At 41.8% G+C, this 72,089-nt stretch overlaps 2 protein-coding genes across 2 annotated transcripts in view; one reads left to right on the forward strand and one right to left on the reverse strand.

Moving 5' to 3' along the window:
• Positions 1-17,803: 17,803 nt before the first annotated feature.
• SDR42E1 (short chain dehydrogenase/reductase family 42E, member 1) lies at positions 17,804-21,114 on the reverse strand. Its single transcript, XM_004377719.2, has 2 exons — positions 21,019-21,114; positions 17,804-20,255 (listed from the first exon to the last, which is right to left on the reverse strand). Exons 1-2 carry the CDS (start codon positions 21,084-21,086, stop codon positions 19,142-19,144), a joined length of 1,182 nt encoding a protein of 393 aa, XP_004377776.1. The 5' UTR covers positions 21,087-21,114; the 3' UTR covers positions 17,804-19,141.
• A 47,895-nt stretch (positions 21,115-69,009) lies between these two features.
• Positions 69,010-72,089, forward strand: part of HSD17B2 (hydroxysteroid 17-beta dehydrogenase 2) — a 76,509-nt gene continuing 73,429 nt past the window's right edge. Inside the window, exon 1 of the mRNA XM_004377784.1 lies at positions 69,010-69,280. Within this exon, the coding sequence (XP_004377841.1) occupies positions 69,010-69,280 (271 nt within the window). The remainder of the gene's footprint in view (positions 69,281-72,089) is intronic.

The following is a 72,089-nucleotide window of genomic DNA, read 5'->3' on the forward strand; positions in this document are numbered from 1 at the left end:
TTAAACTCCACCCAGAGGCACGGAAGTTACTATGTACGAGGTACTTTAACAAGCGAAAAGACTATCCTGAATGTCAACATGGCGCCTAAACGGGTTTCCACCCATTTCCTCTAGTTTCAGGACAGCAGTTAAGGGGTGGGGAACCAGGATTCTAATAGAAAGTTATGGGGCGTGCCAAGCAAAGGAACAAGGATTCTAATGTAAAGCTGTGGGGCGTGCCAAGCAAGCTTCGTGGGGCAGTGGAATTTTCCATAGCCTGGGACCTCTGTCTTAAAAAGACACTATTAGAAGAGTGAAAAGGCAAGCCACATATGGAAGATGATATTTGCAATAATATATGTGACAAAGGACCTCTGACAGAGCAAGAATGTATTATTCCAGATGAATAAAAGACGAGCAATCCAATAGGAAAAAATGTGCATATTTCATGAATAAGCACCTCACAAAAGAATATCCAAATAGCCAGCCAATCAGCTATGAAAAAGTATCCACTCGTTATTCATAAGGAAACCCTGGTGGTGTAGTGATTAAGAGCTATGGCTGCTAACCAAAAAGTCGGCAGTTCGAGTCCCCCAGGTGCTCATTGGAAACCCTGTGGGACAGTTCTACTCTGTCTTATAGGGTCACTATGAATCGGAATCAACTCAACAGCAGTGGGTTTTTTGGTATTACTCATAAGGGAAAATACAAATTAAAATCACAATGAGATACCACTACACAGCTATTAACCCAAACTCAAACCCATTGCCATCAAGTCAATTCTGACTCATAGTGACTCCATAGGACACAGTAGAACTGCCCCATAGGGTTTCCAAGGAGTGGCTGGTAGATTCAAACTGCCAACCTTTTGGTTAGCAGCCGAGTTCTTTACCACTGCATCACCAGGGCTCCACATACCTATTAGAGTAGCTAAAATTAAAAGTTCTAACAATACCAAGTGTTGGCAAGGATGTAAAGTAACTGACTTGCTAGTTGTTTAAAATGGTACAAAGCTACATTGTAATGTATGGCACTATATACTAAAATGAATCACATGCACACCCTATGACCCAGCAATTGTACTCCTAGTATATGTCTGACAGAAATGCATACATGTGTACACCAAGAGACATGCACACAAGTTTTCACAGTGCTGTTATTACCAACAGCCAAAAACTAAAAACAACTCTATCGTACATATACTGAAAAACTGATAAATTGTGTTGTAATTTATACAATGGAACACTATGTAGCAGTGACAAATGACTGAGCTACAACTACATGTACAACAACGTGGCTAAATCTCACAAATACGAGTTGAGCAAAGGAAGCAAGATAGACACACACACACACACACACACACACACACACACACACACACACACACACACACACACACACACACACACACACTGTATATGTGTATCCCCTATATGTATATCTACATCTACCTGGCTACCTATAATGTGATCACATTTGTATCACATTCACAAACTGGTAGAAGCACTCTATTGTGGTTTTTTATAGGCAGTAGTTCTGCCACCCTAGAGGGTGATAGAAATGTGTTGGGGCATCTTGTGTCATCACAGTTACTGGGGTGCAGGCAGGGGTGGGTCCGGGATGCTAAACATACGGCACTGGCCAGAACAGACCCACCAAATAAAAGGCTATCCTGCCAGAAATACCAATCATTCCCACTAGAAACTTGCCTGAGTTCTAACACATGGGCCAAAGAAACTTGTAGAAGGATGTTCACTGCAGCATTGTGTAAGACAGTACACAACACTGGGGAAGTAAGCACTACTTGACCAAAGAAAAGTCATAGAAGCTTCATAGACACATCTAGACTCCCTGAGGGACCGAGTTACTGGGCGGAGGGCTGGGGTCTTGGTCTCAGGGACATCCAGCTCAATTGGCGTAACACAGGTCATAAAGAAAATGTTCTACGTCCTACTTCAGCGAGTATTGTCTGGGGTCTTAAAAGCTTGTGAGCAGCCGCCTAGGATACTTCTACTGGTCCCATCCTGTCTGGAGCAAGGGAGAATGCAGAAAACCAAAGACAACAAGCGAAAGATTAGTCCAAAGGACTAATGGACCACAACTACCACAGCCTCCACCAAAAAGTTAAACACAGAATTACCATATGACCCAGCAATTCCACTCCTAGGTATATACCCAAAAGAATCAAAAGCAGGAATGCAAACAGATACTTGTACACCAATGTTCACTGCAGCACTATTTACAATAGTCAAAAGGTGGAAACAGCCTAAATGTCCATCAACAGATGAATGGATAAAATCTGGTAATACATACAATGGAATATTATTCGGCCATAAAGAGAAATGGAGTCCTGATACATACACGCTTCAACATGGATAAACCTTGAAAACACGATACTGAGGGAAACGAAGTCAGTCACAAAAGGACAAATATTGTATGATTCCACTTATATGAAATGAACAGGCAAGTTTATAAAGACCAAAGTTGTTTAGTAGTTACCAGGGAGCAGGTGGGAGGAGAGAAAAGGAGGACTCATTGCTTAGGGGACACTGAACCTCTGTAAAGGGTGATGGAAAAACTTGGAAACAGATAATGGTGATGGTTAAACAACCTGATAAGCATAACTGGAATTGTACATGTGAAGAATGTTGAAATGGCAAATGTCTTATTACATATATATTTACCACAATAATAAAGAAATTCATGAAGCAGAGAACTAAAATCTAGTAGAACTGATAAAAGCCAAAGATGATCCCTTTAAAAAGACTAACAGGTAAACTAAGAAAAATGAAAGGAAGCACAAATGAATAAAGTAATAAGGATGAGCAGTGGTAACTAAAAATGAGATTGTAAAAGAAAGGAGAAGATATACTCAGCTTTATATTACGAAATTTGGAAACACAGACAAAATGGACAATATTCTATCAAACTTAAAATGACCACAATTCATCTAAGAATCACCAGAAATATGACTAACCCAATTACCAACAAAGAAATAGATTAAGTGGCCAAAGATCTGTACCCAGATGACATCAATACCAGGGCAACTTCTACTAAGAACTCAAGGAAAAGAGACTAGAATAGAAGCAATCCGGTAATGGAGAACCTACCCAACTCATTTTAGGAGCCTGAAAAAAATCCTAACACCAAAGTTGAACAAGGATATCACAGAAGGAAATAAAAAGGGTATGTACGTATATATGTACACAAGAAGGTGTAGGAAGGAAGAGAGGGAGGGTGGAAGAGGGAAGGAGGAACAGAAAAAGAGAGGAGGGGAGGGAGGGAGATGCTGATTTCACTTTCAAATAGAGGTAAAAAATCCTTAAAAAATTAGAGAATCCCAACTCAAGCATCTATTCTGGCACTCACATAGGTTCATACCAGGAACTCAATAATGGTTTAATATTAGGGAACCTATTAATGTAATTCCCTGTATTAAAATCTGTTGCCATCGAGTTGATTCCAAATCATAGTGACCCTATAGAACACAGTAGAATTGCTCCATAGGGTTTCCAAGGCTGTAATCTTTACAAAAACAAATTATATCTTTCTCCCACGGAGCAGCTGGTGGATTTGAACTGCCAAGCTTTTGGTTAGCAGCCGAATGCTTAACCACTATATCACCAAGGTTCCTTGGGTTCATATCATGAAATCAATAATGGTTTAATATTAGGGAACCTATTAATGTAATTCTCTATATTAATTGACTCATTTTCTCCATAAATAAAAAAATTAATAAAATAAAACACTTATATTCCATATAAAAACTTTCAGCAAACTAGGTATAGAAGCACCCTTGATAAAGGGTACTTACTCGCCAGCAAGAAGCCCTGGTGGTGCAGTGGTTAAGAGCTCGTCTGCTAACCAAAAGGTTGGCAGTTTGAATCTACCAGCCACTCCTTGGAAACTCTGTGGGGCGGTTCTACTCTGTCCATAAGGTTGCTATGAGTCAGAATCAACTTGATGGCAACGGGTTTGGTTTTTAGTTTATTTGCCAGAAACCTATAGAAAACATCACACTTGATGAATATAGAAGCAATCCTATCACACTTAGAATAAAGAAACAGGTTGCCCACAACACTGCTATATGATTTAATACTACGTGGATATCCTAGTCAATGTAATAAGACAAAAAAAAAGAAGAAAAAAATAAAAAAGGAGACAAAATTGTCATTATTTTCAGACTAACATAATCATCCACCTAGAAACCCCAAGTAAAATCAGCTGATAACTTTCAGAGCTAATAAGAGTATACAAGATCAATGTATAAAAATCAGGTATATTTCCATTACTACCAGTAACCCGTTAAAATATGTGATAATAAACCTAATAAAAAGATATTCACAATAGCAGAAATAAACCTAACCAAAACTGCCCAAAGCCTTAATATCGAAAACTATGAAACTATGACCGGCATTGCCCTTCAGCCTTGTGTATCTTCCCCTTTCTTCTTGCCTCTAATGATGGCTACAGGTGCAGCCACCTTGTCAGGCCCATGAGGTGAGAATCATTAGATGAGGGGTAACAGCATGGACAGATGGAGTCCGATTCCTGATGGCACCAAAGGAGCTACCTACTTAAAAAAAACTCCAGATTTTTCATAGAGCTTTATAAGCTGATTCTAAAATTCAAATGGAAAAGAAAATGCATATAAATAGTCTGGCAATTTTGAAAAGAAATTAGAGAGGGGTAGGGATTTTGTTCGGTGGCACAAATGGCTTCTAAACGAAAGGTTGGAGGTTCGAGTCCATCCAGAGGTGCTCAGAGAAAGGCCTGGCAATCTACTTCCAAAAAAAATAGCCATTGAAAATCCTATGGAGCACAGCTCTACTCTGATACACGTGGGGTCGCCATGTGCTGGAATCGACTCAATGACCACTTGTTTGGTTAGGGACTTGTAAATAGAAGTCCCGCTGACTTCTGAACTCCTTATTACATGAGAAAAACAAATCTCTGCTTCTTTAAGCTACTGACATATATATATGTATATGAAACCCATTGCCATCGAGTTGCTTCTGACTCATAGCTACCCTATAGGACAGAGTAGAACTGCCCCATAGGGTTTCCAAGGAGCAGATGGTAGATTCAGACTGCCAACATTTTGGTTAGCAGCCAAGCTCTTAACCACTGTGCCACCAGGGCTCCGCATACATATGTATATACACATATACTTATGTACACACACACATACATATATATTATTTTTAACGTGCATCCAAGCGCATTTCTAACTGAAACAGTAGTATCTATTAAAATTTCAATTCTACTTCTGGATGTCTGTTATAGACACTCATTTGTTTGTGTATCCAATGAGATGTGTATAAGAGCATTTGTGGCTGTGTTGCTTGATAAAGTGGCAAATGGGAAACAAACTGAATGAACACCAATAGGCAGGTTTACAATATGGAATACTAGCAGCTGCTAAAAATAATCAGGTATATCTACCTTATTTGATGGTTATAAACTAGACATATCCCATGTCATTATTGTATCAAAAGTCTCACACCCCCAATGATCCTACTACAAAGGAAAAATCTAGGCTGGGGCCGCCAAGCTCACCCTGGGAGCAAAGATGTGGCCCAGAAAACCTGCCCAGGTGTGGAAAAGAAAGGTACTCCAGGAGGCCAGCTCACAGAGTTCACCCTTGAGGGCAGAGGAGCCATGCCAGTGGCTTTGGGAGACTGGAAAGGGAGCGGGGGAGGCAGATGTAGGACAACCAGAGGCAGGTGGACAAGATGAGTTAGGAAAGTTCTGAACTCATCCATACTTGGGAAGCTGCAGGCTTCTGAGCAGTCTGGGGAGGGGGAGTAGGGGGTCAGGAGTGCCACCTGCTCTCAATACCTCTGTTCTAACAGGGCTGGCTGAGGCAGGATGTGGGTTAGTTGTTTCCCAAGTGTGAAGCAGTGGAATTACTACAGTAACCACCGTAATAGTACAAAGGGCAAGGTATGGTTTGAAGCTATTACTGACTCCTAACTCAGTGACAGCCAATTACAAGGTTATTACCTATACTCAAGCAGCCCAGATGGCTTTTTAGGTTCTGAGAAAATAAAGAAGAAAACATTTATGATGCATTTTACAAATCTTTTGGACTTAGGTTGCTATATTTACTGAAATACCAAGTTCCATTCGAATTCACTGAAGTGTTTTCCCTGTTGCTGGTTGAGCAATGTAGTCTTCCAGAAGATAGTCTGTTTTACTGCATTTGCAAGCTTGATACTGGAATTGTTTCCAGTGTGTCATTGTGCTGCATCATTTGTACTGATATTTACTGAAATATTTATTTTTCTAGATGCACAATGACTACTTGCAGAGGAATTTATTCAGATTTATTATACCTTGCTTCATGGCTTTATGGAATTTTTTATTTTATTTTTTACTGATATTAGCCTCATTTCCATGTGCTGTAGAGGAATTTCTTTAAATATATTCTATATAATGGCTTTCTTTTTAGTTACTAGTGTTCAGTGAAATACAGTGCTAGTATTTGCTCCAAAGGTACTCTGTCAGATTCACTGTGACCCTATAGGACAGTGCAGAACTGCCCCCACTGGGTTTCCAAGACTGTAAATCTTAATGGGAGCAGAGTGCTACATCTTTCTTCTGTGGAGTGGCTGGTGGGTTTGAAGTGCTGACTTTTTGGTTAGCAGCTGGTATAAGTAGGAATCGACTCGACAGCAATGGTTTTAGGTTTATGTCAGATTATCTACTTCTTCCACCAAATTTTGTTACCTGCTACAAACACACACATATGTAAAATTTTTTTTAGCTAGGTAATTTTATACTTTTATTTCCGTGTTAGACAACTATTGCTGCCTACCCAGAATTTAAGCTTTCTTACTAGATTCTAGTATACAGTATACCATACCATATTTATAAGTACAAAATGATATTTTCCCTCAAAATTATCTCACAATAATTTCTAATCCATGTATTAAGGGGAAAAAATACTTATTTCTTGATGTAATTGTAATATATGTAGGGTGACCATCCACCACGTGTCTCGTCAGTGTGTTGTACTGTGGTGGCTTGTGTGTTGCTGTGCTGCTGGAAGCTATGCCATGGGTATTTCAAACACCAGCAGGATCACCCATGGTGGACATGTTTCAGCAGAGCTTCCAGACGAAGACAAACTAGGAAGAAGGACCTGGCAGTCTACTTCTGAAAAAATTGGCCAGTGAAAACCTTATGAATAGCCGTGGAATGTTATAGTGCGGGAAGATGAACCCCTCAGGTTGGAAGGCACTCAAAATACGACTGGGGAAGGGCTGCCTACTCAAAGTAGAATCAACCTTAATGACATGGATGGAGTCAAGCTTCTGGGACCTTCATTTGCTGATATGGCATGACTCAAAATGAGAATACCTACAAATATCCATTAATAATTGGAACGTGGAATGTGTGAAATATGAATCTAGGAAAATTGGAAGTAGTCAAAAATGAAATGGAACACATAAACATCGAAATCCTACACATTAGTGAGCTGAAATGGACTGGTATTGGCCATTTTGAATCAGACAATCTTATGGTCTACTATGCTGGGAATGACAAATTGAAGAGGAATGGCATTGCATTTATAGTCAAAAAGAACATTTCAAGATCTATCCTAAAGTACAACACTGTCAGTGATAGGATAATATCCATACGTCTACAGGGAAGACTAGTTAGTATGGCTATTATTCAAATATACACATCAACCACTAATGCCAAAGATGAGGAAACTGAAGATTTTTACCAACTTCTGCAGTCTGAAATTGATCAAACATGCAATCAAGATGCATTGATAATTACTGGTGATTGGAACGTGAAAGTTGGAAACAAAGAAGAAGGATCTATAGTTGGATAACATGGCTTTGGTGACAGAAAAGACGTTGGTGATTACATGACAGAATTTTGCAAGACCAATGACTCATTCATTGCAAATACCGTTTTTCAACAACATAAACGGTGACTATATACGTGGCTCACCAGATAGAAAACACAGGAATCAAATAGATTACATCTGTGGTAAGACACAATGGAAAAGCTCAGTATCATCAGTCAGAATAAGCCCAGGGGCCGACTATGGAAAAAACCATCAATTGCTTATAGGCAAATTCAAGTTGAAGCTGAAGAACACTAAAACAAGTCCACGAGAACCAAAATATGATCTTGATTATATCCCACCTGAATTTGGAGACCATCTGAAGAACAGATTTGATGCACTGAACACGAAAGACTGAAGACCAGATGAGTTGAGGAATGACATCAAGGACATCATACATGCAGAAAGCAAAAGGTCATTTAAAAGATGGGAAAGAAAGAAAAGACCAAAATGGATGTCATAAGAGACTCTGAAACTTGCTCTTGAAAGTAGAGTAGCTAAAGCAAATGGAAGAAATGATGAAGTAAAAGCTGAACAGAAGATTTCAAAGGGCATCTTGAGGAGACAAAGTATTGTAATGAAATGTGCAAATAACTGGAGTTAGAAAACCAAAAGGAAAAACACGTTCAGCATTTCTCAAGCTGAAAGAACTGAAGAAAAAATTTAAGCCTCGAGTTTCAACACTGAAGGATTCTATGGGCAAAATATTGAATGACGCAGAAAGCATCAAAAGAAGATGGAAGGAATACACAGTGACTGTACCAAAAAGAATTGGTTGACATTCAACCATTTCAGGAAGTAGAAGAATATGATCATGAACTGAGAATACTGAAGGAAGAGGTCCAAGCTGCACTGAAGGCATTGGTGAAAAACAAGGCTCCAGGAACTGACAGAATACCAATTGAGATGTTTCAGCAAATGGAATGCAAGCCTGAAGGCATTCAGTTGACTATGCCAAGAAATTTGGAAGACAGTTATCTGGCCAAACGATGGGAAAAGATCCATATTTGTGCCCATTCCAAAGAAAGGTAATACAACAGAATGCGGAAATTACTGAATAATATCATTAATATCATATGCAAGTAAAATTTTGCTGAAGATAATTCAAAAATGGTTACAGCAGTACATTGACAGGAGACTGCCAGAAATTCAAGCTGGATTCAGAAGAGGACGTGGAATGAGGGATATCCTGGATGCCAGATGGTCTTGACTGAAAGCAGAGAATACCAGAAAGATGTTTACCTGTGTTTTATTGACTATGCAAAGGCATTCGACTGTGTGGATCATAACAAATTATGGATAACATTGCGAAGAATGGGAATTCCAGAACACTTAATTGTGCTCATGTAGAATCTTTACATAGGTCAAGAGGCAATCATTTGAACAGAACAAGGGGATACTGCGTGGTTCAAAATCAGGAAAGTGTGTGTCAGGGTTGTAACCTTTCACCATATTAATTCAATCTGTATGCTGAGCAAATAATCTGAGAAACTGGTATATGTGAAGAAGAAGGTGGCATCAGGATTGGTGGAAGACTCATTAACAACCTGGGATATGCAGATGACACAACCTTGCTTCCTGAAAGTGAAGAGGGCTTGAAGCATTTACTGATGAAGATCCAAGAGTACAGCCTTCAGTATGGATTACACCTCAATATAAGTAAAACAAAAATCCTCACAACTGGACCAATAAGCAACACCATGATAGATGGAGAAATGAAATCCTTAACAACTTCAGTATTTTCTCCATTTATCATGATATAGCTTATTGGTCCAGCTGTGAAGATTTTTGTTTTCTTCATGTTGAGGTGTAATCCATACTGAAGGCTGCAGTCTTTGATCTTTATCAGTAAGTGCTTCAAGTCCTCTTGTCTTTCAGCAAACAAGGCTGTGTTGTCTGCATAATGAAGGTTGTTAATAAGTCTTCCTCCAATCCTGATGCCCTGTTCTTCTTCATATAGCCCAGCTTCTAGGATTATTTGCTCAGCATACAGATTGAATAGGTATGGTGAAAGGATACAACCCTGATGCACACGTTTTCTGACTTTAAACCACACAGTATCCCTTTGTTCTGTTAAATCTATATTAAGAAGCCAAAAAGAAATATTCTGAGATTATAGAATTATGAACTTGGCCAACATGTCATTTGAGGTTGGCTTTTTCAGCCTAGCATGGTTTAAAACCCAAACACACCACAGTGGGTGCTTAAACATATCAAAATTAAGAGCAGAGAGGCATAGTTTACCTTTTTTTTTTTTTACACCCTAGCATGGCACAATCTACTCTGTAACTTCAAAGAAAAAAACCTCCACTTTTCGATTTAGAGCTCAAAACAACACTGAAATTGAGGTATTTAAAACCACAGAAAATAAACTAGCACCGGTTTTAGAGTAGTGAATCAATGAAACAACCATTACTACTATCATTATCTGTAAATCCAGTTATTCTTCTCATTCAAACTCCGGCGCTGCATTGCTGATTACCTACTGAACATTCCACTTGAACATCCCAAACTCAACTAACGTCTTGCATCTGTTCCGGAACACCTCCGGCTTCCCCCAGGCCCACTCGCCTCTGTCAGTGGAACCTCTATTACCTAAGGATCCATGTGCATATGGTGTTTAGCAGTTTACAAAAGGGCCTCATGCCATTGCATCCACATAAGTACCCCGTGAAATGAGTAGGGGATGCATTATCCCCACTTTACAGATGAGCAGCGGCAGAGACTTGCTCAGAGTCGAGCTGCAAATAAGAGACGGATCCTGGTCTGGACTATGGAAGTACAAGCAAATCCATACTCCCTTGAGCACTGAAGGGCCAAAGACTTCTCTTCCACTTGGGCAACGGTCTTATGTCTGCCCAGTGCTTAAAGAAACTTCTGCTCTGAAGTGCTTTGTAAAAATGCACCTGTCTGTGGGAAATCAGGAGGGCATCTCTGTAAGTTGGACTTTACGCTTTCATTGCTTTGGCAGATTTTTTTTAGACCATGCTTTGTGCCCGGGATGGAGTAAGAGACTGCAAGGGGAGGTAATTATCAATCAGCAGGGAATCCTACTTGGGCTCGCTCTCGGATACTGATTTATAGTGTCTCTTGGAGAGAGGAGATAAGGACACGGGCAATATAAGAAATGTCAAAACATGATTCGGTGCAAAAACAAAACAAAACAACTATTCTTGGAAGATGTCTTCTGGGCTATTATTAAACAAGGCTCTAAAGTAGAGGGCTAGTGAAAACGAAGGGAACCCTCAATCAGATAGACTGACACAACAGCCACAACGATGGACTCGAATAAACCAGTGATCATGAGGATGGTACAGGACCGGGCAATGTTTTGTTCTGTTACACCTGAGGTCACCATGAGTTGGAGCCGTCTCTATGGCAACTAACATCAACAACAACAGGCCACACTCCTCACAAAATAAGTGGGGTTCCAGTAGACTGATAGCCACCCCCTGACACACTCCAGTGCCACCATGCACACATTCATACAGTAAAATAGTGCTTTGCTTGTTGATGCAAAGAGTTTGTATAGCAAAAGTCACTATTTCTAGTTAAGCTTTTTTTTTTTTTTTGCTACAAATAACTTATTTTAATTGCAAATGCAGTTTGGGTGATGTTTGGCCTTAAATAGTGTCATGCTAAAACGATAATGCCACCTCAAATGTTGTTGTCAAGAGTTGGCTTTCTGGAGTCAAGCAGACCTGGCTCAAATGGAAGCTTTGCCACCTCTTAGCTGGGTGACCTTGGGCAAGATACTTCACTTCTCTAAGCCTCCATTTCCTCACACGGAAAGTGAGGATAATAACTGTACAACAAACAGTAGCAATTAATTATTAAGACCACCATCTGTCTGTCAGTTTGTCATATTGTGATGGCTTGTGTGTTGCTATGAAGCTGGAAGCTCTGCCACCAGTATTTCAAATACCAGCAGGGTCACCCATGTTGGACAGGTTTCAGTGGCGCTTCCAGACTAAAATAGACCAGGAAGAAAGGCCTGGCCATGTATTTCTGAAAATTAGCCAATGGAAACCCTATGTATAAAACAATAGCCACAATAAGGGACTCAAACATACCAATGATCATAAAGATGGTGCTGACCCAGGCAACATTTCATTCTGTTATATATAAGGTTGCCATGAGTCAGAGACGACTGGATGGCAACTAACAACGACTATTAAGAATGATCGTCTTTGAGTAATTTAGTTAATTAGGGTGACAGGTTAATAGCCATCATTATCCCCATGTTGAACACACCAAGAAACAAAATCCCCTATGGAAGTCACATGACTGTAACTCAGTGGAGGTGTTGTAATTGCCCTGGCAACACAGCAAAAAACTCCTCTTAAAAGCTGGGCAACATTTCATTTCCGTATTAGTTATTCAGGTCTCTAACTCCATGGGACTGTTAGGAGCACAAAAAGATTTACTCCGCATAACAAAATTTTAAAAACATATATTGGTAAGAAAATATTTTATTTTTAGATCTGTAATAACGCTCCACTGGAAGACCAGATGGAAAGGTAGCTAGATATTTCCCAGGATTAAAATCCTACACACCAGGAATGAAGAATTTAATTACTTGCATGTATCAACCAGCTCTGTTAAAAATAAGGCAAATTACTGCAGATACAATAAATCCTGGGTTGGCTGAAAGACACTTGCCCAGCTCACTTAGCTACAAGCAATTTCTTGGTGGTGAGCTAGATTTGGCATCAGTCTTAAAGACCTGAGTTCAGTGACAAATGTGTCTTTCCTAGGGAGCATGGGTTCTAAACTACAGGAAGGTAACATCTTAAGAACTGGCACAGCTTAGAGGTGCCGTGGAGAGGTTAACTCCATTTACTCTGGCATATTATGATTTCGGGTTAGATTTCCAAAAGCAGATGGCTTTTTTGTGCCAAAAGATCAGGTAGCCAGAGTCAACCAGACGTGTCACAAAAGAAGCCCTCTGGCCGAAAGGAAGGGGGCTCAGGGTTGGCTGGAAAAATCCCACTGTGATATGGTGCTGTTTGTCAGTCAACAAAGAATGCTGCGTCCTGCAAACAGAGGAAGGAGGAGCTTACCTGAATCTGAGGGCCATTTGTGAGTCCTGTCTCCCCTTCACTCACTCTGCAAGATGCACCGAGCGTTTGCTATAGCAAACACTCTAAAAACAAGACGCTTCTCGGCGTCTTGCGAAGCACCTCTAGCTTGGTATCCGGCAGCAGGTTAATCCTCCATACTTGCTTGATAAGAAACACCTGAGTGCAGATTCCCCACCTGCACAGACCTTCCAATCAGAGTCGCCAGGGGAGGAGTCTGGAGTCTGCATTTTTAATTTGGGCCTTGAGGGCTGGGAATCATTGGTTTAAAGGAAGGAACAACTGCTAAATCACACAGCTGTCATCTCGGATAAGAGACACCTGGCTGAAGAAATGGGTTCAGCCATTCTAACATGCAGTTACTAAGCCAATGAAGGGAACGTTCTGGGTTCTGTGGATATGAAAGTAGACAAAGCAGACGTGGCCTCTGCCCTCATGGGCCGCCTATATTGTGGGGAACTATAAAATCGCTTTGTTACACAATTTTCTTATCACAGAACAAGGGGGCTTGAACTAGACCGTGTACAGACGTTTCCAGCCCAAAGATACCACCATTCCATGACTCTAAAAAAGGATATTAACCTGATTGTAGAAGGAAAACTCCAGCAAATGCTCAGTTACCCAGGGGCCAAAAGAGGGACTTCCTGTAAAGAGGAGGGCGCCCAGGTGAATGGAGAGTGATTGCCTTCGGAAGCCACAGATACATTCACTTGTGCCCAGAAGTGGACTGTGGAGCATGTAAGTCACTCCGTTTTCCAGTTCATGGAGAAAAAAAAAAAAAGAAAAAAGAAAAAACAATTCAAAGAAACTCAAGCGGAAAAGAAAATGTATGGAGAGAAACCTGACACCATGATCTAGGACGAAGTCAGCCTTGGCAGCGCTGGGTCCTGGAGCTTCATGGGGTCATCAAGTTCTGTTTCTCCATTGCTTGGCTATTTTGCTTAACTCAGCAGGATCCGGGAGCCCAAATCGCACACAACAGTGTAGAATGCGAGAAAGCCCCGAACACCTGTCCCTCCCAATGAATCCCAGCCAAAAGATCACCGCACCAGAGCGCACAGAGAAAAGTTGAAAAGAGGATGTTCATTGGCCCACCATGACCCAATCACTGCGGCCAGAAGGATGGCGGTATTCTGATTGGCCAGGCATTATATGTGTGGAGGCCAGTCCCGTGAAGTGGCTGGGAATGGGTTTCTGTCGTCAAAAAGTGGAATGGAGCGCCATTCTTCAAAGTAAGGGATGCTAGCGAACAGTGAGAAGTTTACGACAGGAAATTCTGGTGTTGGCTGCAACAGGGGTGCCATTAGCCTCATGGTGCACAGCTGGGTCGGGGGTGGGAAGTGAAATTCCGCCAACTACTTCTACCCTGTCTTTGGGGCTGAAGTGCTGGGGACTTACAAGGGAATGTGAGCTACAAGATACCCCAGAGATTGCTAATAAACAAGTTAAATCTATGACAAAGCAATAATGGCCTAGTTATAATCACCATATTGGGTGCTTTAGGAAACTAACCCCTCCTTTTGGCCAACAGAATCCCCAGGCCTACTCTGTAGGCTTGGGAAATCCTATAGCTTCAGGTAATTTGCCTCCAGAATCAGTCATTTGGCCCTCAGTCACTGCTACAGTTCATAACATTGTACCGTTTGCCGCCCATGATCAAGAGAAGCAATATGGACGTCCAACAAGTATGGCAATACGCCTTCCAGGTTCCCCCTTTCTTTTTGTGACATGAACACTTTTGGCATTACCTTTGGGTTCCACTACAGTTTTCACATCATCCTTCCTCCACTGTGATTCTCCACCAGGCTCACGGATAACCTCTAGTGTACTCCTTAGAAGCAGTGGTTGAGGTAGCAGTGCTGAGTGGTTTATGTCAGGCATCTGGCTTCTTTTATTCAGGCTTCTATATGCTCAAGTTTGAGCATCATTTTATTGCTGTATGTATGTTTGCATGATTCAATCCTAGGTTGAAGGAAGGTGAGAGAGGCTGAAAGCCCTAGAACTAATGGAATCCTTAGCTTCAGTATCTCCTTATGTTAGAGAGAAGGGAAGTTCCATTTTGGATAATGTCCTGTGTCCTTTAAAGTGGTCAGTTTTCAGCTGAGACTAGTGGATGGAGCACAAGTTGCTGTCCATCTCTGCCCACATCCCTCTCCCTTCCCTGAAATTCTTACAGCATTTAATACTTCCACCATATATAATATGCAGAATAACCTCACTTTTTCACTAGAAGTCATATAGTCTTCACTTAGTTAACACAATTCTGGTAGGCTTTGCTGTTTTTTCCAGCCTTCAATAGATTAGAAACAGTAAAAAAATAATTACACGAAGTATTACAGTTGTGATCCATGCTATAAAGGAAAATCAGGGTGCTATGAGAGCTTATAACAGAACCAAACATAAATCAGAGGGATTAAGGAAGGCTTCTGGAAAGCACTTAAGTTGAGGCATGAAACAGAGATACAGGCAAAATAAATAAATAAAAAAGGGAGGGGGTTACAGGCAAAAAAGTTGTAGGGTATTAGGGGTGTGAGAAGCTTGGAACCAAGGAACCTGCAAGAAACCAGTGTAGTTTGAGCAGAGAAGGCAGTGTCTAGTGAGACGAGGGATGGTAGGCAGGGGTTAGGTCAAGCAAGACCTGTTGGGGCACATTAAGGATTCGCAACCAAACCAAAGTATTGGGCTGGAAGTGACACACTAGATTTACATTTTTATAGGATCATTCTGCTTGGCATGCAGAGAACGTATTAAAGAGAGGCAGGAGTGGATGTAGGTGGAAGAGCAAATAGGCTATTATTGGAGTCTAGGGAAGGAGAATGGTGGCTATGACAGAGGTAACATCTGGACACCTGGGCAGATTTGAGGCATGTTCAGAAGATAAAATCAGTGGGTTTAATGGTGGGTTAGGTGAGCGACGTTAAGAGGAGGCAGGAGCCAAAGATGACTCTCAGAGTTCTGGCATAAGCAACTCAGTGGATAGTGGTGACATCTACTAAGGAAAGAAGCTCTTTAAGAGTTTGGAGGGGATTGTGATTGTTTTGGCTATGCTGAGTGAGAGGTACCTGTGGGACCTCCAGGTAGACGCAGAGGTAGCTGGATATGGGGGTCTGGAGCCCAGAATAGTCTGAGCTGGAACTGTAAATTTAGCAATATATATTTGTAATATAGATGGAAACTGAAGCCATGGGAATGGATGAGATCACTTAGAGGAAAAGTCTGGTATTAGAAACAGGGCTTGTACTGAGCACTCAGGAAATCTACTCCTTAGAACTGGAGAGGAGGAGATGGGAAGAAAAGTGACTTGGAAGTAGGAGTGTGGGAGCCAGCCCCTAGCATGGCCTCTAATGACCACCTCCCAGTATTCATGTCCCTGTGCACTCTCCTCCCACATGGAATAGGTAACCCGTGAAACCAATATGATAATGTGGAAATGATGGTGTATGACTGGGGCTGGGGCTGTGAAATCTTTTAAAATCAGAGAACTGTTCAAGTAAGGCTCAAAGAAGCATCAGTCTCAGCAGAAGTTCAAGGTAGACAAACGCTTATCTCAAAGATGTGTGGGTATGGCTTTAGTCTATCGGAATGAATCACAATAATATTCATGGGAGACACATAAAGTTTTAAAACTAATTATATTGGCAGTAATGCTGCCAGATTTGGACTGAAAGGGATACTGTATAAAGTGAAAAGAGGCCTTTGGATTCCCAGAATTCTACTGGCAACTATGTAGTTGCAAACATGGGCTACCTTTCACGGAAAGGAAAGATGACTCAGAGGGTAGAACCAAAAGCCCAGAGGGGCTACCTATGGTGGCCAACCTCCAAGATGGCTCCCAATGACATTCACCTTCTGACAGTCATGCTTTTGCATCATTTTCTCCCACACCGAATCGGGCTGATCTGTGTAACCACTGTGATACTGATGAATGGCAGTGTGTGACTTTTGAGGGTAAGCCATGAAGACATTGCAGTTTCCACTTTGCTCTCCTGGATGACTTGCTCTGGAGGAACCACTTGCCATGCCAAGAAGACACTGAAGAAGTCCTACAGAGATGCCCACATGGTAGGGAACAGTCACATGGATAAGTCAACCTGGAAATGGGTCCTCCAGCTTAGTCAAGCTCTCAGATGACTGCAGCCCTGGCCAACATCATATGACCCTGATGAGATACTAAGCAAGAATGACCCAGCCCAGCTGCACCCACACTCCTGACCCACAGAAACTATGAGTTAGTTTGTGGTTTTAAGCTAATGTTTTAAGGTAATTTGGAACATACCAACAGATAACATAAAGAGAAAGACCAGAAGAGTGTGAGTTCATGTAAAGTAAATGGACTATGTTTCAAAGGAGTGAACAACTGTGTCAGATATTGCAAAATGGTAAAATATGTCTGATACCAAGATGATGATGATGTGCACATACTGATCCTGAGTTTTGTTTAGACATCTTGATCATGGGGAAAAGATTATGTTCAGTATACTCAGTTTAAGAAAACTAAGAAGTATATATCACTCTTTTGCAGGTCCTTCATAAAAAAATATTTTTTAAAAGTCTGTGATCTCTCAATGACAATGGATACATGTTGTACTACACTTATCTGGTGTATCAGCAACCTTCTCCTATGGAAACACCATGTCATTATTAGCCTGAAAGTCTGCAGAGTCACCTGCCCTACAGCACCCCAAGTGCCAGAGATGCTGGAGGTGCTCACACAAGTTAAGCCCAGTATAAAGTTTATTCATGATATAAAAGACTCCAAAAATATTTCACTAATAACAGTAACCACCACCACCTCAGATTTATATTGTAATTTATACATTAAAAGTACTTTCACCACATTGTATTATATGCTCACAACAAACCCTATAAGGTGGATGGTTTGATAGAAAGGGCAAATACAGTCATTCCTATTTCCCAAATGAGGAAACTGAGGTCTAGAAAGCCTTCTGTCACTTGGTTAAGGCCACACGAAATACTTATGGTTAAGGCAGTTCTTCGACATCATGTTCACTGCTCTTTCCAAAACATCCAGGCAGTAGTCAGCAGGGACTATTCATCTAGCAGCTACTTCTACTACTCTCAGAATAACTCTAACACGACTTTCTACAGAAATCTCTCCTCCTTATCATGTTCCAATGCTATCCTTCCTGTGGCTGGATCCATGGATTCTGTCTCCTCCCACTTTGGTTCCTATGCAACGGTGTGACTTGCGCATCTTCCACAGCCCTCTCCATGGGTGGCTAGACAGTGCTGCCATTATTTACAACATTCCCCTTTGGGAGTTGCCTCCAGACAGCCAAATTCTTTCCAGCGAGAAAATCAGTCTATTAAAGTTATGCTTCACTTTTTGATGAAAAATGGCATCATCTAGCCTGACCACCTCCCTTAATCATCAGATTTTTCCTAAACTTCAATCTATCCTCAGAAGCCAAAATTCTGCCAACACTGAGTATATTCAAACACATTTATTGCAGGGTCTGTAGGCATGCCACAAAGGCATTCCAGCAGGCATCGATGAGAATACTTTGGATGTGTAATCAACAATATTATTAAAAACAATTGGTTATGTGTGTTGAGTGACACTTTGCATGCTTTTTCTAATTTAATCCTCACAAGAATTCAGTGAGGTAGGGTCCAGGTCTATTTATTTAAACACCAAACAGCACCATCTGGTCATAGACATAATGGCCCTTACATCACAAAGTGCAAAAGTGATACCTAAAACGTATGCTTTGAACAACTAATGCCTCCTCCACAAAAGCCATCACCTCCTCAGAGGGTGGGTCTGGTCCAATTTGGTGTGTTCCACACATTTCCAAGCCTATTAGTGTTCTGCAATACAATCCTATATCAGTTGGATTTTTAGTACATTTTAAGTATGTGCATAGTGTCTGGAACAGAAATAAGTGCATTTTTGGCTTCTGAGAAATTCAGGAATTCATTTCCACCCTAAGCCTAGCTCTGTGATTCTATTGTGCCCTTTAAATTAGAAGGACATAAGAAACTACATTTCAAACTTGCCTTTGCTTCATTTTTCTCCCATCAGAGATTAGTGTAAGGAGATAAGAAATGAAGATTTAATCCAAGAATTCATTTTTAAGCAGCAATTTGAAGAGTCAAAATTTGGCACCAGCTATCACTATATATACTTAAAACCCTGTGTTTCTTGAAAACCATCTCTGCAAGTGTGATGAGCTCCTTGTCTTGAGCTCCTCATTCACACTGACAGAATCAAAGACGAAGGCAGCCATGCAAAAGCTGCTATGACCAGGAGGAAAACCACCAGCCCATTCCAAACAAGCCATCCTGAGTCATGACTCTCAGGACTTCGGCCATGACCGCGGGCTTTAAACCATTCGACTACTTCCTGGAGGCTAAACAGCTGAGCCTCATAACCCAGCTCTCTCCTGGCTTTCTCTAGGCTAAAGTAATGTGTGACACCAGTTTTGTAAACTTCAGCGCGGGTGAGGAAGGGCTGGAAGTTGTACAGCTGACCCAAAATGAAGTGGACCATCTCTGTTAGGAAAGCCAGGCCATAGATGAGGGTCAACGGCAGGCGGGTGGATGGGAATGTGTAGCCCAGGCCCTCAACCAAAGGCCGGAAGAACTCGAAGTTGTTCACGGGTCTGCCATCTGAGATGAAGTAGGGCTGCCCTGAAGCGATGTAGCCCCTGTCAGCTTTCAGGGCCTCTGAGGCCAGAATGTGAGCCTGCACCAAATTATCCACATGGACAAATTCAACCAGGCTCCCAGGGTCCCCGTACACAAACTTGAACAGTCCCCTCTCGAGGTAGCTCACAATCCTGGGAAGGTGCCTTTGTTCTCCAGGCCCGTAAATACCAGCTGGTCTCAGGGCACAGGTTCTCAGAACACCCTCGCTCCCTTCCAGGGCTGCGCCATTTGCCTCCAGCACTTTCTTCTCTGCAATCGACTTGGTCCGAGAATAGTGATCAGGATGGAGGTGAAGAGGTAGGTAAGGCAGAGATTCGTCTCCATTTCTGATAACTTGCCCTCCAAACACGACATTGAAAGTGCTAGTGTAAACAAACCTCAGCACCCCTCTCCGCCTGCAGGCCCGCAGGATGTTTTCTGTGCCCCCGACGTTGACTTCTTCTATCAGGTTTCGGTTCAACTGCTCCCGCCCTGACATGCCATAAGAGGCAATGTGAAACACACAGGTGACATCCACACCCCGGAAGGCTTTCTCAATGTCAGAGGGGTGGCGGATATCTCCATGTACAAATTTGACTCCTTCTGGAATGGTCTGAACGGGGCTGCTGATGTCAAACAGAATCACATTGGCTCCTTTCTGGTTCAGAGCACAGCCTAGGCTGAAATGAGACAAAGTGAAAGCTACATCAAGTCTATGCCTAGGAAAAGTGTATAGTTTACTAATCAAGGGGCAGGGGGCGCTGATCCAAGTCTTCTTGGCTTATCCTGAGTCCCTCCCTTTACATGCTCATTTTGTAAGTCTTATGTAATTTGTGGAAACCCTGGTGGCATAGTAGTTAAGAGCTACAGCTGCTAACCAAAAGATCGGCAGTTTGAATCCACCAGGCACTCCTTGGAAACCCTATAGGGCAGTTCTACCCTAACCTATAGGGTCGCTATGAGTCGGAATTGACTCGACAGCAATGGGTTTTGGGTTTTTTATGTAATTTGTAATTCAAATATTTAAAGATAAGACTGCTCGCATCTATTTAAATTCTAATTAGAGAGGCTTTATCTTCAAAGACAGTGGGGTCTACATATTACTTTTTTTTCTCTGTTCCAGGATCTACCACCCATTCTCTGAAATATTTATGAATAATAACATTAACTGTGAAAGAATGTCTATTATTTTAAATTGGTTTTGGTGATGTGACTAATCACTCCCCGCCCCAATTTAATGGCTTTATAAGGAATTTTTCTCAAAGTGGGATATAGCTGTAGTTCTCAATTTCAATGTCCAAGTAAACATAGTTTACTTCTGGTTGATCACTACACAGACAAATGAAAGTCTGTGTTGTATTAATCTCTGAGTTGAAAGCTATACTTTTCCCAGCAACTATCAGTAAAAAAAACTCCATGGGCATATTTTTTAGATGTACTGACCAGAAACCAACATAGCCACCTCCTCCTGTAATGAGGACAGTTTCCTTTGGAGATTTCTGGGAGGCCATCTGTGACAGTCAAAAGATGTAACTGGACCTCTAAGAAAGAAACATATAACACTATTACTGATCCAGTGCAAATGTAACTCTAATTTAGGGTTAACAAAAACAAGAAGGCAATGCCTGCTAGTAAGAAGAAAAGCTAAGACCTACTTCTAGCCACAGCTGTGTGACCTTAAGCCCCCAACACCCCTTACCTTCTTGGGCTTCAAATTTCTTCATATGCAGTATGGGGACAGTGATACCCACCCGGCCTACCTCACAAGGTCATTGTGAAGGTTCAGCAAGATAATGTACCTGGGAGTGCTTTGGAATCCATAAGCACTTTTCAAATGTAAGGCATTATTGTTAATCCTTGGAAAAAATGAGTCTTTTTTTAGAAAAAAAATAAAATTTGGTAGGGAGAGGCATTTCCTCGCATACACCAGAAAATCAATAACAGAACACTAAAGCAAATTCCCAACATCTTTTGTTTAAAACAGGGTTTCGAACAGGTTCGTCCACCCCAGATATACTGAATTGGAACCCACATTTTAACAACATTCCCAGGTGATTCTTACATATAATAAATTTTGAGAACCATTGCTCTCCTAGCAGTTCTCAGAATTGGCCCCCAACCAGCAGCATTAGCATCGCCTGGGAACTTGTTAGAAATGAAAATTCTCTACAGGGGTTCCAACCAGAATGAACCAGTTTGAAGCCTTGGTTTAAAACAGCACACTGCAACATGGCTTAATATTAACCTTACACTTAAAATGCGGGAGGCGGGGTGGAGATTCCTTTATGTAGCAAATCACATTTCCCTCCTAGGAAATCTTGTAAGTACCTTCAAGTTCAAGTGCTCAATGCCTATGGGCCTATTTCTTCTCCCTCTCTACTCGTATATACCAAAGAAAGAAAGACAAAAAAACCTCTCAAGGATGCAAGACCTCCTTCTTTCAAAAACAAAACAAAACAAACAGTCACCTACTCCTTCCAGTTAAGAAGAGAAACGGGGCAGAAGGCACACATGGTTGCCAAATGCATTGGGATTATTGACACACACACACACACCCACACATACACACAAACATTTTCAAGTCAACAGCGACCCTCAGAAGTGTGATACCAGGGAGACAACCCAGAGCCCTACCACTGGCTCCCACTTCCTCCACGCCAGGTCTGGCCCCAGTGTAACCACCACTCCCGAAAGTGGACGTGAACAAGGAAGAGAGTGGAGCCAGGTGGACAATGGGAGCAGCACAGGCTGGGCCTCTGAGGATCATGCAGGATAAAGAGCCTGCGTGGAAGGGAGGCTGTAAGCAAGAAGTCAGTGTACATGCGCAAGGAAGAAAAAGTATGTGCAACAGGAATACACAGTGTTATATTGCCTCTGCCCCTGAAAGACTGTGATTTTGGCCAAGGCACTTGACTTCTCTAGACTTCAGTTATTCTCTTCTGCAAAGTTGCAACAAACCTGTGCAATGTTATATGAACTCTAAGGTTCCTAAAAAAGCAGCGTGGTACAATGGAAATAACAGACAAACGCTTACATAGTGCTTATTGCTAGGGGCCAGGCAGCACACTAAGCACTTTATGTTGCTGCATGCCATCAAGGTGATTCTGACTCATAGCAACCCCATGTGACAGGGTAGAACTGCACCATTGGGTTTCCTAGGATATAATCTTTACCGGAGCAGATCACTAGGTCTTTTCTTATAAGGAGTGGCTGGAAGTTTCAAACTACTGATCTTTTGGTTAGCAGCCAAGCACTTAACCACTGTGCCACCAGGGCTTCTACCTTACATATATTAACTACTTAATACTCATAATAACTCTATCAGTAAAGTACTATTATTTTTTATTTTTTATTGTGCTTTAGGTGAAAGTTTACAGCTCTAGTTAGTAGTATCTCATACAAAAATCTATACACATATTGTTATGTGACCACAGCGGCAATCCCAATATGTGACAGCGTACCCCCCTCCCCCTTTCCACCTCGGGTTTCCCATGTCTGTTCAACCAGCTCCTGTCCCTTTCTGCCTTCTCATCCCACCTCAGGACAGGAGCTGCCCATTTAGTCTCATGTATCTACTTTAACTAAGAAGCACATTCTTCACGAGTATTATTTTATGTTTTATACTCCAGTCTGATCTTTGTCTGAAGAGTTGGCTTCGGGAATGGTTTTAGTTCTGGGCAAACAGAGACTCCAGGGGCCATGTCTTCCGGGGTTCCTCCAGTCTCAGTCAGACCATTAAGTCTTGTCTTTTTACTAGAATTTGAGTTCTGCAGCCTACTTTTCTCCTGCTCAGTCAGGGACTGTCTGTTGTGTTACCTGTCAGGGCGGTCATTGGTGGTAGCCAGGCACCATCTAGTTCTTCTGATCTTAGGCTGATGCAGCTCTGGTTTATGTGGCCCTTCTGTCTGCTGGGCTAATATTTTCCTTGTGTCTTTGGTGTTCTTCATTCTCCTTTGCTCAGGGTGGGTTGGGACCAATTGATGCATCTTAGATGGCTGCTCACAAGCTTTTAGGACCCCAGATGCCACTCACCAAAGTAGGATGCAGAACGAACATTTTCTTAATAAACTTTGTTATGCCAACTGACCTAGATGTCCCCTGAAACCATGGTCCCCAGACCCTTGCTACCCTGTCCCTCGAAATGTTTGGCTGTATTCAGGAAACATCTCAGCTTTTGGTTTAGGCCAGCTATGCTGACTTCCCCTGTGTTGTGTGTTGTCCTTCCCTTCTAAGATAATTCTTGTCTACTATCTAGTTAGTGAATTCCCCTCTCCCTCCCTCCCCACCCTTGTAACCATCAAAGAATGTTTTCGTCTGCGTTTAAATCTTTTCTTGAGTTTTTACAATAGTGGACTCATATAATATTTATCCTTTTGTGACTAATTTCACTCAGCATAATGCCTTCCAGATTCATCCATGTTGTGAGATGTTTCTCGGATTTATCATTGTTCATTATCGTTGCATAGTATTCCACTGTATGAATATACTATAATTTGTTTATCCAGTCATCCATTGATGGACATCTAGGTTGTTTCCATTTCTTTGCTATCATGAACAGTGCTGCAATGAATACAGGTGTGCATATATCTGTTCGTGTGACAGCTCTCATTTCTGTAGAATATATTCCAAAGAGCAGGATTGCTGGATTGTATGGTTCATCTATTTCTAGCTTTTTAAGGAAGTGCCAAATCGATTTCCAAAGTGGTTATACCATTTTACATTTCCAAGCAGTGTATAAGTGCTCCAGTCTCTCCACAACCTCTCCAGCAATTATTATTTTGTGGTTTTTGGATTAATGCTAGCGTTGTTGGGGTGAGATGGTATCTCATGGTAGTTTTGATTTGCATTTCTTTAATGGCTAATGATCATGAGCATTTCCTCATGTATCTGTTAGCTGCCTGAATGTCTTCTTTGGTGAAGTGCTTGTTCATATCCTTTACCCATTCTTTAATTAGGTTCCTTGTCTTTTTTGTTGCTGAAATTTTGCAGTATCTTATAGATTTTAGAGATCAGACCCTGATAGGATATGTTGTAGCCAAAAATTTTTTCCCAGTCTGTAGGTTGTGTTTTTACTCTTTTAGTGAAGTCTTTTGATGAGCATAAGTGTTTGATTTTTAGGAGCTCCCAGTTATCTAGTTCCTCTTCTGGTGTTTGTGCATTGTTACTTATGGTTTGTATTCTGTTTATGCCATGTATTAGGGCTCCTAGCGTTGTTCCTATTTTTTCTTCCATGATGGTTATCATTTTAGATTGTATATTTAAGCCTTTGATCCATTTTGAGTTAGTGTTTGTGCATGGTGTGAGGTATGGGTCTTGTTTCATTTTTTTTGCAGATGGATATCCAGTTCTGCCAGCACCATGTGTTAAAGAGATTATTTTTCCCCCCGCTTAATGGACTTTGGGCCTTTGTCAAATATCAGCTGCTCATAGGTGGATGAATTTACGTCTGGATTCTCAGTTCTGTTCCATTGGTCTATGCATTTGTTATTGTACCATTACCAGGCTGTTTTGACTACCATGGCGGTGTAATAGGTTCTAAAATCAGGTAGTGTGAGGCCTCCCACTTTGTTCTTCTTTAGTAACTCTTTACTTATCCAGGGCCTCTTCCCTTTCCATATGAAGTTGGTGATTTGTTTTTCCATCTCATTAAAAAAAGTTGTTGGGATTTGGATCAGGATTGCATTGTATCTGTAGATCACTTTGGGTAGAATAGACATTTTCACAATGTTGAGTCTTCCTATCCATGAACAAGGAATATTTTTATACTTATGTAGGTATCTTTGGGTTTCTTGCAGTAGTGTCTTATAGTTTTCTTTGTATAGGTCTTTTACTTCTCTGGTTAGATTTATTCCTAAGTATTTTATCTTCTTGGGGGCTATTGTAAATGGTATTGATTTAGTGATTTCCTCTTCGAAGTTCTCTTTGTTGATGTAGAAGAATCCAACTGATTTTTGTATGTTTATCTTGTAGCCTGATACTCAGCTGAAATCTTCTATTAGTTCCAGTAGTTTTCTTGTGGATTCTTTGGAGTTTTCTGTATATAAGATCTTATCTGCAAATAGGGATACTTTTACTTCTTCCTTACCAATTTGGATGCCCTTTATTTCTTTTCCTAGTCTAATTGCTCTGGCTAGGACCTCCAGCACAATGTTGAATATGAGTGGTGATAAAGGGCATCCTTGTCTGGTTCCTGTTCTCAAGGGGAATGCTTTCAAACTCTCTCCAGTTACGATGATGTTGGCTGTTGGCTTTGCATAAATGCCCTTTATTATGTTGTGGAATTTCCCTTTATTCCTATTTTGCTGAGAGTTTTTATTTTTAATCATGAATGGGTGCTGGACTTTGTCAAATGCCTTTTCTGCATCACTTGGTAAGATCATGTGGTTCTTTTGTTTTATTTATGTGATGGATTATACTGATTGATTTTCTAACGTTGAACCATCCCTGCATACCTGGTATGAATCCCACTTGGTCACGGTGAATTATTTTTTTGATATGTTGCTGAATTCTGTTGGCTAGAATTTTGTTGAAGGTTTTTGCATCTATGTTCATGAGGGATATTGGTCTGTAATTTTCTTTTTTTGTGGTGTCTTTACCTGGTTTTGGGATCAGGGTTATGCTGGCTTCACAGGATGAGTTTGGGAGTATTCCATCCTTTTCTATGCTCTGAAATACCTTTAGTAGTAGTGATGTTAACTCTTCTCTGAAGGTTTGGTAGAATTCTCCAGTGAAGCTGTGAGTGCCAGTGCTTTTTTTTGTTGGGAGTTTTTAAATTACCTCTTCAATCTCTTCTTTTGTTATAGGTTTATTTAGTTGTTCTACCTCTGCTTGTGTTAGTTTAGATAGGTAGTGAGTTTCTAGAAATTTGTCCATTTCCTCTAGGTTTTCACATTTGTTGGAGTACAATTTTTCATAGTATTCTGTTATGATTCTTCTAATTTCAGTTGGATCTGTTGTGATATTGCCCATCTCATTTCTTATATGGGTTATCTGCTTCCTCTCCTGTTTTTCTTTTGTCAGTTTGGCCAACGGTTTATTGATTTTGTTGATCTTTTCAAATAACCAGCTTTTGGTCTTTTTAATTCTTTCAACTGTTTTTCTATTCTCTATTTCATTTATTTCTGCCCTAATTTTTATTATTTCCTTTCTTCTGGTGCCCATGGGCTTCTTTTGCTGCTCTATTTGTTTGAGTTCTAGGGTTAATGCTTTGATTTTGGCCCCTTCTTCTCTTTGGATGTGTGCATTTATTGCTATAAATTGACCTCTGAGCACTGCTTTTGCTGTGTCCCAAAGGTTCTGGTAGGATGTGTTTTCATTCTCATTTGATTCTGTGAATTTCTTTATTCTGTCCTTAATTTCTTCTATAAACCAGTAGTTTTTGAGCAAGGTGTTTTTCAGTTTCCATGTATTTGATTTTTTTCCCTTGCTTTTTCTGTTATTGTCATGTTTTACATATTGACGTCTCTGTTTCCCTATTTTCAGTGTTTTAGGTTTGATTTATTTTTGTGACTTCCCTATCTGGGTAGATATCTATTGTTCTGTGTTCTAGCCTTGGGTTGTCATCTGATGTTATTTTCTAACCAGAGGACTCCCATTAGTATTTCTTGTCATTTTGGTCAGGGTTTTTTTTTTTTACAAATTCCTTTAACTTCTGTTTATCTGGAAGTGTCCTAATTTCACCATCATATTTAAGACACAGTTTTGCTGGATATATAATTCTTGGCTGACAATTTTTTTTCCTTCAAGGCTTTATATATGTCATCCCATTGCCTTCTTGTCTGCATGGTTTCTGCTGAGTAGTCAGAGCTTAGTCTTATTGACTCTCCTTTGTAGATGACTTTTCGTTTAACCCTAGGCACTCTTAAAATTCTCTCCTTATCTTTGGTTTCAGCAAGTTTGATTATAATATGTCTTTGTGACTTTCTTTTGGGATCTACCCTGTGTGGGGTTCGATGAGCATCTTGGATAGATATCTTCTCATCTTTCATGATATCAGGGACGTTTTCTGCCAACATATCTTCAACAATTCTCTATTTTTTGTTAACCCCCATTCTGGTACTCCAATCACTCATAGGTTATTCCTCTTGACAGAGTCCTACATAATTCTTAGGGTTTCTTCATTTTTTTTAAATTCTTTTATCTGAGTTTTCTTCAAATAAATTGGTGTCAACTGCTTTCTCGTCATCTCACTAATTCTGACTTCTATTTCCTCAATTCTGCTCCTATGATTTTCTATTGAGTTGTCCAATTCTGAAATTTTATTGTTAATCTTTTGGATGTGTTTGCTGTTTCTCTATGGATTCTTGCAGACTGTTTGTCATTATGCTCTTGTATAACCTTCTTAAGTTCCTCTGTTGCTCTGTATGTTCCTTGGCTTGGTCTGCATTTTGCATGATCTCCTTCCTGATCTCTCAAAGAGCTCTGTATATTAATCTTTTGAATTCTACCTCTGATAATTCCAAGAAGTTCTCTTCCTCTAGGAGGTTTCTTCTTTGTTTTGGTCACTTGCTGAAGTCATCATGGTCTTCCTCTTTATGTGATTTGATATTGACTATTGACTCCGAGCCACCAATAAGTTATTATATTTTATGTCTGCTTACTGTGTCTTAGCTTCTTGTTTTGTTTTGTTTTGATATGCCCAAATAGGTTGGTTGTGTGAGCTACTTTGATTACTGGAGTCTTTGAAGCTCTCACGTCTTGTCACCAGGTGGTTAGAGCTGTTACTAGGTATGTGAGCCCAGGAGTCCATTTACTTTGCTTGTATGGATTCAGCTCAGGTGTTCAGGTCATCAGTCACTGAGTGTGTGGTGCAGGCTCTCACCTACAGTCCTAGACGGGCAGGGGTGATTGGAGTAGGCACAGGTATCTGGCTGCAGCAGGGGGTTATGTGCTGAGCAAGGGAGGTGGCTGATGGCTGTACCTGAGTGCCTGGGTGGAAGGCGTGTCCATGTTCCCTAGAGTGTGCAGGTGGGTAGGTTTTGTAGCTGGACTTTGCATACCCTATGCTGTTGGCTGTGAGGACTGGGTGGCACCACTTATTCTGTCATGGGTGGCTAAGTGGAGTGGGTGGAGCCACTAGTCCTCAGGCCCCTGATGTGTGCAGGTGAGAACCCTGGTTAATGGGCACGGTGGCGTCAAATCTCACAAATCTGCCACTCTCCCTTAGCAGCTGCTGTTGAAAATAGGCTTCAGGTATATACCCTGTTGTACTGTGCTAATGAGGGCCTAGGCTGTTGAAATGGGCCCACACAGGTCTAGGCAGGGGTGAAAGGCATTCAAGGTCTATGTACCCCTTATGCCTGTGCCTAGGCAAAAGGGCTGTGCCTGCCCTGAGGTCCCAGCTTAGGGGAGCTGGCAGATTATTTTTTCCTGTTTGTTAATTTGTTCCCTCTCCAAAGCTGGGAGAATGGCTCAGGGCATGCTAGGAGCCCTACTTCCGGCCCAGAGGTGCAGCAATTGCTGAAGCTGGACTGGGAGCAGAGCAGAGCAGGGAGGGGACAGGTAAATGGAAGAGAGGTACTTCTCCAAGGGGGGAAGGGTTTTTTTAAATCCCACATATGTGGTAGGTTAGATGCTTGTACTTATCTTTCGCCAGTTCAGTGCTACTTTTCCCTGGTTCTGGAGGCTTAAGCAGACTTTCCGCTGCTCAGTTTCTCCCAATGTGGAAAACATGTCCTGAGCACTACTGCTTGCCTCAGCCCACGTGCCCCAACTGATCAATCCTGCAGGGTACCGGCCAGGTGAGGTCTGGCAAATCCTCGCTGCTTCTGAACTGTCTCTCCCTCCCCCTGCTGGTCAGTCTGACTCAACTTTGTCTTTGATTTTCAGGGCTCGTAGACTGTCATATATAATCGACTCACTTGTTTTTTCGGGTCTTTGTTCTAAGAGGGACCACAGCAAGCATCTGACTACTCCGCCATCTTAGCCCCCGCCTCTCTAAAGTACTATTATTATCATTCTTGTTTTTCAGCTGAAGAAAAGAAAGCAAAGAGAGAGTGAATTACTTCCCCAAGCTTATCTGGATTCACACTCAATGGCGATCTGGCCTCAGAAGTCTACACTTGTAGGGGGAACAGTCTGCCTCCACGCCTCCTATCCGGACCACATAAGCAGAGGCCTTGGACCCAGAACATCTCTGATAAGGAGGCTGGGAATTAGGTCACTTTGTCTCTTCCAGTTCCTTCTTATCAGAGAAGCCTTCCCTCTGTTCTGGGCACAGAGTAACTTTCACTGTCTCTTGCACATGCATGGGCACCATATGGCATCCGGCCAACTCCACTGTTCCTGGTGGGGAGGGAATGGGGTCTGTCTAGTCTATGGCACATGAGTGGTACATGCAGAACATCTGCCCTGTACCAGCCAGATGGCACCCACTGGCCATGGGAGACTGGTACCCACAGTGAAGCTGATCTCACTCTCTCTTCTCTATGTGAGTAAAGCATTAGTTAGTCCAGGCAAAAGTGCAGCATGACTGTGTCTTTTGTTGGCATCCCTGAAAGCTGTTATGACAAGACTGTTAACCACTAAGCCATACAGTCTTCAATGGAGAGAGAAAGTGGGCTTTAGAGTGGTTACCTTAAGTTAACCACCCTAAGCCTGTGGCCTCATCTAAGTGTAGCTGATAAGCTTACAGGCTTATGAAGACCAAATGGGATAATGTATGAAAATGCCCAGCAAAATGCCTGACATAGTGTAGGCCATCCACACATATCATTTCCCAAATTTCCTTTTCTTTCAACTCTAAAGTATGGGGATTTGATTATTCTATTACATTCCTACATACCAGGATTAGATCTCTCAAAAGCACAGGGTTGAAAAAGTTTGACAGGTTCTTTGAGTAATTGTACTAAGTGTATCGGATTACTAGTTAAGCCAATCAAGTCATTCTGACGGCTGAAGACAAGGCTCAATAAGCACCTGTCTCAGTGGCTTGAGCAGACGGGCAAGAGAAGAAGAGTGAGAAATATTAGGAAAACTGAGCAAGGTGCTGTGAAGGGCAGGAGATGATTCCAAAGGTATGACTAAGCAATCGCCACACTACGGTTACAAGAAAATTCATGAAGAATAAACGTATCAGCATGACTTTAATATACCTAACAGTGACCTTTAAGATTCTGTTGTTTTCTGAATGCAGAACACCCTCATTTGGATTTGGAATAGCCTTAAAATCAACATAGTCAGTTCTATTATTTCATGTTTGGTTCTCTATGTCCAAACACAGTAGGAGTCCATTACTGATTTTTCAACCCAGACTTCTTTTTTTCTTTTTTAAGAACTAGGTAGTTGGATTTAATAGTAGATTAGACAAACCTGGAGGGAGAATCAGTGAACTGGAACAGAGGTCGGTAAACTACAGCCCATGGGTCAACCCAAGCTTCTTACCTTCACCTCCATGGTCTGGTTGTAATCTCCTCTCTGGCTTCATCTCACACCCTTCCACCATTACTACATATGCTCCACCCACACTGACTTTCTTTTATTTCCTTTCCTTAAAGATGTCAAGCTCATTCGTGCCTTGTGGTCCATGAGCACCACCTCTGTTTGACTTCTGTGTGAAACTTCTGTGTGGCTGCATTCTTCTCCATATTTAGATCTCCAATGTTACTGTTATGGAATGAATTGTGTCCCCCAAAAATATGTGTTGGAAATCCTAACCCCTATGTCGCTATGAGTTGCAATCGAGTAGATGGCATCGGGATTTTTTTTTTTATACCTGTGGTTATAATCCCATTTGGGAATGGGTTTTCTTTGTTATGCTAATGGGGCAGTATCAATGTAGGGTGTGTCTTAAATCAATCTCTTTTTTGAGATATAAAAAAGCACAGATGGAGGCAGACAGCTGCCATGTCACATGAGATCTCCAAGGAACCAAGAGACAGGAGCTGAAAAGAGACAAGGATCTTCCCCCAGAGCCAACAGAGACAGAAAGCCTCCTAAACTGTGAAAAAATAAATTCCTGTTTGTTAAAGCCACCCACTTGTGGTATTTCTGTTATAGCAGCACTAGATAACTAAGACACTTACCCAGAGGGGCTTCTGTGATCATCCCATCTAAAATAGCTGCCCCTTACCTTATTTTGCTTTGTTTTCTTCATAGCATATTTCACTATCTAAAACTGTTTTTTACCTCTTTACTGTTGATCCCCAAGAGAACTGCAACCGGCTTTTTTCACTGGGGTGTCTGTACCAGAACCTAGAACACAGTAGATGCTCAATAAGCATTTGTTGGATGTATGGTGACTTTGAACACTGTAACATACATCTACTTTAGTAAACTGATGGTAGGCACAAATTATGTGGGGCCCTTTGGTGTTTAAGAGCCATCATTAAGTATGCCAATTAACAGTGCCATCTGAGTTCAACTTACCTCCTAAGAAGTATGGGCTAGGGAATGTAAAAGATACAAAGCAGAATGAGACAGAGCACCTGTACTCTGAAGCTTACTATGAAGGAGAGAGGCTTTTACAAATATTTAAAGTACAAGCTGAAAACAGGATTACAGTTAAATGCTGGGATAAACAAAGTGCTATGGGAATACAAAGGTTAGGGGTGGGGAAAACCTGATTCTGAAGGGCATATCAGGGAAGGCTTCACAGAAGAGCAAGGGCTAGAGCTGAACAGGGACAAAGAGTAGGATTTAGGCAGTCTGAGGCAGGTAGAGGGATAGTACAGGCTTAGGGAGCATTGCAAACGAATGTGTGTGGTACAGGGCAGGGTGGGTTGCAAAACCAATATGTTGATTCTGCTGTGGCCGGTGTGCAAACTGAAGTCAAAGCGTGTAGCAGGTGACTTAGGACAGAAAGGTAGCCTGGAGTCAGCTTACAGACAGCCTTAAGTCCCCTACTGGGAAGTTTCAACTATATCCTGTAAAGCATAGGAAGCCTTTGAAAGCTTACAGCAGGGCAGCTACAAGATCACACCGTTGCTTTTTTGAAAGATCAAGCTGAGAATGGGTTGGCAGAGGGAGAGCCATGAGTCTAGCCATGAGTCTAGCCATGAGCCATAAGGGGTGATGAAGCTCTGGGCGAAAAGGTCATCAGTGGGGACTGAAATGCCAGCATGCTCAGCTAAAATCAGGACAGGAGTCAAGGCAGCAGCAGGTGGCTTCCAGGCTAAAGGTTTGAAGAAGGTAATGTCATTAACTGAAACAGCACACACAGGTTTTGGGACTGCTCTATCCAGTTAGTAGTGTTTTGATTGATAGAATGCCAGATAACAGAGTTTAAGATACTTTTAATATCTCCACGAGAATTCCACTGTAAGGGATTCAGAAAATGGACAGGGACTCAAAGAGTCCAATTTAAACAATTCCAACAGTAATACTTCCTAACCGCTAAATATTCTTTGTAAAATTACACCTTCCAGCCCATTCACAAGACCACAGTAATGGCTCAGGTGCACATTGCCATGCTAGGAACATACGATTTCAAATTAGTAATGCTTCAGAGTACCTGCTGGGCCTATTCATGCTCCTCCTGATTACCTTCCAACTACTTCCAGAATGATCTGAGGCAAGCACTTGTATAACTGACCTAGTCAGAGATCAGATGGTAAAGGTGTGATGAATAAGGGAAAACAAATAATTTAGCAAGGCAAACAGTAATGAAGAGAAACCTATCCACCAGGTCAGTAAACTTTCACAGACTACTGGTCATTAACAGCACCCCCCTCACAGCCACTTCCTCCCTTCCTAGCTCCGCACAGCTCGTATTCTCAACTACACGCACATGACCTGAAGCACTGGGTACTGAGTCCTGTGGGGCTTTCACAGCTAACACATTTTCTGGTCTTATAAGGTCCCCTCCAATTCCTGGTGCCCCATCTCCCAAGGGGAGGGTAAAGATTCTTAGGTTGGAAATCAGAAAATCAGGGTCCTACACTTGGCCTTTCCACCAATTCACAGTGTGACCTTGGGCAAGTCACTGAACCTCTCTGACACTGTTTCCTCCTCTCTAAAATGTAAATAATAACAATCACAGCTACATTTATTATTTATTATGGGCTAAGTGCTACAAAGGAGCCCTGGTTGTGCAGTGGTTAAGCACTCAACTGCTGAGAGGTTGGCAGTTTGAACCCACCCAGCAGCTCTGCAGGAGAAAGACCTGGCAATCTGCTTCTGTAAAGACTACAGCCTAGGAAACCCAATGGGGCAGTTCTACTCTGTCCTATAGGATCATTATGAGTCAGAATTGACTTGATAGCACACAATAACAACAACACAGGTGCTTTAAAGGCCTATTACTGAAACCTCAGGACAATTTTCTGAGACAGTTATTATTGTTATTATCACTAACTTTTCAGAGGTAGGGAAAAAGGCTCAGAGGTTAAGAAACTTGCTGCCACACACTACAGGGGAAGTCAGCACAACTGGACTAAACCAAAGCTAAGAAGTTTCCTGAATACAATCAAATACTTTGAGAGACAGAGTAGCAGGGGCAGGGGTCTGGGGACCATGCTTTCAGGGGACATCTAGGTCAACTGGCATAACAAAGCTTATTAAGAAAATGTTCTGCATCCACTTTGGTGAGTGGCGTCTGGGGTCTTAAAAGCTTGCAAGCAGCCATCTAAGATGCATCAATTGGTCCTAACTACCTGGAGTAAAGGAGAATGAAGAACACCAAAGACACAAGGAAAATATTAGCCCAAGAGATGGAAAGGGCCACATAAACCAGAAACTTCATCAGCCTGAGACCAGAAGAACTAGATGGTGCTTGGCTACTACCAATGACCACCCTGACATGGAACACAAAAGAGAGTCCCTGATGGAGCAGCAGAAAGATGGGGTGCAGAACTCAAATTCTAATAGGAAGACCAGACTTAATGGTCTGACTGAGACTGGAGGTACCCCAGAAAGCATGGCCCCTGCATTCTCTATCAGCCCAGAACTAAAACAATGTCCAAGGCCAACTTGTCAGACAGAGATTGGACTGGACTGTGGGACATAAAGTGATACTCGTGAGGAGTGTGCCTCTTAGCTCAGGTAGATACAAGAGACCAAAGGGGCAGCTTCTGTCTGGAGGTGAGATGGGAAAGCAGAGAGGGTTAGGAGCTGGTTGATTGGACGTGGGGAATCAGGGACGGAAAGGAGGAGTGTGCTGTCACAGAATGGGGTGAGCAATTAGGGTCACATAACAATGTATGTATACAATTTTGTACGGGAGACTAACTTGAAATGTAAACTTCATTTAGACTACAACAATAAAAAAAAAAAAGAAAGAAACTTGCTGGCAAATTGTAAGTGACTGAGTTGGAGCCAGGGCTTGAACCTCACTCTTTATGACTCCCAGCCTGTGCTCTTAACCACTATGTATAATGCCTCACACTATAGTTTGGACGATGCAGTGTTTACCTTAGCCATTACCTTACCACTTTCACAATTTCTGCCATACAGTACCTCTGGTACTATTATTCGTCCACTAAGTTTTATTGACCTCTCTATACCTTTTTATAATAAATACATTAACTTAAAATAGTGACCTTCATCATCCCTTTAAATAGGAAACCTTAGCCCACAGCCACCAGAAGAAAGGAAATAATAAAGATCAGAGCAGAAATAAAAGAAATAGAGAATAGAAAAACAATAGAAAGAATCAACAAAATCAAAAGTTGGTTCTTTGAAAGGATCAACAAAATTGACAAACCATTGGCCAAACTGATAAAAGAAAAACAGGAAAGGAAGCAAATAACCCAAATAAGAAATGAAATGGGGGACATTACAACAGACCCAACTGAAACAAAAAGGATCACAACAAAGTACTCGAAAAACTGTACTCCAACAAATTTGAAAACTTAGAGAAAATGGACAAATTTCTAGAAACACACTACCTACCTAAACTAACACAAACTGAGGTACAAAACCAGAACAGACACATAACAAGAGAAAAGATTGAAAAGGTAATAAAAAAAATTCCAACAAAAAAAAAAAGCCCCGACCCAGAGGGTTTCACTGGATAATTCTACCAAACATTCGGAGAAGAGATCACATTAGTACTACTCAAACTATTTCAGAACATAGAAAAGGAATTGTGAATTCATTCTATGAAGCCAGCATAACCCTGCTACCAAAACACGCAAAGACACTATACACACAAAAAGAAAATTACAGACAAATACAGCTCATGAATACAGATGCAAATATTCTCAACAAAATTCAAGCCAACAGGATTCAGCACCATATTAAAAAAAAAAAAATACACCACACCCAAGTGGGATTCATACAAGGTATGCAAGGATGGTTCAACATTAGAAAATCAATCGATGTAATCTGCCACATAAATAAAACAAAAGAAAAGAATCATATGATCACCTCAATTCATGCAGAAAAGGCATTTGATAAAGTCCAACATCCATTCCTGATAAAAACTCTCAATAAAATAGGAGTAGAAGGGAAATTCCTCAACATAATAAAGAGCATCTATACAAAGTGAACAGCCAACATCATTCTACAGAGAGAGGCTAAAAACATTCCCCCTGAGAACAGAAACAAGACAAGGATTCTCTTTATCACTACTCCTATTTAACATTGTGCTGGAAGTCCTAGCTACAGCAATAAGGCAAGAAAAAGAAATAAAGGGCATCCAAACTGTTAAGGAAGAAATAAAACTATCCCTATTTGCGGATGATGTGATATTATACACAGAGAACCCAAAAGACTCCACAAGAAAACTACTGGAACCAATAGAAAGATTCAGCAGAGGACACAAGATCAACATACAAAAATCAGTTGGATTCCTATACAGCAATAAAGAGAACTATGAAAAGGAAATCAGGAAAACAATACCATTTATAATAGTCCCTAAAACAAAAACACTTAGGAATAAATCTAACCGGGGACATAAAAGACTTATACTAAGAAAACCACAAAACACTACTGCAAGAAACCAAGAGACCTACATAAATGGAAAAACATACCATGCTCATGGATAGGTAGACTCAACATTATGAAAATGTCAGTTCTACCCAAAGCAATCTACAAATACAAAGCAATCTCAGTCCAAATATCAACAGCATTCTTTAATGAGATGGAAAAATTAATCATTAACTTTATATGGAAATTAAAGTGGCCCGATAAGTAAAGCATTATTGAAGAAAAACAACAAAGTAGGAGGCCTTGCAATACCTGACCTCAGAACCTATTATACAGCTACAGTAGTCAGAACAGCCTGGTATCGGTACAACAACAGACACATTGAATAATGGAACAGAATCACGAATCTAGATGTAAATCCATCCACCTGATCATTGATAAAAGCCCAAAGTCCATTAAATCGGGAAAAAGACAGTCTTTTTAACAAATGGTGCCGGTAAAACTAGATGTCCATCTGTAAAAAAATGAAACAGGACCCATACTTCTCCATACACAAAAACTAATTTAAAATGGATCTAAGACCTAAATGTAAAACCAAAAACTATAAAGATCATGGAAGAAAAAATAGGATCAACTACTAGAGGCCCTAATGCATGGCATAAATAGGACACAAACTGTAACTAACAATACACATACATCAGAAGATAAGCTAGATAACTGGGATCTTCCAAAATTCTAACACTTGTACTTATCAAAAAACTTCACCAGAAGAGTATAAAGAGAACCTATAGACTGGGAAAAAAACGTTGGCTATAGGAAAATCAAACACCTCTACAACAAAAAGACAAATAATCCAATTAAAAAATGGATATGAACAGACACGTCACCAAAGAAGACATTCAGGCAGCTAACAGTCACATGAGGAAAAGTTTGCAATCACTAGCCATTACAGAAATACAAATCAAAACTACAAGATACCATCTCACCCCAACATTACTGGCATGAATCAAAAAAACAGAAAATAACAAATGTTGGAGAGGCTGGGGGGAGACTGGAACTCCTATGCACTGCTGGTGGGAATGCAAAATGGTACAACCATTTTGGAAAATGATATGGAGCTTCCTTAAAAAGCTAGACATAGAAATACCATACAATCCAGCAATCCCACTTCTAGGAATACGTCCTAAAGAAATAAGAGCCATAACACAAATAATGCACACCCAAGCTCACTGCAGCATTATTCTCAATAGCAAAAAGACGGAAACAACCTAAGTGTCCATCAACAGATGAATGGATAAAGAAACTATGGTACATACACACAATGGAATACTATGGAACAATAAAGAACAATGATGAATCTGGGAAACGTTTCACAACACGGATGAATCTGGAGGGCATTATGCTGAGTGAACTAGGTCAATTACAAAAGGACAAATGTTGTATGAGACCACTATTATAAAAACTCATGAAAAGGCATAGTACACAATACTTGGAAGCAGCACAACTTGACCAAGCCAAAGTCACAGAAGCTTCATAGACCCATGTGAACTCCCATAAGGATCGAATTACTGGGCTGAGGGCTGGGGACCATGGTCTCAGGGGACATCTAGCTCAACTGGCATAACATAGTTTATCAGGAAAATGTTCTACATCCTACTTTGGTGAGTAGCGTCTGGGGCCTTAAAAGCTTGTGAGCGGCATCTAAGATATGTCTACTGTTTCCCACCCAGTCTGGAGCAAGAGAGAATGAAAAAAACCAAAGACACGAGGGAAAGATTAATCCAAAGGACTAATGGAACACAATTACCACAGCCTCCACCAGACTGAGTCCAGCACAACTAGATGGTGCGTGGCTACCACCACTGACTGCTCTGACAGGGATCACAATAGAAGGCCCCAGACAGAGCTGGAGAAAAATGTAGAATAAAATGCAAACTCTCAAAAAAAGACCAGACTTACTGATCTGACTGAGACTGGAGAAACCCCGAGAGTATGGCCGCAGGACACCCTTTTAACTCAGTATTGAAGTTACTCATGAGGTTCACCCTTTAGCCAAAGATTAGACAGACCAATAAAACAAACAGTAATATACGTAGCTCAACCATGTATAGGAGACTAAATAGGCACACTGGCCCAGGAACAAAGACGAGAAGGCAGGAGGAGACAGAAAGCTGGATGAATGGAAATGGGGAATCCAAAGGTGAGAAGGAAAGAGTGTTGACTTGTTGTGGGGTTGGCAACCAATGTCACAAAACAATATGTGTATTAACTGTTCAATGATAAACTAATTTGCTCCGTGTATCTTCACCTAAAGCACAATTAAAAAAAAGAAAAGAAGAAGGAGGTAACCTTAAAATGGACTCCCTTGTTGGCGCGAACGGTTAAGCACTGGACTACTAGTAAAAAGGTTGGCGGTTTGAACCCACCCAGAGGTGCCTCAGAAGAAAGCCCTGCCATCTGTTTCCAAAAGGTCACAGCCTTAGAAAACCCTATGGAACAGTTCTACTCTGCACACATGGGGTCGCCATGAGTTGGAATTGACTTTACAGTAACTAACAACAACAAATCTTTTAAAAAGTGATGAAAACAAAAAATGTTAATCAAGTTTCGCTAGATACAGATGCCTGTTAAAGATCTAAGCCTGGGGCCTGCTGCCTTGAAAACACACACACACACATAGGAGGATAGCAAGAGTTTGAGGTCTTAGTGACTTTCTAGAAAGCCAAGCTGCCACGCGCGTTAATGTTACTCATTACCGCGCCTTGTACCACCTGCCACCGAGCCTCGTTAGGTGGGGTCGCCTTCGGCTGCCCGCGACGAAACCGAGACCCCCTCTGGGACCCGCCGGTATGCCGCCACGTCAGGCCGCGACGCTCTTACCAAGAAAGACTGGGTGCCCCAAGCCTCACACGCCGGTCGCCGCCCCGCTCAGGCTGTCAAAGCCGTCGGACCGGCCTCCAGGAGCTACTTCCGTGTCTCTCTAGGAAGCCCGGAGGTCTCCGCATCTCTATGATGTGCAGGTTTCTCGTCCATCCCTCCGGGTCTCTACCTGCCCCTGAGGCAGCAGGTTCATTCCATGAATCTGCACCGCTTACCCACCCATGTGTCCCAGCTTTGAGGAAGCCCTTCTGTTCTTACCTTTAGTTTTTCTTTTACACTTCCACCTCTGTCTTTGTATATTCCCAACACTGAGTATACTGTGGAGGCAGTCAGCTTAATATTGAATACATGGATGGATGGATGGAAGGAAGGAAGAAGAATGGATGAAGCTCCATGAGACTCTTGAATACTGTAAACAAACAAACAAACAAAAATCCAGATTCTGATCCAAAAAACCCATTGCCATTGAGTGATTCTGACTCATAACGACCCTGTAGGACCGAGTACAACTACCCCACAGGGTTTGCAAGGAGGGCCTGGTGGATTAGAACTACCAACCTTTTGGTTAGCAACTGTAACTTTTAACCACTACGCCACTGGGATTTCCCAGACTTTGATAGGAAGGGGCATTATGTGGAAAGAAAAGGAGGAAAGGGAAAAGGATTATTGACTAGTGGGGAGGAGACTACTACATTAGGGAGAACACTCGCACCGTAAGATCCGACGTGTAAGCGTCTCAAAGGGTTAGGAAAGACGAGTTTTCTTTCATAGAGACAGAGTAAACAAGGAAAGAAAAAGCACAGGTGCGGGGAAGTAGGATGAGTGGGTGACACCATTGGATAGTAAATCAGCGAAGGTTTTAGCTGAGGCCAGTCTATTCTCTGGAAGGGGCTGTTAAAGAGCGGTAATATGTCAGCTCAGAGGAATCCCTGGGTGGTGCAAACATGTGGAAAGATTGGAGGTTGGAGTCCACCCCAGGTTCCTCAGAAGTAAGACCTGTCGATCTACTTCCAAAAAATCAGCCAATAAAAACCCTTTGGAGCACAGTTCTATTCCGACACACATGAGGCTGCCAGGAGTCAAAATCCACTCCTTTGCAACTGGTTTTATGTGTTGGCTCAGGCTGAGGGTGGGCCAAAGTTCAGGGACTTGGGGAAAGGGGAGAAACTTAACTAAAATTTGGTTAACAAGCACTTTGTTTCTGCTCGATGAATGGGGACGAAGGATTCAGTTACACATTTATGAGGCATGGAATGGGAATTTGGAGGGTCTGTGTCTGCTTTTGTCATAAGTAAATAATGGAGTCTCTATGAATCTTAGCTAAGCCATATGGGAAGGGTGGTTATTTGCAGTAAGCTATTTTCTTGAATACAAAGGATGGTGGTGGTGGTGGTGGGGTTTCTTTATTGCTGTTTTCCAAGATCATAGGGTTTAGGTAAAATTCAACATTAACAATATTCAGTCTCCAAGTATCTTTCTCAGTCTCTATCTATCTCCGAGTTTCCACTTATTTTTGCGTGTCCATACGTTTTCCTATGTCCTGATTTTCTGTATTTTTTTCATCTCCACTTCCTCTCGCCACGAGCGAGTAATGATGCCAAGACCAACCCGTGTAGCTGAAGGAATCAGGAATTAAAAAGCCACATAGAAAGGAAGTTTGAGTATCCTCATTCAATGTTCTCTCTGAGAGACCCATCTTTTATCTCCTCATGATGAGCGCAGTTCTCTGTGTACGCACACACAAATACACATACACTAGAATGGGCCCCTTGCTGGAGAGGAGTTCGTTTTGCTAGCTCCAAACATGGAGCTTTTGATTTCATGTGCTTCTGTTGCCAGCACAACTGATACTACATTCAGACTCAAAGGGGCTCATATAAAATACATTATTTACTGCACTAAGAACATAAAGTCACAAGGACAAATACAAACCCTGGGATATAAAAATTAATAAAGGCCAGGTGAGGAAGGCTAAGTCCCCTGCATCAGCCCCTCTTACTGGGCCCTCTGACTTGTCCACCTGGCTTGTCCTCAGCTGCAATCCAGCCACAAGTCTTAGGAGACTGAGATGTGTCTGTACCAAGTAGTCTTAGGGACAGCTTTGTTCTGGCTGCTCGTGATACATAAAGATTAGATGAAGGGAAGAGGAAGGGTATTGTCATGGATTGAATTGTGTTCCCCAAAAATATCTGTTAACTTGGCTAGGTCATGATTCTCAGTATTGTATGATTGTCCACCATTTTGTCATTTGATATGATTTGCCTAGGTGTTATAAATCCTATCGTTATGATGTCGATGAGATGGATTAGCATTAGCGGCAGTTACACTGATGAGATCTAGAAGATTAGATAGTGTCTTAAGCGAATCTCTTTTGAAATATAAAAGAGAGAAGTGAGCAGAGAGACAAGGCGATCTCATACCATCAAGAAAGCAGAGCCAGGAGCAGAGTGTGTCCTTTGGACCCGGGGTTCCTGTGTGGAGAAGCTCCCAGACCAAGGGGAGATTGACAACAAGGACCTTCCCCTAGAGCTGATAGAGAAAGCCTTCCCCTGGGGCTGACACCCTGAACTTGGACTTGTAGCCTACTAGACTGTGAGAGAATAAATTTCTCTTCGTTAAAGCTATCCGTTTGTAGTATTTCACTTACAGCAGTACTAGATAACTAAGACAGGTACTAAGGCGGCTGGGAGATCAGCTATACACTCTTGAGAACAGAAGCCAAGGAAGGAAAGCCCTCTCTGAGGATATAGTAGAGAAGACAGATTTCCTTCTGGAGCTTCAGGATCCCCTGAGGCATGCCCAGATTTACTGCATGTGGATAGCACGTGAGAAGAAGTGTGATGAATTTAACTGTTAATATTCTTGTGCCACCAATGATTCTTTTCTAATCTGAGCACTGATGTTTTAAAGGAAAATTACAGAGTTTATAATTACTTCATTTGCTCCTCACTGCAATTTAGTGAGTAGATTTTATAAAGGTCTAACAAAGAAATCTAAGAAAAAACCAGAGAAAGAAAGTGACCTCAATATATGTCAGTGCTTGTCTTGTTATTCACCCACCCTCAATAATATATCCAGGCAGTGGATGCATTTCAGAAAAACCAATCTGCTGTTCCTCACAGGTGTATAACACTTTATATTTTACAAAACATTTTCACACCAATTAGCTCATCAGATTCTCACAGAAATGGCATCTGTTAAGGTTCTCTGGGTTTCAAGTAATTGATAGCAGCTCTAGCTAACTTCAGTAAGAAAAGTGCAGTTTTTAGAATCTCAGAAAGAGTTAAACAACTGTAGAATAATTGATGTATTTGAGTTATGGTATTGGTGATGTCTTAGTCATCTAGTGCTGTTATAACAGAAACACCACAAGTGGATGGTTTTAATGAAGACAAGTTTCGTCACAGTTAAAGCAGGCTAAAAGTCCAAATTCAGGGCGTCAGCTCCGGGGGAAGGCCTTTTCTCTCTGTCGGCCTTCTCATCCGTGTTCCCCCAGACTAGGAGCTTCTCGGTGCAGGGACCCCTGCCCAAAGGACACGCTCTGCTCCTGGCACTGCTTTCTTGATGGTATGAGGTCCCCCGTCTCACTGCTCACTTCTGTCTTTTATATTTCAAGAGATTGCCTCAGGACATAATCCAGTCCTGTAGATCAGGTCCTGCCTTACTAACACAACTGCCTCCCATCCTCCCTCATTAACATCATAGAGGCAGGTTTACAACATACAGGAAAATCACACAGTACCAGGAATCATGGCCTAGCCAAACTGATATACACATTTTTGGGGGGACATAATTCGAACCATGACATTCCTTTGGACAGGGGTCCCTGCACCGAGAAGCTTTCTTTCTGTTGTATGTAGGGTTGCTATTAGTTGGAACTGACTCGATGACACCTACCAACAACAGCAACATGTACTTACAGTAAGCAGTGCTAGCTTCCGTAATAGATAAACCCTGAAATCTCAGTGGTTTAATGAAATAAGTATTCATTTCTCACTCTCATCGCAGTCTAACTCTGTCCACCGGGGAGGCAGAGTGTTCTGCTCCCCACAATCACTCAGGGACCCAGGCTTCTTTCTTTGTAATACCACCATCTTCAACATGTGGCCTCCAAGGACTGCAGAAGGGGAAGCAAGAGCTTGGCCTGCCCTGACACCCCTATTTAAAGTAGATCTCCTGCACCCCTTGAAATTCTCCAATCCCTTCATGACACTTAGCTTGTCTGAAATTATCTTGTATATGACCAACATCAAAGCTTCGTGAGAGCTGAGACCTGCTTTATTGATTTGTATGTCTCCATTGCCTATTATAGTGCCTGGCTTAGAGAGGGAATTTAAAACATATGTGTGTTATTGAGTGATTGAGTGAGTAAATAAATGTCACATCTCTGATTGTCCCTGTTCAAAACACCAGATTTGTAGTTCAGAACTTCTGTTGGTCCAGCTCTACTAGAGTCAGCTGTGGCAAGGTGAATGGGTTGGTAATGGGGTACAAGCACAACTCTTAACGGATCACTGCTATAGTCAGGAGCAAGGAGCCCTGGTGGCACAATGGTTAAGCACTCGGCTGCTAACTAAAAGTTTGGCAGTTTGAACCCATCAGCTACTCTGCGGGAGAAAAGACCTGGCGGTCTACTCCTGTAAAGATTAGGAAACCCTATGGGGCAGTTCTACTCTGTCATATAGGGCCACTATGAGTTAGAATCGACTTGATGGCACACAACAATAACATAGTCAGGAGAAGTTCCTAGAGAAGGAAAATTATTGTGAGCTTGGCTTGTTATTGTTAGTTGCCATTGAGTTGGCAACCCCATATATAATAGAATATATATAACACATATAACAGAATGAAACATTACCCTGCCCTGTGCCATCTTCATGATCATTGGTATGTTTGAGTCCATTGTGTCCATCCACCTTATTGAGGGTTCCCCTCATTTTCGCTGACACTCTACCAGACAGGATGTCTTTTGCTAGCGATTGGTCTTTCCTGATGACGTGAGTTTGGGAGACACCCTAAAACCTTGCTACTCAAAAGCGTGAACCATCAACATCACCTGGAAGCTTGTTAGAAATGCCAGGTTTCAGGTCCTACTCCTGAACTCGTCAATCAGAACCTGTATTTTAGCAGGCTCCTCCAGCGATTAACAAGCACAGTAAAGGCTGAAAAGCACGGCCCTGAAAGCTGTTTATCGCTACAACTCTTTGAGGTAGATAAGAAATTCCTTGTAATAATCCCACACTACACACCAGAAAACCAAGTAAGGTTAAGCGATTTGCCCAGGATCACAGAACTACTAAATGACAGAGCTGGAATTCAAAGCCAAGACTTCTGACTTCAAATTCCTTCATGCTCCATGCTCTTTCCACTATCACCCTCTATCTCCTGGATATACCTATTTTCTTCCACTAATGAAAAAAATTAAGAAAGAAAATAAATAGAAAAAATAGAGCTACATTTAAATGGTGGTTAATGGTTGCAAGAATTGATTTGTTTTAGAAAAGGAAATAAGCATTTATTACTTACAGTGCATTTGATAAAATGTTTTTCCCCAATACATATAAAAGAACCCCCTAAGTAACATAATGACTGTTTATATTTAATTTATTCAGCAATGATGCATCTTAACATTCTTTTATAAGCATTTATAGCACTTATTCAGAATTATCAAGCATCCTATTTGGGTCAACGTCTTTTCTTTTTCCTTTTAAAAAATTCTGAAATAGCTCATTACTATTACACATGCCTCTTTCAGTGCTGATTAAACTAAGTGTTTAGATAATGCTGATTAAAGCTACATGTTATTTTGAGTGTCCTGGCCAAGGGCTCTCTATTCAGGGCTCAAGCAATTGGAACTCTTCTAGAAGGATACAAAGGGCCCCTTGAGATCATCACTTTTTTAATTCAGTGTCTTCAGGGATTGACTAGTATGGATACCAACTACGTTAGTCTAGACTCTTTGGGTTGCAAAGCACAGAAATCCATTCCAAATTAGATAAAGCAAGGGTTGGAATCATTGGCTTCTGTAACTGGAAGCTCAAAAGGTGGATCTAGCTTCAGGGTCTTAAACATCATCAGAGCTCTGTCTCCCCATCTCTTAGCTCTCCTTGCCTCTGTTTGGCTGGCTCTCTCCCTACGGCAATAAGACAGGGATTTTTGGAAGCCACAAGCCAACATCTTCCTTATAGCTTGGATGCCTGAGAAAGAATGTTTCACCTGTTCCAGCAAAATTCCCAGGGAAGACTCTGATTGGACATTTATGGATCATGTAATGATATCTTAACCAGTCACTGTAGCTAGGAGATGATACATTTTGATTGACCCAGATTGGCTTATTATTTACCCTGGTACGGTGTATCAGGAGTCCTTGGGTGGTGCAAATGGTTAAGGGCTTGTCTACTAACTGAAGGGCTGGTGGTTCGAATCCACCCACACGCACTTTGGAAGAAAGCCGTGGTGATCTACTTCTGAAAAATCACAGCCATTAAAAACCTTATAAAGTGAAGTTCTACTTTGACACGCGTGGATGGGGTTGCCATCAGTTGGAACCAACTCAATGGCAACTTGTTTTTATAGTATATTAGTTTCCTTTTGCTACTTTAACAAATTAAGACTGGCTTATTATCCACCCAGGTATGGTGCAGTAAGGAGCCCTGATAGTGCAGTGGTTAAAGCACTCGGCTGCTAATAAAAAGGTTGGTGGTTTGAACCAACCAGCCACTCCACAAGAGAAAGATGTGGCAGTCTGTTTCTGTAAACATGTACTTGGAAACCCTACAGGGCAGTTCTACTCTGTCCTAACGGGTTGCTATGAGTTGGGATTGACTTGACGGCAGTGGGATTTTTGGTGGTGCAGTGGTTAAATGCTCTACTGCTAATCGAAAGTTTGGTGGTTTGAACCCACCAATCACTCTGTGGGAGAAAGATGTGGCAGTCTGCTTCCGTAAAGATTTACAGCCTTGGAAACCTTATAGGTCAGTTCTACTCTGTCCTGTAGGATCACTATGAGTTGGAATGGACTCGACAGCAACAGGTTGTGGTGTATTAGCTTCCCGTTGCTGCCGTAACAAATTACTACAAACTTGATGTCTTAAAACAACACATATTTATTCCCTTACAGTTCTGGAGTTCAGAGACCCAATTGGGTCTCACTGGGCTTAAGTCAAAGTGTTGGCAGATCTGATTCCTTATGGAGGCTCTAGGGGAGAATCCATTGCTTTGCTTTTTTCTAGATTCTAGAGCTGTATTCTTTGCATTTTTCCCTCATACTCTCTCCCCCATCTTCAAAACCAGCAGCATAACGTGTTCAAATCCTTCTCTCCTTTATTGTCATCATATGGCTTTCTCTCTGTCCTGTAGTCTAATCTTCCTCTGCCTCCCTCCTGTAAGGATACTTATGATACTTGTGACTGAGGTCCATCTGGATAATCCAGGATAATCTCCCCATCTCAAGATCCTTAATTTAATCACATCTGCAAAGCCCCACTTTGCCACACAAGGTAACATTCACAGGTTCTGAGAACTAAGCCATAGATATCTTTGGGGGTCATTATTCAGCCTGTCCATGGGAGAAAAATGTGAGTCTGCTTCCATAAAGATTTACAGCTTTGGAAACTGTATGGGACAGTGCACTCTGTCCTATACGGTTTGCTATGAATCAGAATTGACTCAAGGGCAGTGGGTTTGGTTTTGATTTTTTTTATTCAGCATGTTACAGGCGGGATTTGGTCTCAGGCAGTCATTGGACAGAGAAGGATTACCAGAGAATATGTTAGATGTGGTTTCCTGTAAAAAGGGATTCTGGGCACACACCAAAGTACATACTCACTATACCAACCAACAAAACCAGTTTGTGCTTTGTGGCAGACTGCTGGTTGTTACCCAAAATGTATCTTTCCCTTCTTCAATAATAATAGAGTTTTATTAGCCATAATTGTGCATAATAAAACAACATTTACCAGCCTTCCCTGAAGCTAAATGTGCCTACATGGCTAAATTTTTGCAATACAATTTGAGTGGAAGTAGTGTGTGCAATTTCTGCATCACATACTTGAAAGGAAATTGCTTGCCTTCTCGTCCCCCTCCCCTTGGTCTGGAACTCACCTTGGTCAGTGATTCAGCTTCAACCATGTAAATGAGGACAGCATCTTAGGAACTGTTGGAGCAACAAGATAGAAGGAACCTGGGTCTATGCATGACCTTGTGGAGTAGAGCTGTCTCACTAGTCCCACAATCTGAATTCCCTGTACTTCTATTTATTTAAGAGAATACATACATACATATATAACATATATATGTGGCACAGTGGTTAAGAGCTACGGAGAGCTATGGCTGCTGACCAAAAAAGTAGGCAGTTCGAATCTACCAGTCACTCCTTGGAAACCCTATGGGGCAGTTCTACTCTGTCCTATACAGTTGCTATGAGTTGGGACCTACTCAATGGCACCTAACCACCACCACAACATACATATATGTAAAATATCTATGGAGCCCTGGTGGCACATTGGTTAAGTGCCAGGCTGCTAACCAAAAGGTCAGCAGTTCAAACCCTCTAGCCACTCTGTGGGAGAAAGATGCGGTATTCTGCTTCATAAAGATTTACAGCTTTGGTAACCCTATGGTGCAGTTCTACTCTGTCCTACAGGGTCACTATGAGTCGGCATCAACTCGATGGCAATGGGTTTGGAGATATATATGTATATATATATTTGTTGTTGCAATTTTTATTTTGTAAAAATATAGATAGCATCACATTTGCCAATTCAACATTTTTTCACATATACACTTCAGTGAGATCAATTACACCAGTCATGTTGTGCAACTATTACTGTTATCCCTTGTCAAATTTTCCATCACCATAAACAGAAAATGCTTCCTAAACCATGCATTCCAGAAAGGGAAGTTTTGGTGGAAGAAATAGCAGGGGCAAGGATATAGAATCAGAACTGGGTGACATATGTTTGAGGAATGAAGAGGTGGTGACTATGTCTGTCTTGGGAAGAAAAAGGAGCTGAATCTGAAGGAAGGCCTTGTCCAAGTACTGGGACTGTCCAGCAGGCTGAGCAAGATGGAGGAAGTCCACAGGAGGTAGAAGGCATAATCCAGATCCCCACAATCCACAGAATAAACCCTCTCAATTGTTTTTGGAGCTTCTTTAGAACTTTGCTGTGATTTCCGGAACTCCAGCATCTGAGAACACTGTCCTGTACACTTTCAGTAGCCTCTTTCTATTTCTAGAAATAAGCTGTCTAGGGAGTCACCCCTTTTCAAACAGAATGTGTGTGAACAGCTAAGAGGTGTCATAACTAATGTCTTACTTATGGTATAGTAGTTAACTTGAAGTTAGTGGATAGCTTCCTTTTCTAATCTTTAGACTTAGATGGAAGTATAACAAGGAGATTAAAAAGCGTGGACTTTGGAGTCAGACCAATGGAAGTTTGAATACTGAATCTGCACATAGGAGTTCTGAACAAAAGGAGTGAGATGATACCTGCACCCCGACAGACACCTCCTGAGTGGTGTTAGCTCCTCCAGCCATAGATAAGATTCAAGATTACATGAGCAAAACTTGTACACAAATATTCATAGCAACGTTAGTCATAATAACCAAAAAGTTGAAAAAACCCAAATGTCCATCAACTGATGAATGGAAGCAAGGAGGGCAAGACTTCAGCTTGCTTACTTTGGACATGTCGTCAGGAAAGACCAGTCACTAGAAATGCACATCATGTTTGCTGAAGTAGAAGATCAGCAAAAATGAGGGAAACCCTCAGTGAGATGGATTAACATAATAGCCACAACAATGGACTCAAACATACTAACAATCATGAAGATGGTGCAGAACCAGGCAGCATTTTGTTCTGTTATGCATAAGGTCACCATGGGTCGGAGCCAACTCAACGGCAACTAACAACAATATATCCATACAATGGAATGTTATTCAGCCATAAAAAGGGATGAAGTTCTGATATATGCTATAACATGGGTGAATCTTGAAAATATCATGCTAAGTAAAAGAATCCAGTCCCAAAGGACCACATATTGTACGATTTCATGTATATTAAATGTCCAGAATAGGCAAATCCATAGAGGCAGAAAGTAGATTGGTGGTTGTCTAGGGCTGGGGGAATGGGAAAGTGGCTTGGGGTGAGTTGGGGAGTGACTGATAATGGATATGTGGCTTCTCTTTAGGTGATGAAATTGGTGATGGTTGCGTAACTCTGAATACTAAAAACCATAGATTTGTAAATTTTAAATGAGTGAAGTTTATGACATGTGAATTACATATCAATAAAGCTATTATAAAAAAAATCACGCATGCAAAATGTCAATCTCATTCTAATTTCATTGTTGTCTGAGTGATAGAAGACAGGATGGCCTATCTCCCTGTTCACCCCCACGGAAGTGTATCACGGGTGCCAAAATCAATATGGGTAAAAGTTTAGGAGTCACTGCCTTAGAAATATAAGCACAATTCTCTTGCTTCACCATCTCAATATGAAGTGTTTGCCCGTGGGAACTTCCTCTTACCTTCCTCTGTCTCAGGGCAAGGAGAGACAAGTACAAACTAGGAGGGAGGGTGACGTTTGAATAATAAGTGGTTTTCAATTAGCTGCACTGAAAATTCAGAGTCGACTTGTATTAATTTTCATGATCAGATTACTTCATTTTGTTTCTCCTCTAACTGCTAGAGTAACTTTATGCCAGGATTATTTCAGTCATTCTAATTACGCATGCATCAATATTTAGTGGATATTTACCTAACCCACAGTATTCTCAAATGTTTTTCCTCCCTCAGAGATCATGGTGGTACAATGTAATATTAATAGGTGGTGCAGAGTACATGAACAAAGTTCTTTATTTCTCTCTCTCTCTGTCTCTTCCTCCTTGTTTATAAGGAACATTTAGGTGACGTTTCTTGGAAAGCAATGTGTATATATTCACATGCATCTACAAAACTAAAAGCAGTACTGTGAATGCTCTAAGTTCATTGTTGTTTTTGTGTCCCGTTGATTCAATTTTGACTCATAGCGACCCTACAGGACAGAGTAGAATATAATACGAAATGCAATTTTTGCACATATGTATCATTAGGGACTGAGTACGTAAGACAAATTAAAATTTACCATTTGTTTAAACTCCTCTTTTTGCAAAGAACTTTTCCCCCAGCTGGTCATCTATTTCAATTTCTGTCACTGACCGTAACGCTTACCCTCTTTTCCTATAGAATCCTTTCTCCCTTAACTAAGAAAACACTCCACTGGCCTACTTACACTCCACTCTATCACATCCTCCTCTTTCACCTTCTTCTCTCCCTTCTCCCTCATTTTCTTTCCTTGGCTTCTTCATATTCTCCTCTCAGCTCGTAACTGGGTAAAGTACAAGATTCAGACTTCAGCCTTCTTTTCTTCTATGCCTATGCCCTTTCCCTAAGCAAACTCTTCAATTCTCTTGGCTTAAACTCTGAACCCTAAGCTAGTGACTCCCAAATGTATATGTACTCACCACTAGGATGTTATTCTGGCGATGGTCTATTTTATTTTAAACTAAGCATGTCCAGGGAGTCCCTGGGTGATTCAGATTGTTAACATGCTTGGCTGCTAACCAAAAGGTTGGAAGTTCAAGTCCATCCAGAGTTGTCTTGGAAGAAAGCCCTGGCGGTTAACTTCTGAAAAACACTCACTGAAAACCCTATGGATCACAGTTCTTCTTTGACACATGGGGTTTTCACGAGTCGGAATTCACTTGAGACAACTGGTTTTGGTTAAGCATGTCCAGAAGTGGATTTCTTATCTTCAGCAATACCTGTCCTTGGCTGTACCATTTTGACACCTCCCTTTTCCCCCCTTCATTCTCATATCAGATTAATTTTGCTTTGCCAAGTCTCTTGGATTTATTCTTTCTTTCCATTTCTTCTGCTACCACCCTTGTTGTGTTTTCATAATGGCCTCCTAATCAGAGTAACACCCCGGAGTACCAGCAAGTCAGTCTTGGCAGTCTGCAAGATCTGAGGATATTTTAGACAATCCATCCTGAGGCCAAACCACATTCCTGACTTTTTGCTCCTTTTCCCACCCCCAGAGACATCTCCTGCCTGCACCATCCCCCAAGTTCCGTGGAATGAGATGAAGCTGAAAGATAGCCTTGGGGATACGGACAGGAGGGCAAGAGATGAGGCAATGCAGGGGAGGGCGTGGGTGACGAAAGGTACAACATGAACCACAGGGCCTTGCAAGAGTTAAAGGTCAGAATGTACCAGGTGAAATGTTTCTTGTTCATTAGAGGGGCGGCCCTCTGGGTGGCTGGAGAGAACTAGGGCCCCACAGCCAGTGCAGAGCTCAGGGGAGAGATGAGTACCTAGGGAATGAGTCATTCCAGAATCTCCTCCCACCCTTGCCCCATCCGTGAATGCAAAGTCTTTGCAAATGGCGCTCGACATACACTTTTAATACATTCTTCTGATTCCATACAAGCGTGTGGCCAGTTTACTGTATAACTGGGGTCCTAGACTGTGCCTTCCTCTGCTGCAATAAGGACAAAGGGTGTACACTGTTTTTGCTTTTGCTGGATTGTGGGAAGGGAGGGGGAGGTGGTTACATGTACTTTGGAACATAAGTAGAGTTTGTTGGCTGTCCCAAGTTGTTATGGCACTAATTCTCAATCTTTTGGATTGGGAAGTGTTGCATTGGATTTCAGGATCCAAAGACTAGATTGCATTAAACACCTCCTCCCAAAAGACTCATCGATAAAGTTAGATGATTTGTATTATCAGAAAAAAACAGAGATACGTATTTTATGTTATCAGAGATACATATGGTTTCTGATCAGTATGAAAGAACCTGAGCAACTCACTAAATGAATTTAGATCAACTCCAAACCAACTTATCTGATGTCTTAATTGACTTGAGCTAATGTAAGCCTTGAAAAGCCCTGGGGGCAAAGTGATTCAGCGTTTGAAGGCTTTGGGACAGTTCCACTCTGTCCTACAGGCTTGCTATGAGTTGTAATCAACTCGATGGCAATGGGAATGTAAGCCTTGGTGTAAGAGATAGTTCAAATGTGAGAATGAATGAATCTACTCATTCATGCATTTAGTGCTTTATTGAGTGACTGCTACATGCCAGGCAGTGTTTTAGGCATTCTAGAAAGCAACAATGACAAAAAAGACATAATCTCTGTCCTTAACGGGTTCAGAGGCTAGTGTGAGCTCAGAAAAAGAAACGAGTAATTGCATGACAACAGCGTTTCTCAATGTGTGTCCATTGTGCCACTTGCAACAGCATCACCTGTGGTGCTTCTTAAACATGCAGCTTCCTGGGCCCCACCCCAAAACATTGAATTAGACTCTCCTGCACTGGTCCCAGGATTCAGCATTGCTAGCAAGCACTCAGGTGGCTCACCTTCCCACTACATTTTTGGAACTACAATACCGTAAGTTTAGTGTGTTATGGGTGGCGGGGGGTGGGGGGAGGGAGCCAAGGGGCTATGGGAACACTAAAGAGAGATCCCTAAACCACCCCAGTGATGGTGGGACCATCAAAGGCTTCTTCTTGAAGGTGGTGCCTGAGTTGAACATTGGAGGACAAGAGGAGGTGGCAGAAGAAAGGAAAGATGGAGGTGTTGGGGGCCCACAAGTACTTCCATGTATGGGGGGACACAGAGATGCATGAGCTTAAGTGTGAGAAGGGGTACTACTACTAGTACCAGTTGCTGTAGAGTCCATTCAGCCTCATGGAGACCCCAAGTGTGTCAGAGTAGAATTGTGCTTCATAGGATTTTCAATGGCTGATTGCTCAGAAGTAGATTGCCAGGTCTTTCTTCTGAGGTGCCTCTGAGTGGACTTGAATCTCCAACTTTTCAGTTAGCAGCTGAGTGCATTAACTGTTTGCACCACCCAGGGACTTTGTGAGATGGGCCAGAGCAGGTAAATAGGAACCTAATCAGGGTCATAAATCTCATGCACTGATGGGATTGGGAGCCCCCAACTGACTTGACCATCTTCCCTACTTGAGCTGGGCCACATTTAGTTGGTGTACTGGGCAAGTGTGGTGAATGCCTCCATGCCATCTCCTCGTAGAGACCTTAAATGCCGAGCCAGGCACTGTTGGCCAGGATGGCTCCATCTACTTACTTAAAAAAATATATATTGTGTTGAACTTTTCTCTGCAAGGCAACGATCTTGTCTTTAGATATTCTAAATCAAGAGACGTCAAAAATTTTTTGCTCATTACTCCTGATTTTTTTTTTTAATTTTTGTTTTCCTGGCGCATTTTAAAACTGATGTCTAAACTCTTTCTCTTACGTTTAAGTAGTTGTAAAAAGTTGAATATCTAGCATATTATAAATATTGATATTTTATATTTATAAAACTATCACTATATCACTCTTTTAAATGTATCCAGAGAAATCTAAATACCTTGGTGATTCAATACCTCCAACATCCATTTTAAAAATACATGACCACAGTCTTTTTTTAACAGCTGGAAATTTTACATGTTTTTTTCTTCTTGCACCCACTATTCCATCTCACTTCTTTCACAGAATTTTACCCTACCTAATATATTTAATGCTTGAGAGTTCTCATCATACTTCTCTGGAATGAAAATGTGTGTATATACATATATATTGAAATTTAGTTTTTATCCCTTGTAACCATCAAGCTTTCAGTGTCAAATTTCTCTTGAGTTAGCATTATAATTTTTAACCCGTTGTCTTTGAGTCAATTCTGACTCATAGTGACACTATAGGACAGGATGGAACTGCCCCATAGGGTTCCCAAGGCGGTCATCTTTATGGGAGTAGATCACTAGGTCTTTCTTCTGAGGAGCTGCTGGTGGGCTCACACTACTGACTTTTTGATTAGCAGTTGAGTACTTAATCCCTGTACCAAAAAAAACTGTAATAATTTTTTATAATCATTTAAAAAATAAAACTGTATTAATATGATGGGTGGGGCTTTCCCCCCAATTTGTTTGTGTATCCATGGATGAATGTTACTTATAATTAAAGACAGGGTTCAGCATCAATTCTGTTACTATTTATTTTTATAGATGTATCATTGAGATTCTCATTCACAAAAGTCAGTAGATGGGAATAGAACCATTTTGAACAGCAGTGTTATTCACATTTTTAAATTCCTTTTGACTTATATGCCCAAAATTATATTTAATGATCAGCTGACAACTAGATTAGGTACTTCTTCAATTTTGCTGAAAGCTGAGAATTGGAAAAAATATTACCTGGTCCTTCTCAGTTTCTGGAAAGTATATCAAAATGGGTTTAAACCCTTATCAAATGACTATTAATTATATTTGCTATTCTTTCAGTTAGAGGGCATCTAGTTTAATATGTTTACTTGGAGTTGGGAAAAACAAAATATTGTTAATTTCAATATACCTTTGTGAATACAGTATCTTTGATAAAATACTCTTACCGTATGTAAGATAATTATATACATGTTTTAAAAACTTTGTAACTGCAGATTTAGTTTACTCGATTTAGGAAAAAGTTTATCATATAATGTAATAAGCAAAGCCAGTCCTCATTGTCAAACCAATCAGCCAGATCAAATTATTTGAATTCTTTTTAGTCATATGCCCCAAATTATATTTAATGATCAGATGTTAGAAAAAAAATGACTTCATATTTCAACTCAAATACACATATTAACAACATCCTCATGACAACCATTTCATTTTTTAATAGATAGCTAGACAGATAGATAGAGTGTGTAGTTTGTTGTTGCTATGAGTTTGTTACTTAGATTACATAAAGTGTCACCACCATGAATGTTTCTTACCAACACTCTCTTTTCTTCACGCCCATGGGTGCCTCCCTCAGGACTTCCTCTATGACTATCATAAAAATCAGTGGCTGTTGAGTCAATTATGACTTACAGCAACCCTGTGTGTATCAGAGTAGAACTGTGCTCCATAGGGTTTTCAATGGCTTATTTTTTGGAAGTAGATCACCAGGACTTTTTTCTGAGGCAACTTTGGGTAAGCTCAAACCACCAACCTTTTGGTTAGTAGCTGAGCATGTTAACCATTTGCACCACCCAGGGGCCCCAGGAAAGTATGACTGAATTGAGATCTGAAGGATGACTTGGAGTTCCTCAAGTGAAAGGGTCAGAGTGCCAGGCAGAAGGAATGGAGTGTGAAAAAACTCTCAGGGGAGAGGTCTTGTGAAGGATATATTCTGAAGTAAAGCCAGAAATATCTCTTGATAGATTAGATTTGGGTGTGAGTCAAAGACCAAAGCCAAGAGGAGTCCAAAGCTATGCTGTGCCAGATGGATGAAGTTGCTGAGATACTAAAGGCTGTGGATAGAGTGAGTTTGCAAAATGTAAGCTGGGAAATAGGAGTTAGGGTTAGTTGTGAGCTGATGATTCTGCTGATTAGAGGGAGGAGAAGTTAAGGTCCATGGAACAATACGGGAGGGAGGAAGAAGGAAGAAGCTAAAAAGACAGTGAGAGAACTGAGAAAAGCTCAATAAAGCACCTACGAGCTCAGGAAAACTTCACAGTGTTGGTGGTAGAAGGAGGTAAAGGACTTTTAGTAAGTATAGTACAGACTTCAGTATGGATTATACCTCAACATAAAGTAAACGAAAATCCTCACAACTGGACCAATAAGCAACATCATGATAAAATGAGAAAAGATTGAAGTTGTTCAGGATTTCATTTTACTTGAATCCAAAATCAACGCCCATGGAAACATCAGTCAAGAAATCAAATGATGACCAAGTTACAGGGGTGAGGGCTGGGACCATGGTGTCAGGGGACATCTAGCTCAATTGGCATAACATAGTTTATAAACAAAATGTTCTACATCCTACTTTGGTGAGTAGCGTCTGGTGTCTTAAAAGCTTGAAATCAGCCATCTAAGATATGTTCACTTGTCCCATTCCTTCTGGAGCAAGGGAGAATGAAGAAAACCATAGGCACAAGGGAAAGATTAGTGCAAAGGACTAATGAACCACAACTAACACAAACTCCACCAGAATGAGTCCAGCACAACTAGATGGTGCCTGGCTACAATCACTGACTGCTCTGACAGGGATCACGATAGAGGGTACCAGAGAGAGCTGGAGAAAAATGTAAAACAAAATTCAAACTCACAAAATAAAGACCAGACTTACTGGCCTGATGGAGACTGGAGAAAGCCTGAGAGTATGGCCCCCTGGACACCCCTTTAACTCAGTACTGAAGTCACTCCTGAGGTTCACCCTTCAGCCAAAGATTAGATAGGCCTATAAAACAAACAATAGCACATGTAGTTCAACCATGTATACATGCAAGACTAAATGGACAAACACCAGCCCAGAGACAAGGATGAGAAGGCAGGAGAGGACAGGAAAGCTGGATGAATGGAAATGGAGAACCCAAGGTGGAGAAGGGGAGGGCGTTGACATGTTGTGGAGCTGGCAACCAATGTCAGAAAGCAATTTGTATATTAATTGTTTGATGAGAAACTAATTTGCTCTGTCAATTTTCACCTAAAGCACAATAAAAGACAGAAAGAAAGAAGTCAAACAATGCATTGCATTGGGCAAATCTGCTGCAAAAGATCTCTTTAAAGTGCTCAAAAGCAAAGATGTCACTTTGAGGACTAAGGTGCGCCTGACCCAAGCCATGATATTTTCAATCGCCTCATACGCCCATGAAAGCTGGACAATGAATAAGGAAGACAGAAGTAGAATTGATGCCTTTGAATTTTGGGGTTGGTGAAGAATACTGAATATACCATAGACTGCCAGAAGAATGAACAAATCTGTCTTGGAAGAAGTACAGCCATAATGCTCCTTCGAAGCAAGGACAGTGAGACTTCTTCCCACTTACTTTGGACATGTTATCAGGAAGGTCCAATCGCTGGAGAACGACTTCATGCTTGGTAAAGCAGAGGGTTAGCAAAAAAGAGAAGGACCCTCAATGACATGAATTGACAAAGTGGCTGCAACAACGGGCTCAAACATAGCAAAGATCGTGAGGATGACGCAGAACTAGACATTTCATTCTGTTACACACAGGGTTGCTATGAGTCGGAATCAACTCGAGGGCATCTAACAACAAGAACAACAGTTCCCTTTATTGTTATACGTACTTTGGTGATGTAAATATCTCCTTAATCCCTTCCATCTCTTCCATCCCAACTCCCAGCCACTAACGGGAAGAGGGACTTCAAGAGTTTACTGCTATTAATTTTGTTTTGCAAACAGGGAGAGAGAGAAAGAGTTTCATATTGAAGTCAGAATAGTAGAGAGAAGCGGTGGTTGACAAGAAGCAGAAGGAACCATGAGAAAGAATGTAGGTTTCTCGGCACTTGAAGAAATCTTGGCAAGTCTTTGACTTTCCCAGACCATGGGATTAGGAACTAGAGCCAATCTTATCTGGCTGGGTCCCAATAGCCAGGTGAGTCCCAGCTGACCACTGGATTATAATGCCATAAAATATGATTGTACTACGTACCCCACTTTGTAACCTGCTCTCCTTGCTTAAAAATATTGCAAACATTTTCTCAAGTCATTAAATATTCTTCAACAGCATGATTTTTAATGGCTGCATAGCAGTCCATCAAATGGAAGCACCGCAATTTATATAACAAATCCTTTATGGTTAGCCATTTAGGGAGTTTCTACGTTTTACATATGAAAAATAAGACTGAAACGAACAACTCTGTCTATAAATCACTGCGCACATCTTTGATTATTTTCAAATGGGCTCATTTTAAATAATCATGAACAATTTTGTGATGGCAATTTCTGTTCATTGTTTTCTTTACGAACTAAAACTTTTCCTTCAGGCAAAAAAAAAAAAAAATGGTGAAGTTGTTTCTGGAACATCTGGCTTATGGTGTAATTGGTATTCAGCTGTGCTCCCCAATTTTGAAATGTGTTCTTTCTAATAGACTCATCTTAGACTTAATCTCCCTTCTGGAGATACAGATGCAAATGTGTTTTCTTCTGTGAGACTTCGGCTTGGGAGCCATGACTACAGGAGAGAAGCAATGACAAAATTGTGCACTAGTTGCCTTCGACTTCTGCTTCTTACTTTGTTACGACCTAAAGAAAGGACAGACACTGAAAGGATTACACTGCGGATGATTGGTTGGGGCCTGTTACGGACTGAATTGTGTCCTCCCAAAATATGTGTCCAAACACAAACAACAACAGCATACCTGTGGATGTAATCCCATTAGGGAATAGGGCTTATTTGTTACGTTAATGAGGCTGTAATCAGTGTAAACTGTGTCTTAAGCCAATCATTTCTGAGCAGAATATTCACAGAAGCAAGGAAGCAAAAAGCGGGAAAGATTGATGCCAAGTGGAGATCATTAAGAAACCCAGGAAGAGGCTGAAGAGGCTGAAGAGGCTGAAGAGGCTAAAGAGGCAAAGATTTTCTCTCAGAGTGGATGGAGCGAGCCTTCCTCTAGAGCCAGGACACTGAATTTAGACTTTTTGCCCCCAGAACTGTGAGAAATTAAATTGCTGTTTGCTAAAGCCACCTGCTTGCGGTGTTTCTGTTGTAGCAGCACCAAGAAACTAAGACAGGGCCAAAAAGATTCTTGGGATAATGGATGTCACTGAGAACTAGGATATGCCTGGCCATTTACATAGATTATCCCTATAACCACTGAGGTTTAATATTATTATCCCCACTCCCAGTGAGCAGACTGTGGCTCAGAGAAGGCAGGTTACACAGTCAGTTTTGTAGCAGAGCTGGAATCCTAATTCAGGTTGGTGGGACTCAAATTTGCTGTTGTGTGTTAGCGAGGCTCCCATATTTTTTGAAATTTGAATGATGGTAAGATTTCAAATCAAAATTTGAGAGATGTGTAAGCTTGCCAACTTCTCATTTTGCCGTGAAAGCGCACTCAAAAGCAGCAACAACAAAACTGATTTCCTCTCACCACTATCTCATAAACGAAAAAATATTTTAACGTCAAAAAGAGGAGGAAGGCTATCATCGCCAAAGATAAACCTTTAAATTAAGTGAATTTGATCTCATTAAAATTCAGTACATATTGAATATACCACAGACTGCCAGAAGAATGAACAAATCTGTCTTGGAAGAAGTACAGCCAGAATGCTCCTTAGAAGTGAGGATGTCGAGACTTCGTCTCACTTACTTTGGACATGTTATCAGGAGGGACTAGTCCCTGGAGAAGGACATCATACTTGGTAAAGTAAAGGGTCAGCAAAAAAGAGGAAGCTCCTCAATGAAATGGACTGACACAGTGGCTGCAACAATGGGCTCAAACATAGCAACGATTGTGAGGATGGCACAGGACCGTGCAGTGTTTCGTTCTGCTGTGCATCGGGTTGCTATGAGTCGGAACTGACTTGATGGCACCTAACAACAACAAGTTCTTAGGGGCGAGGAAAAAAATTGGGAATGGATAGTGGAGATGGTTGCACAAATTGGTGAATGTAATTAATGTCACTGAATAATTGAAATGGCAAGTGTTTTGTTACATATATTACCACAAAAAAAAAAAAAAAGAAAGAAAAAGAAAAAGAAAAAACACTTCAGTACATTGTTCAGCTTCCAGTAGAAGTCTGTCGCACACACTAGCCTTGTCTCAGTGGTGCTGTGGGAGATGGTGGGACAGGGCACCTCGGGCAAGTGTGGCCTGTCCCAATTCATCCTGGTGCTGGGGTCAGCATGGCAGCAGTTCTGTTGTGTGAAGAAAAGGCTCTGAGCTGAGTCCTAGGCAGCTACTGAAGCTAATCTCTGATATTCAAGAGAAAGTGTGAGTTGCTGGTAAGAGCCAGACCTCAGTGGACCTGCAGGCAGCGGTAAGAAATGCTTTACAAATACAAATTCCCCAAACCCTCAGAGATAATTGTAGAGAGTTCCGTGTGGGGCATTAGGATTTTAGCCTTATGACAGAGAAGGGGGATGGAAGAAAGCAAAAGACTTGGGAATATTCAGGTAAGAAGTTGTTAGGTGCTGTTGAGTCAACTCCGACTCATAGTGAATTTACGGATAACGGAGCGAAATGTTGCCCAGTCCCGCACCATCTTCAGGACTGCTGCTATGTTTGAATCCATTGTTTGGCTATCGTGTCAATCCATCTCACTGAGGGTTTCCCTTGTTTTCACTGATCCTCTACTTCACCAATCATGGTTATATGTCTACATGTATATAAAGACAAAATTACCACCAGGGTTGTAAAGGAATACTTAAATCTTTTTTAAAAGATTATGAACCACCTTGGCAGGAACAGAACTACCTCTGTAATCTGTGCTTAAACATATTTATTGAACTTAAAAGAAAGTATGGAAGGTGTGTGAGATTGCGTGTTTGTGTTTGTCTTTTCTACTCTTAGGCTGTAAGATTTCTGATGCTGTTACTGCCCCTTGCTGGGGTCAGTGGTAAGAGACGGTTGGGATGGACCCAGGAACAAGGGCAGAGATAAAAATATCCGGATTTAGCATGTGGCTTCCTGTCCATAGAATCCATAACTTGCTCCCTAAGTTTCATAAGTGTGAAATTCTATGAGTTGTTTTAAGAGCAGGGATCTTTACTTTCTCATACTTTACACCTTGACTCCTAAATGGCAGTGGTGTAACCCACATTCTCAATTGGTATAACTGGAAAGGGGTCCCTGGGTGACGTAAATCATTAACACCCACTCAGCTGTTAACCAAAATGTTGGAGGTTCGAGTCCACCCAGATGTGCCTTGAAAGAAAGGCCTGGAGATCTACTTCTGAGAAATCAGCCATTGAAAACCCTGTGGAGCACAGTTTTACTCTGACACACACGGGGTCACCATGAATCAGAATTGACTTGATAGCAACTGGAAAAAAAACTGAAAAATGAGGACAGCATAGAAAATTTCTCATTAAGTTAAATTTGTTCAGTGTAAGGGACTGCACTTTATTCTAAGACTATGTCCATTTTTTAACATTAAAATTTCTTTTTGTTGGTAGTTAATTTTTTTTATACATTCTCACTTGGCAAAATAAAAATTTGGGAACTCAATGCGTATCTCTTTCATTTTTAATTTTACTGGCCTATGAAATGCTCTAGTTGGGAACTACTGATCTCGGCGATTTCATTATTTAGTTACAGTCCCAGGAAACTATCAGCCAGAATCACATCAGATATTTCCAACAAGAATGCAAAGTAAGAGTTTTGCAGCCTAGAAATTAAAAAAACAAAATGGTACAAAACTTTAAGATAAGATCCCTTCCTCTATGACACCTTCCTCTACAACGGATCTTATAGACAAACACTCTTGGTGTCATGGCCATGCTCGTGCAGGAATTACTCTGTGAGAAATGCTTCTCTGCTCTGAAAGCCCCGCACCCCCAATTTTCGCTTTTTACAAAAAGGGAAAGAAAAAGTCTTCTTAAAACTATAGGCTGGTGGTAAATTTGACTCCAATTGTGAGTCTTAAAAAAAAGATGGTTTGGATCTTCTTAGAAAAGGAATTGACAGTCACTAGGAATTAACATGACTGATCAAGAAAAAAACATGTCAGACTGGCCTGCTTCCCCATTTAGAATTACTATGTTGTTGTTAGCTGCCGGCCCCTGAGCCGTGGAGAACTCACGCACAATGGAATGAAACACTGCCCTATTCCCATGACTGGTTGAGGACTGGACTGTTGGGATCTATAGGGTTTTCACCGACTGACTTTCAGAAGTAGATCACGAGACCTTTCTTCCTAGTTCATCTTAGGCTGGAAGCTCCATTGAAGCCTGTTAAGCATCATAGCAACAGGTAAGCCTCCAATGAGAGACAGGTGGTGGCTGTGCTGAGGTGAATTGGCCAGAAATCAAACCCAGTTCTCCTGCATGGCAGGTGAGAACTCTACCATTGAACCACCAATGCCTCTCAGAATTTCTGTACAGAATGAGTAAATACACTGAATTTGGATTTCAACAAGCAACTTTTGATATCATTAGCAAGATAAATAAATGTCAGATGATTAACATCAACTTCAAAAGAAGTTTCTAGTGATACGTTTATCACAGCAACATTGTAATTGTCTGTTTACTGGCCTGTTTGCCTGACTAGAATTTAAGTTCTGTTAGGGCAGGAACCACATCTATTTTATTCATTGCTGTATTCTCAGTACCAAGAACACTGTTTGGCACATAGTGGGAACTCTATAAGCATTCACTGAACGAATGAATGAATGTTTTATTAAAGTCTTACTTAAACACTTAGACAAAGCTACAGGAGACACAGAGATCCCTGGGTGGTGGAAATGGTTAAGCACTCAACTACCAGCTGAAAGGTTGATGGCCTGAACCCACCCAGAGGTGCCTTGGAAGAGAGGCCTGGTGATCTGCTTCTAAAATGTCACAGCCTTGAAAACCCTACGGAGCACAGTTCTACTCTATACATGGGCTCACCATGAGTCAGCACTGACTCAATGGCAACAAATAACAACAACAATGGAAGATACACTTCTTAGATTTCTCTATGATGCAATGCTGGGAGGATTAGAACACTGGACTTAATGATAAAAATATGAAAGGGGTTTCCACTTTGATACAAATAAAATATATTACAAGGATAGCATGTCACTTTGTTTACCTGTTGCTACTCTACTTACTTATTTATTCAGCCATTTTTTAGATCAGTCTGGATCATGGATGTTTATTTATATTTTGAGCTCTTTTCCCCACAACAAAGAAGTAAAAATAACATAGAAACTCCTACAAAAATTGGAATTTTGTTTGGTTGCAAGTACCACGGGGGTCAACACTGGGGTATAAGTGTCAAAAAAGCCGATGACCCTTTGGACACATGAGTAAAAACATAGCTTCAAAAATAGGAAAGGCAAAGGTGATAATCTTGCTCTATTCTACACTATTTGGAATGTACGGACAATATCGGGCCCACCCTTTCAGGGGGGATGGAAGTAATTGGATCCCATTCTAAGAAGAGTCAGCCTGCTAAGGATCCTTGAAACCCTGTATGTTAAGTGAGATCTGACCTATTTGAAATTAATGATAATTGTGACCTTTAGACATCCTCACCCCGCAGCACTTCAATGACAGAAAACAGACTTGATCCAGCCCCAACTTCTGGTCGTCTTCTCGTGGTCTCTTCCTCCCTCCCCACTACCCCGACCCCCACCCCCTCACCACTGCTGCACTGGGTGAGAGAATGAGATATATAATATGTATTTGCACAACTTATTAAGCTCAGTCACCGTCCAATAAACATGCTTGAAAATTACAACACCTGTTATCAACGAGACCACACAATGACCCTGGGATTATCTGCTATGACCTGTACTGCCTGTCCGTATCTTGAAGTTTGGGTCACTGTGACATGGTCATTCTCTGCTTGGCTAATCACACCACCACTCCGCTACATTCACCATAATAAAAGTGTTCTTCTCTTGGGGGAAATGGGGAGGTATTTCTTAAGGGGTATTGAGTTTCTGTTAAGGGTGATGAAAAAATTTGGAAATAGGTAGTGGTGATGGTTGCACAATATGGTGACTGTAATTAAGGGTACTAAATTGTACGCACGAAAACGCCTGAAATGGCAAATGTTTTGTTATATATATATATTTCATTACAATGAAATTTTTTTAAAAATGATTGAGCACTTAAAACTGTGCCTGCTTCTTACTGGACCTATTGAGGCTAGAGGAGTCCCCGAGACTATGGCCCAGAGTTACTCTTCAAACCATGAATTGAAACTGTCCCCTGAAGTTACCTTTAAACTAAGTAACAGTTTAGCCCAAAGAGTAAAGATCATCACCCTTGAGAATTGCATTACTTTAAAAATATGTATATGTCTATTTAAGATCAAAGGGTGAACAGCTATTTCATAGATGAGAAGGTTGAGGGGCAGGGAGATTAAGTAAATGGAAATGAAACAACTGGAACAGAAATAAAGAGAATGAAGAACATAACTAATGTCACTGATCATTATGTCTAGAAACTCTGGAATGGGAGCAGGTTTGCTGTGTATAGTTTCACTAAAAAAAAAAAAAAAGTGTGTTTTAGGCACTTAGCACCAGATAAGCCATATCCTACGTTTACATCAGGAGGATATCACTTTGGACAAATCTGCTGCAAAAGCCCTCTTTAAAGTGTTGAAAAGCAAGGATGTTACTTTGAGGACTAGGGTGCACCCTACCCAAGCTATGGTATTTTCAATCTCCTCATATGCATATGAAACCTGGACAATGAACAAGGAAGACCAAAGAAGAATTCATGCCTCTGAATTATGGTGTTGGCGAAGAATATTGAATATACCATGGACTGCCAGAAGAACTAACAAATCTGCCTTGGAATAAATATAGCCAGAATGCTCCTTAGAAGCAAGGTTGGAGAGATTTTGTCTCAAGTACTTTGGGCATGTTATCAGGAGGGACCAGTTCCTGAGGACATCATGTTTGGTAAAGTAGAGGGTCAACAAAAAAGAGGAAGACCCTCGATGAGATGGATTGACACAGTGGATGCAACAATGGGCGCAAGCATAGCAATGATAGTGAGGATGGTGCAGGACCGGGCAGTGTTTCGTTCTGTTGTACACAGGATTGCTATGAGTCAGAACCGACTTGACGGCACCTAACAACAACAAAAACAACAACAGCATATCAAGAGGAATTGAGAGAACAGGGCCCATCAGCCTGGAGAAAGTAAGACATAATGGCCATCTTCAAATATCTGAAGGAAATAGGGACTAGATGTGCTCTGCGTAACTCCAAGTGGGAAAGGAAAGACAATCACCAAGATCTCAGCTAAGCCTAGAGAGTAACTTCTAACACCCAGTTGTCTTGAACCAGAAAGTCTACATCGAGAGGCAGTGAAGTGTTCAGGCAATAGGCAAAATGGCCACTTGGTGTGGATATTACAGAGAGAATTCCTGTTTTAGATGTGAGGTGACTGCTTCAAATTCTCTTCTAAACTCAGGAGACACCGATTCTAAGAAAGGGCACATTCTAGGATTCTCAACAATTTATTTTCCCCAGGTTGGGAAACCCTCTCTTTTGGATAAGATATCTTGTCTTCACTCTCACTCATCTGTCTATTTGTCATACTGTGGTGGCTTGCATGTTGCTAGGATGCTGGAAGTTATGCAACAGGTATTTCAAATACCAGCAGGATCACTCATCACGGACAGGTTTCAGTGGAGCTTTCAGACTAAGAGAGATTGGTGGCCTACTTCCAAAAATTAGCTTATGAAAACCCTATGGATCACAACAGAATATTGTCCAATATAGTGCTGGAGATTAGCTTCCTAGGTTGGAAGTCACTCAAAACACACAGTGGACACAACAGTGGACTTGAGTATACCAATGATCATGAAGATGGTGGAGGACCAGCCAGTGTTTCATTCTGTTGTACATAGGGTCACTATTATGACTCAACGGCACCTAACAACAACCTTGGAAAGCTGAGAGCAAGCCTGCCAGAAATGGGATGTTAGCCAAGCAAGGATGGCCTCAAGGATAGCTCTAGTACGAAAGGATGGAGACGAACAGGGAGACACACTTAGCTCAATCAGAGGAAGTCCTCATTCACAGGTGGAGCTGCTTTTGGGTGGACTAGGACATTGATATCCTTCAATCCAAGGAATTAGGACATCAAGTCTCAGATGGGTTGAACTAGTTCTCATCTGGAAACCCTACAGTTCCTTGTCGGTATCCCCCATTTGGTAAAAGCCTTCCTTTCCACCACCATCCACCCCTACTAGTCACTGCTGTTGTGGGAGATACCCATAGGAGACCTAGGCTATTAGCTAGGCAAGATCAGGAACTGAGTCCATATTATTTGCTGCTGAACTCTCCCCTGCCACATGGAAAGCACTCGATAAAGACTTGTTCCCTCATTTACCATTCAACAAACATTCATTCAGTATGTGCAATGTGCAAGGCACTAGGCTAGGCGTTTGGTGCACAATGGGGAAAAAAATCCAACATGGATGTGATCCCTGTTCCCATGAAGCTCATGATCTAATAGGGGAGACAAGAAATTTTTTAAAAACTAAATGAATTAAGTACATAATTATGAATTGAGCTAAGTACAATGAAGGGGATGAATAAGGTGGTGATAGAAGATAGGCTGGGTAGTGAGGGAAGTCCTCTCTGAGCAGGTGACATTTAAGCAGATGTGTGGAGGACAAGAAGAGGACATGAAGAACTGCATGAAGAAATGGACGAGTGAGATGGAGCTTGGCAAGAACCTTTTCCTCTGCCTGTGGGCCAAGGGCGAGAAGGGACAGTGAGTGTCCTGACAATGAGAAAAGCAGCCGCCATCACTGAGTACCCGTTAGCGCCAGGCACAATACAGGAATGATGCCGTTCAATTTTCCAAACAACCCTAGGAAGCAGGATTCGCTCCCCCATTTTTACAGAGGAGAAAACCGAGGCTCAGGAGGGGCAGACCACAGCTAGTAAATGGCAGAGCCCAAATTCAATTCATCGGTTCATGAGACTTATGTTCTTAATATTGTGCACCTCCCTCCATATCAGGGAGCATCCTTACCTGAACTTTCACATACCGCAGCTTTTGCTTAAGACTTTTGCCCTCTCCTTGGGAGCCCCTGGGCTGAGCAAGTATAGACAGTACAGAACTAGCTGGAAAGCCATGTGGTCTGCCCCAGGAGAGGAGTAGTGTCATCGCAGGCGGCGTGCTCCAGGCAGGAGGCCCACGTGGCTGTGTTAGGCCTGGCCACAACGTGGGCCAGCACTGCTCAGAAAAGAACCGCAGCAAGTCTGCACCCCCGCCTGGCCAGCCAGTGGGTACCTGAGCAAGCCTGACAGAATCCTCCAGCTGACAGGGGAAGGGAGGGCGCGTGTGGAGGGAAGGAGAAAGATCTGGGGCGGGGAGGGGGGAGCTAGGGAATTCTGGATCCTCACCCCTAACTTCCTGGCATGGATCCAGCAATATCTTCCTATTCAGGCGTCCATGGGGCTGGGAGGGTGGACAGAGGTGCCATCACCCCACATGCGACCCTCCTAACCATCTCGTCATCCTCACAGCCTCACAGTGTGGTTCTCTCTGCTACCCACCTGGTCTCCCCTGGGTCCTGAGGCAGCACCTCAAGGATCTACCTGAGACAGGCTGATCTGAGGCCAGAAGCTGGTTTCTGACTCCCGTCTAAGGCACTGTTGTTCTTGGTTGCCGACGGGTCGATTCTGACTCATGGGGCCCCATGTGTTCCAGAGTAGAACTGCTCTGTAGGGTTTTCTTGGCTGCGGTGTAGTGGTTAAGAGTTACGGCTGCTAACCGAAAGGTCGGCAGTTCGAATCCACCAGGTGTTCCTTGGAAACCCTATGGGGCAGTTCTACTCTGCCCTATAGGGTCACTATGAGTTAGAATCAACTCGACGGCAGTGGGTTTGGGTTTGGTTTTGGTTAATCTTTCCAGAAACAGATCGCCAGGCCTTTTCCTCCACAATACCGCTGGGTAGGTTCAAACTGCCAACCTTTAGGTTAGCAGTCAAGTGCAAACTTTTTGTGTCACCCAGGGACCCTGTCTAAGGCTCTACAGACCTTCTTACATGACATACTGCTGGGTCCATTTCCTCCCAGGCCCTAACTCCCCCATACTCTTCCATAACTTGAGAGCCTCACCCTCGCCTCCTGCCTGCTCCTTACCACTTGTTAACTTCAGCAAGTATTTTGGGACAAGTCTATATTCCGCCTGGCACTTTATTTTATACTACCTCCTATTGTTCTTTATTCCTCCCCTGTTTAAAAAATGATCACCGCCAGCATTTAGCAAGCTCCTTCTAGCGTGCCAGGCAGGACGTGCTAAGTGCCTTCCTTTGGTGCTTCGATTATTATTTTACAGTTAAGGGAAGGGAGGCCTAGAGAGATGAAGTTGCCCACCTATGATGACATAGTAAGTGGGGGAGATGAGATTTGATTTCAGAACAGGTCATACGGCCTCAGTGAGAATTTTCTTATCTCTCCAGCTATGCCTATGCCCAGCCTTTATAAGATTCTGCATCCTTTACACACAGGCGCTGAACACATCCCTTGTCACACAGTAAGTAGCAATAGATATTGGCCGTTATTAATTATCGTTGTTGTTCTCTCTACCGGGGTTATCGCTCCTCTGGCAAGACCAAAGCACTTCCCATCTGGAATGTCTCCCTCTAGCTGCATGCTGCTTCTCTACCTAACACTTCAGGCTGGCTTAGATGGAGAGATACAGGAGTCCACGGACATGGACATAATCAGTGATGCCTCCCCCTTCCAAAGTCCATCATCCAAACCCCACAGGTCACCTGGCCACCTGGCTTTACACACGCACACACACACACACACATACACACACACACACACTCCTGAGCCATAAGCTCATTCAGCAGACACACCACAGGCTGGTAAAGCAGAAGAGAAGGGCTTTCCTGGGAGCTAGGGCTTTTGCTATTTACAGATCGAATTCTGTCAGTTATTATCCAAGTGATGTTGTCTCTCCAGAGGTGGAGCTGTCATTTAATAAACAGTATGTGTGTTTGTGTTTGAGTATGTGCATGTGTTATACGTGCAGGGGTTATGTGTGGGGGGTGGAGGGAACAGTCAGAGAGGAAGTGCCCTGGTATTTATAACTGATTGCAAACCAGTTTAAACTACCCACTGGGAATACGTGCCTATATGAGTACGCTTAATCCCTGCTCATTCGAAGAGTGCCGGGCTGTTCTCTGCCCCTCCCTTCTTGCCTCTCCATTCATATAACTCAGGCCCCTTCTGGCCAGCCTTTGCCCACTGGACTGGCTCGTCCTGAGCACGTGGAGGTGCAGTCGGTGGCTGAGAATGAGCACTTTCTTCTCTGAGATAGCAGCGTGGCTGTGCCTGGCTGTCACCACAGTGCTGGGGGGAATGCTTCTTTGCAAACTCAAGAATAGCCCGGGGCAGGTGGGAAGCAGGGCCATCTGCCTGATGGGCCTCTGGGGAGGCATTTGCCTGCTCAGCTTGTCCCTGTACTGGGGCTTGGCTGTCTTCTCTTTGTCCTGTTCTCTCACTTATGCATACTTATCTGGCCAAGAGATGTTACTCGTGGATCAGAAGGCAGTCCTGATCACAGGTAAGCGGACGGCACTGCAAGTCTTAACGGGGGCAGAATCTGGCACTTGGGTTTGCCTTAGCGGGATTTTGTCAAAGGGGGCTTAAATATCAAATGCGGGGCATGGTGTGCATGGAAGCACACACCCAAGTGATTTTCCTGGCATTGCTTAGGTTCATTTTCTCCAGGAGGTTCATGTGAACGGGCTGACGGTAAGAGTGGAGGGCATGATGAAATTTCCCTAAGCAATGATTTTGCTCATTTCCCAGGCATAAATATGAGTAAGTAAAACTGTGGTATTCTGTATGTTTCATTTTACCCAGGAAAGCCCTGTAGGTTTCTTCAGGCTTAAATATAATTTTGTTCTGAGATAAATTCTGGGCCGGGCTCTAGACCTGGGCTCTTATTCCCTAGCTGTGAGAGGAAGTTGCACAAAGCCAGGCTCTCCTTGTGCCTTGCTGTGTTTCTTGTATATCGCAGGCTCTCACTTGGGCTGGAAACTTTGCAGTTTGCTTCGCTGCTGGGGACAGCCTGGTGTCCTGTCTGAGCCCTTCCTCTCCGAGTCTATCATTGGACTTCTAGTGTTTGTTAATTGGGTCAAGCTGGCGGTGCTTCTGGAATCCAGTTGCTTGTTTGCTGGGCTGCCAAGTTTTCCCTTCTTTTGTGCTTTTTAGCTGCAAGTGTGAGGCCAGACTAAATTCCTTTGAGTTGTAAAACTGGTTTGCTTTGTTGTGAGGAGTTTGAGCTTGGGTAGACTTTAATTAGGATTACCTGGCCAAGGTATGGTCATTGACTGCAGAATTTTTGGCCGGGAGGTCGTCACCCCTGGCTGTGCGTTTCTGGGGTAAAGACAGACACGGGATGTGGATGGGGGCAAAGCAGGGTGTTTCAACAATACACGGAGAAATAGACTCTAAAGGGACTGTTTCTATTTTGCGTTTACTTTAACCCATTAACAAAAGCCTTTCTTGAAATAAAATGCAAGTTGACGCTTGTTAGGTTTTTTTTTGAAAGCTGTGGAAAACAAGCTTCCTTAATAATAATTAAAAAAAAAAACAAGAGAGTTCAAAGGTAGAAGATGCGGTCAATCATGGGATGTTTATCTCCGTGAACATCTGGCATCACCCAAATCCAGAAGACTGGCTGGGTTTTCCACTTTTTCAGTAGAATTGGTAGATGTCCCATGGGCTGGGTGCAATGCTGTGACAACAGTCTCCAACAGGGGTGGATTATCCGATAAGCAAGGTAAGCACAGGCTTGCTTGTGCTTACTTACCAATCTGTAGTGAACAATTTCACCTGGGTTTTCCCTGTGGTGTAATTGTTCACTATAGATTAGTAAATAAGCACAAGTAAACCCGTGCTTGTCTTGCTTACTGGGTCATCTGCCCCTGTCAGGAATTGTAAACTTGTAAAGAGGCTTTGATTCTGTAGGAAGATGCTGTGGGGTTGGGAGAGAGACAGATGCCAGCCATACCTAGAAGCAGAATCTTTGATGTGGTGGGAAAATGTGGAATTTTTCACTACAGATGATCTGGTAAGCAAGGTAAGCACTGTGCTTACCTTGCTTATTGGATAATCTGCCTCTGGTCTCAATTGTTCTGTTAGCTGTACATTAGCAAGCACTTGTGTCTTCAGGATAATTCCAGGCCAAATTTGCTTTTTTTGTGCCTTTTCCATTTGCATGAGAGAAGACAGAACTGTTAAGTGTGTTAAAAAAATAATAGTAATGTCGTGGTCGACACTATTGGGATGTGATCTCCTGGAGGTTCAAATATGCCTGGGAAATCAATTTCAGGGAGCAGCACTTCTAAGGTTAATAAATGGGAATGCTAAACCTTAGGATAAACCCAGGCAAATCTCAGGGTCACCTGGAGAAAATAGGAATACTTTCATACTTACTTGCCTCATCAGCATTGTTTACCCTTGGCTTTTAAAGATGAAGGCATGTGTAAATGTTCACAAAATACACACCCAAGTCAGAGTGAGCCCACAGCAGCCACTGAAATGTACTGAACTGTGTTTACTGTCACGTAAGATGACTGATTAATTAGGCAATTCAAGCGTAACGACTAATTCCTAACTGAAGTGCTTCACTCCTAGAAAACTTAGGTAACTCCGTATATTAAAGGGTGACTAAATGTCATTTTCAGGTTCTTTCTTGTTGTCACAAGGAATGCCATCAGTTCAATGGAATTCTACAGAAGGTTTCAAGGCCTTTGTACTAATGGAAAAATTTTGAATGAACTTGTTTGGTTAGACCAGAACTCATTAAACAAGAAACAACGTGGACTTGGAATAACCTTTGTTTCAAGTTGGCTTATGTTTATAAATTGGTGCACATTTTTTGGGGGGTAAGGGTGGGGGAAGTAATTTGGTCGAATATATCAAAATCCATAAATATTTCTTTACCCCAGATCAGCCCAAAGGACTAAGGGACCACATCTACCACAGCCTCCACCAGACCGAGTCCAGTACAGCCAGATGGTGCCTGGCTACCACCACTGACTGCTCGGACAGGGATCACAACAGAGGGTCCCAGACAGAGCTGGAGAAAAATATAGAACAAAATTCTAACTCACAAAAAAAGACCAGACTTATTGGCTTGACAGAGACTGGAGAAACCCTGAGAGTATGGCCCCCGGAAACCCTTTTAGCTCAGTAATGAAGTCACTCCCAAGGCTCACCCTTCAGCCAAAGATTAGGCCCATAAAACAAAATGAGACTAATGGGGCACAACAGCCCAGGATAAGGACTAGAAGGCAAGAGGGGACGGGAAAGCTGGTAATAGGGAACCCAAGGTTGAGAAGGGACAGTGCTGACATGTCGTG

Source organism: Trichechus manatus, unplaced genomic scaffold (genome assembly GCF_000243295.1).
Source record: "Trichechus manatus latirostris isolate Lorelei unplaced genomic scaffold, TriManLat1.0 scaffold00053, whole genome shotgun sequence".
Classification (NCBI taxonomy): domain Eukaryota; kingdom Metazoa; phylum Chordata; class Mammalia; order Sirenia; family Trichechidae; genus Trichechus; species Trichechus manatus.

What these genes read in the sequence shown, in the direction of transcription:
- SDR42E1 (XM_004377719.2), bottom strand. Translation starts at nt 21,086, where the DNA reads ATGGCCTCCCAGAAATCTCCAAAGGAAACTGTCCTCATTACAGGAGGA. An exon ending in GGTGGCTATGTTGGTTTCTG is followed by an intron (nt 20,256 to 21,018) that starts GTCAGTACATCT and finishes GTCTCATTTCAG; the next exon opens with CCTAGGCTGTGCTCTGAACC.